This window comes from Bos taurus, chromosome 2, assembly GCF_002263795.3.
Source record: "Bos taurus isolate L1 Dominette 01449 registration number 42190680 breed Hereford chromosome 2, ARS-UCD2.0, whole genome shotgun sequence".
In the NCBI taxonomy this organism is placed as follows: Eukaryota; Metazoa; Chordata; class Mammalia; order Artiodactyla; family Bovidae; genus Bos; species Bos taurus.
In genome coordinates, this window is record NC_037329.1 from 65,854,465 (window position 1) to 65,926,553 (window position 72,089).

Consider the following 72,089-nt stretch of genomic DNA (forward strand, 5'->3'; position numbering starts at 1 on the left):
GTACTCTGCATACAAGTTAAATAAGCAGGGTGACAACATACAGCCTTGACGTACTCCTTTTCCTATTTGGAACCAGTCTGTTGTTTCATGTCCAGTTCTAACTGTTGCTTTCTGACCTGCATACAAATTTCTCAAGAGACAGATCACGTGGTCTGGTATTCCCATCTCTTTCAGAATTTTCCACAGTTTCTTGTGATCCACACAATCAAAGGCTTTGGCATAGTCAATAAAGCAGAAATAGATGTTTTTCTGGAACTCTCTTGCTTTTTCGATGATTCAGCGGATGTTGGCAATTTGACCTCTGGTTCTTCTGCCTTTTCTAAAACCAGCTTGAACATCAGGAAGTTCACGGTTCACATATTGCTGAAGCCTGGCTTGGAGAATTTTGAGCATTACTTTACTAGCATGTGAGATGAGTGCAATTGTGCGGTAGTTTGAGCATTCTTTGGCATTGCCTCTCTTTGGGATTGGAATGAAAACTGCCCTTTTCCAGTCCTGTGGCCACTGCTGAGTTTGCCAAATTTGCTGGCATATTGAGTGCAGCACTTTCACAGCATCATCTTCCAGGATTTGAAATAGCTCAACTGGAATTCCATCACCTCCACTAGCTTTGTTCATAGTGATGCTTCCTAAGGCCCACTTGACTTCACATTCCAGGATGTCTGGCTCTGGCTCACCAGGATGTCTGGCTCACCATCGTGATTATCTGGGTCATGGAGATCTTTTTTGTACAGTTCTTCTGTGTATTCTTGCCATCGCTTCTTAATATTTTCTGCTTCTGTTAGGTCCATACCATTTCTGTCCTTTATCGAGCCCATCTTTGCATGAAATGTTCCTTTGGTATCTCTAATTTTGTTGAAGAGATCTCTAGTCTTTTCCATTCTGTTGTTTTCCTCTATTTCTTTGCATTGATCACTGAAGAAGGCTTTCTTATCTCTTCTTGCTATTCTTTGGAACTCTGCATTCAGATGCTTATATCTTTCCTTTTCTCCTTTGCTTTTTGCTTCTCTTCTTTTCACAGCTATTTGTAAGGCCTCCCCAGACAGCCATTTTGCTTTTTTGCATTTCTTTTCCATGGGGATGGTCTTGATCCCTGTTTCCTGTACAATGTCATGAACCTCATTTCATAGTTCATCAGGCACTCTATCTATCAGATCTAGGCCCTTAAATCTATTTCTCACTTTCACTGTATAATCATAAGGGATTTAGGTCATACCTGAATGGTCTAGTGGTTTTCCCTACTTTCTTCAATTTAAGTCTGAATTTGGCAATAAGGAGTTCATGATCTGAGCCACAGTCAGCTCCTGGTCTTGTTTTTGCTGCCTGTATAGAGCTTCTCCATCTTTGGCTACAAAGAATATAATCAATCTGATTTGGGTGTTGACCATCTGGTGATGTCCATGTATAGAGTCTTCTCTTGTGTTCAGAAGGCCTAAAGAAAAAACTCTGTCTTTTCTGTCTCTGCACTGTGCCATTTCCCAGAGAGCATCCCTTTTAGTCATTTCCTCTTTTAGGTCTGACATTACCTCTATCTATTAGTTAAGATGTGTTTATCCACAACCTGATCAAAGTGGCCTCAGCATTTTAGATATTTATTATCTGACATGAAAAAAAAAAAAAAGACTTAGGTTGTTCTAGATCTCATTCAGCAGTTAAACAATTGAAAAATTATTGTCTCTCTGTTCCATGGAGTCATATTTAATTCATTATCATTTCATCATTTTCTTATTATCTCATGGTCACAAGATGGCTGCTCCTACTCCATTATCCTGAATATGTTCTAGGCAGGAAGAAGGACAAAGAAGTCTTGTCTTGCATCTGAGACTTCTATTATTATTATTATTGTGTGTGTGTTTGCCTGCAAATGCAAGGGGATAGACAATGTGCATTGCTGACTAATACAGTGGCCGGTTGGTAGAGTTGGCTAGTTTCTCGTCCTGGGAACTCTTTCTCATTCCCTTTTCCACTGTCCTTGCAATGGGTTCAAGGACAAATTCAAGAGACACTTAGTGTGTAGAGTTTCCATGGGGCAGATGGTTTATCTCTCTCCCTCTGGCTCTGCTGTGAGGCTTGTGGGACACTAGTTCCCTAACCAGGAACAGAACCTGGGCCCTTGGCAGTGAAAACACGGCATCCTAACCTCTGGACTGCTGGAGAATTCCCCCACATGGGCTCCTTCCCTTGGATACAGCCTTTTCCTGCTTATTCAGGGCTTCCTGGTTACATTATGCCCGTTCAAAGTCTTATGTTTAGAAATGTGTTAGCTTGCTTGCTGATGGTCTTCCTCCCATCCCCTCTGTGTTTGGTTTTCTGTCTCTTTCATTTTACTGAAGTCCAAAAAGTAAGGCAATATGAAAGCTTTTGTGCTAGTTTTATTCAGAACCCCATGTTATTATATTTTTGAATTGTGTCTGTCTACCTGACCTTCCTTTCTTCACAATGACTTATGGCTTTAGGCTTAGAAAAATGTTTTTTTCTCCATAGTCTTGGTTGCCTTAATTTTGTTTTCATCCTAGATAACTTGTTTTTTGCTGTTGTTTTTTTTTTTTTCAATCTCACCAAATGCAATATGCTTATGTCACTCCCTTACTAGAAATTTCCTCAGTGATCCTTGTGGCCAAACCATACATCTGATCCATGCCTACACTTCCAATCTCCTCTCTGGTATTTATTTTTTTTATTTATTTTTTAACTTTACAATATTGTATTGGTTTTGCCATATATCAACATGAATCCGCCACAGGTATATACATGTTCCCCATCCTGAACCCTTCTCCCTCTTCCCTCCCCGTACCATCCCTCTGTGTCATCCAGTGCACCAGCCCCAAGCATCCAGTATCGTCCATCAAACCTGGACTGGCAACTTGTTTCATATATGATATTATACCCACTCCACTCTCAAGACGACCTTACTTAACTGGTCTTCCCCCGAGTATGCCTCTGAGCACATTGAAGGCAGAGGCTAAACCTTTTCTTTCTATTACTCTTCATGGCCCAAGTCTTGCCACAGAGTGTGCGCTTCATAAATATTCTTAGAGTAGATTAATGGCTAAGTTCAAATTTCTTTCCCAACAGGTTCCATCCCTGTTCAAACTCCAGATGCTCCACTCAGCTAAGAGGATGTGCCTCAGTGTTTTCCTAGCTCTGCCTCTGAGTGATCTGAAACCACCACTGTAGACTGTGCCATTTGCCTTCATCACCTCCTGTTGACATCTCTCCACGACTGTTGTCATCTCACTGGACTTAACCTTTATAGGAAAAACACAAGGTGACCTCCATCCATCTTGAACTCCTTTATTTAATGTATCCCCACTGGTCACATTTGCTTATTAAAGTGTAGAAAGAATGATGAAGTTTTCATGGTTCTCCAAGTCATAGAAATGCTGAGCTGCACAGAACTTTAGAAATTAACCAGAATGAGCATTTCATCCAGGGGATCAGGAGACTCTGTGTGACCCAAAAGAGGGGAAGTGCTTCTCAGGGACACACCGTGGGGTCAGTGGTAGAATTAAAATTAGCACCTAGCTTTCCAGATTCACAGTTCAGTGAGTGCTTTTTCTAGTTTGTGTAAGTGCATTCTCATACAGACATACATGCACATGGATAAACTGTGTTCTGGTTAATGAAATAGAAAATTGAACAAAAGTTTAACTACTTAATGCTAACATATTTGATTTTGTTTTTTTAGGATACAAATTTTATTCAAGTTCCCATAGACGATAAACTAGGAGGCACTGGAGCATATCCAGGGACATAAAACAAGGTGGAAAAATTTCATGGTCTAAAGGTATTGAAATTACATAGATTACTCTTATCACTGTGGAATTTAACATATTTGAATTTATGAAGCTTTTTGAAGTTTTTTGTCTTGAGGTGCTCCAACGGGGATTTTTAGCAGATGCAATATCAGCAGCACTTATGGGGGGACTTTTCATTATGGGATGTGTCCTAGCACTGCAGCCATTGGTATTCTTGGTCCCCTCCTGCTAAAATGTCAGTGGTGGTGGTGTAGTCCCCAAGTCACGTGTGACTCTGTGACCCCATGGATTGTAGCCCGCCAGGCTCCTCTGTCCATGGGATTCTTCAGGCAAGAGTACTGGAGTGGGTTGTCATTTCTTTCTCCAAAACATCAGTAATGCTCCCTAGAGCAACAGTTGTGACAACTCCCCAGATTTCTGCCTATGTTTCCAAATGCTATGGAGGCAGTCTTGCCCAGGAATCACTTTTTGATCCTCAGAGAAGAGGATGTAGAGTAGGGCTGGTTATGCTGATTTTTTGATGAGGAAAAAAAAAAGATATTTTCTGATGAGAAAACTTCTTCTGGGAGGGGTCAGTTAACTGGCAGAGAAAGGGCTATGAGTGATCATGAGATGATACCTTCGTTCTTGTAAGCCCTGGCTTTCTGCTGTTCCTATCAGATGGTTGATTTATTTTCAGTCCAGCCCAGACTCTGACCTACTCAGAGGTGTCCCTGCTTGACCAGCAGTTGTTGATGTGATGGGGAGGAGACGGGAGATAACAAAGAGCTGAGGCCCAGGAGGGAGGAGGGAGAGGCAAAGTGCCTGAGGCCCTCAGATCTCACCATCAAGAAAAACACTACCTGTGGGAACCTTTATTTTTAACTTCCCCAAATGGGGAGCAACCAAGATATCCTTCAATAGGTGAATGGATAAACATGCATGAATGTATGGTTCATCCATACAACAGAATGCTATTTAGTAATAAAAAAGATTGAGCTCTCATGCTATGCAAATACATGGACACATCTTAAATCTTAAATCACTAAATGGAAAAGCCAATCTGAAAGGATACCTACTATATGATTTCACTTATATGACATTCTTGAAAAAGACAGAGCTATAGAAATAACGAACAGATCAGTGGTTGCCGGAGATCTGGAGCAGTGGGTGGGGTTGGGGGGGATAGGATTGAATAAGTGAAGCACAGGGCATTTTTTTAGGATGGTGAGACTATTCTGTATGATATTATAATTGTGGAAACCTGACTATACACTTATCACAACCCATAGAACTTTAAGGCACAAAGAGTAAACCTTAATATATGCAAATGAAAAAATAATTTAGGGTGTCGGGAAATCTGTGGATAGAGTGCAAATGTGATAAAAAAAAAAGCCTAGCTGCATTACAAATGTATGGAACAATTATTACTGAAAGACATAGAGGGAGAGGTGCTGACCTAAGTAACTTTAGAAATGAGTGGAACCTGTAAGACTGGAGGCAATAGGAATTGCACATAAGCACTGTGCTGTGCTGTAGTTGTTTTTAAATTTTTTCCCACAGAAATACAAGTTAACAATTCTGAAACCACTATACATAGCTGCTGGAACTGAGGAATTAAGGAAATGAATGGAGGATGACAGAAGCCAGGTTTCTCATCGGTAAAGTGGGGAGGTTACAGACAAATAGGGAAAGAAGGCTGGAATGATCCATGTGGTAATAGATTAATGGGAGACATTAGTACAAATTCTTATGTAGCTTAATATACATACAGAGGGTTACAGACACAAATAGTTACAGACATGTGTATAGAAACAGACTAGTAAACACATATGTATTTTTTTCACTGTGATGACCTAAAAACAACACAACCCCAGGAGCAATGAGCACACCCAACATCCAGACCTTGATTTCTAATGTTATTGTCCAATAAAAGGCTCTAGGATCCTTGGAGAAATATGTTTCAGAAACTGGCAACCGGAAGGTACCTGGGTAGTGACCACCCCCTTCTCCTTTTCCTTCTCCTTCTTAACATCTTTCTGGAGGTATAATTGGCATACAATAAGCTGTACAAATATGAAATGTGCAATTTGGTAAATATTTATTTTATATATATATATATACATATACATACACACACATATATATATATATATATATATCTGTGAAACCATCAGCCTGATCACATAATGAACATATCTACCACTTCCAAAAATTTACTCATGCCTTTTTATAACATCTTCTCACCCCTTATCTGTACCTCCCTACAGGCAAACACTTATTTACTTTCAATCGCTATAGATTAGTTTGTATTTTCTAGAGCCGTATTCAAATGGAATTATGCAGTGTGTATTCTTCCTCCCCACCCCCGGCTTCTTTTATTCAGCAGGATTGTTTTGAGAAAATCAGCCATGTTTTGCATGTATCAACAGTTCGTTCATTTCATTGCTGAGTACTATTCCATTGTATGGGTCATGCCACAATTTATTTATCTATTCACTTGCTGATGTATATCTGGGCTATTTCCAGATGGGGCTCTTTCATATAAAGCTTCATAGAAATGAACATACAAATGAACATGTCTAGAAGTGGAATGGCTGAATGATATGGTGGTGGTGGTTTAGTTGCTAACTTGTGTCTGACTCATATGACCCCATGGACTTTAGCCTGCCAGGCTCCTCTGTCCATGGGATTCTCCAGGCAAGTATATTGGAGTGGGTTGCCATTTTCTTCTCCAAGGGATATTCCTGATCCAGGAATTGAACCCAAGTCTCCTATATTGCAGGCAGATTCTTTACCAACTGAGCTACAATATGGTAGGTATGTGTTTTAATTTTTAAGAAATTGCCAAACTGTTTTCCAAAGTGATTGTAACATTTTCATCCCTGCTAGCAGTGTATGAGACTTTCTGCTCCTCCACATCCTTTCTAAAGCTTAAAATCATTATTCACTTTGAATTTTAGTCATTATAATAGATGTACAGTGGTATCTCATTGTGTTATAATGTTAAACCTCTTTTCATGTGTTTATTTGCCATCTGTGTATATTTTTTAGTGAAATGTCTGTTAAGGAAACATTTTGCCTAATTTTAAAAATTGGGTTGTTTGCTTTCTTATTAATAAATTTCTTATAGTAAAAATCGCACATTCTAAATGTAAGTTCTTTATCATGGATAATAGTTTTTTGCTTTTTAAAGTATTTTCTCCCAGTATGTGGCTTTTTTTTCCCATTACCTTAACAGAATCTTTTGAAGACAGAAGTTTGAACTTCTAATGAAGTCAAATTTGCCAATTTGTTCTTTTATGAATCATGCTTTTGGCTATATATTTAAGAAATTTTTTTGCTGTACAGCAGAAACTAATACAGCATTGTAAAGCAACTGCTGCTGCTAAGTCGCTTCAGTCGTGTCCGACTCTGTGCGACCCCATAGACGGCCGCCCACCAGGCTCCCCCGTCCCTGGGATTCTCCAGGCAGGAACACTGGAGTGGGTTGCCATTTCCTTCTCCAATGCATGAAAGTGAGAAGTGAAAGTGAAGTCGCTCAGTCGTGTCGGACTCTTAGCGACCCCATGGACTGCGGCCTACGAGGCTCCTCTGTCCATGGGATTTTCCAGGCAAGAGTACTGGAGTGGGGTGCCATTGCCTTCTCCATGTAAAGCAACTAGATTCCGATAAAAAGTAATTTAAAAAAGATATATTTGTCTAATGCACAGTCACAGTGTTTTCTCCTAGAGATATTATGGTCTTAAGTTTTACACTTAGGTACACAACTCATTTTAGATTAACTTTTATATATGATATCATGTATGAATCAGTTAATTTTTTTGCATATAAATATCCATTTGTGCAAGCATCATTTGATGAATAGACTATCTTTTCTCCACTGAATTGCTTTTGTCAAAAATCAGTTGTCCATATTTGTGCAAATCTAATTCTAAACTATTCTAAACTATTCTGTTCCATTGAACAATGCAATACTGCACTGTTTTCATTTCTAAAGCTTTGTAGTAAGTCTTGAAATCAGATAGCCTTAACCCTTCCCCTGTGTCCTTTTCCATGCCTGCTGTTAGCATGGAACTCACTGTATTGCCATTGCTAATAAACACAACTGTTCCTTGACAGGAAGCATGGCTGACTGATTTTTTAAAATGTAAACTAGATCATGTTTAAGTCTCTTTGCTTCTACTCCACATACACCAAGCACATTTCCATTTAGGAGACTTTGTAGTCCCCTCCCCACTCCCCACTCTGCCTATAAATTCTTTCCCCCGAGAATCACATGACTTGTTCCTCTTTTTCATTGAGGCCTCTCCAGGTCTCTGGCCCATGCAGCCAAGTGCCTTTTCTGTTTTCTATATCCATCCACCCTGATTTGGTTTTCTTCAGAGCTCTCTTCTCTGACATGGTACATTTTATTATATATTTATTTGTTTCTTTGAAGTTTATTTCCCTTACTAGAGAGTGAAACCTCTGTGAGAGGACTTTTGTCTGCTTTTTTCCTGTTGTTTTCTTTTTTTCTGTGTATCCAGCATAGTGACAGTGACTGGCACATTGTGGATACTTAAAAAAGAAGTCTTTGTAACTCATTTATTCCCATTGTAGCTGGTGGATAGGAACATACGTCAAGCAGAGTTAACATAGTAAATCACACTGATATTCTCAGAAAGATCTTCCTGCAAGATTGGCCCCGGGCTGGCATCTGGGAACTTGGCTTTCAAATGGGCTCCCACCACTCCTAGAATTGGTCAGAGTTATTCACTCTGCCTAAACTGTTTGTACAAACAGTATGGTTTATGCTGAACACATGCTTTCCTTTGTGGAAGGAAAATAAAAATTCAGTCGGTATTGCTAAGAGAACTTTCTAAAATGAAGCCAGGAGGCCATTGAAGAAATGTGACTTAAACATATATCAGCCTGGCTGGAATCTGATCTTTTGGCCACTTATTGTCCTAACAAAGACATCCAGAACATCTGCCAGAAACTCAAGATACTTATCGAACCCTTACCCTAAAATAGCTCATGACAGCCTATCTAGTTATTGGACTTACCTTAAAATAGCTCATGATTCCTAAGGTCAAGTATTTCCTGACTCCTGTCGCAGTCGATCACAGGTCTCACCAGGCAGCTGTAGCACAACCTGGTGACCTGTGTCTTTATAAGCCCCCGACTCCTTCCCTTTCCTGAAATGCTGTTTTGGTTTTATCAGAATCTTGTATCTCCCAAATTGCAATTCTTAAGACCCCAAATAAACTTTTTGCTTATTTACAGCCTTCTGCTTTTTTTTTTTTTTGATTGACACCTGGGATTTTGTGATTTTGATACAGGCTAGGCAGAGAGTGCCCATGTGACCAGCCCCCAGTCAAAGCCCTGGACTCTCAGGCTCAAATGATTTTCCTGGTAGATGGCATTTCACAGATGTTGTTGTCGTTTGATGCTGAAAGAATTAAGCACATTGTGTGTGACTCTGCACAGGAAGATTCTTGGGAGCTCGTGTCTGGTCTCCTCTGTTCACTTCATGCCCCTTTTCTCTTTGCTGATTTATTTCATATCTTTTTGTTGTAGTAAATCAGAGTCATGAAAATGACTGTATGCTGAGTATTGTGAGAAGTTCTGCATTGAAGCATTGAAGCTGGGGGTGGCCTTAGGGATGCCCAACATAGAAAGGATTATTTTTTAAAAATGAAAATTAAACAAATGGTCAATATTAAGGAGCCTTTCCAGTAAAAGAAGAGCATCCAGTCAGAGACTGGGGCTCAGGAGCACTCTGCAGTCACTGGAGGTCTCTGGAATGCAGGTTAGACTCCAGTCTGAGATGGTTTAGGGGCCTGGAGGAGGCTGGATGATTTTAGCAGTAGTATATATAGTGAGCTTAATTGCTGCCTCCACATTCTACATTGTTAAGAGGATTAAGAGTCTGTTCATATAAAATGAGAGCTTTACTTGTGACCTGTCACTTCAGGAGCTGTATGTGCTAGCTCTGTGCTTAGCACTTACAAGGGAACTTCAAAGTTGGCTTTGCCAAGTGGCTGAGCACTGCGTTGTGGATGTGGGGTCTCCATGCCTCCCTCACTGAAAGGCCATGTTTGCACTGGAGTCTGGAGTGACTGAGTATCATGTTGGGACTAAGGGTACCAGCTGTGAGACCTGGCTAGAGGAGAAGAAGTAGATGTCAGGACAGCCACTCTGGGTGGAGGAACATTCCAGATGAACAGAAGTCTGGGTCTTTCAGGGGCCTCAACCATTTCAGGAATCAGTATAGGGATTCACATCTTCTCCATTGGTTCTCAGTATCTGTTGCCCCTTCCTCACACTGGGCTCCATGAGTGGGCTGTGTCTTCTTCTCTCTTGTTGTTGTTGTTTGGTCACTAAGTTGTGTCTGACTCTTTTGTGACTCCATGGACTGCAGCCCGCCAGCCTCCTCTGTCCATGGATTTTCCCAGGCAAGAATACTGGAGTGGGTTTCCATTCCCAACCCAGGGATTGAACCCAAGTTTTTGCACTGGGAGGAAGATTCTTTACCATTGAGCCAGCTGGGAAGTTCCTGTTGAAACTCAGGTGTCATATATAAAATCCTCATATAGACTTATCTAACTTTCAGCATCGCAGGAGGAGGAGGGCGACAGGATCCTGTGTGGTGATGGAGCTGAGTCAGGGAGGGTCAGCTTCACAATTAGATGGCTTGGGGGCCAGGGGCTCTTGGCCTCTCCAAAGTTGTTCTGTGTGGTACTCAGTATTTGCTAGTTCTCTGCTCTCTCTCTTTTCTGCCCTGAAGACTGAGGAATCCTTATGTTGAGATGGAAGAACCATCAGATCCAAGGATTCTGGATCACAGCATTGCTACATGGAAGCCAGACACCCTGGAGATGTTCTTGGTCATGAAATAGTCTTTTGCAAGAGACAAAAATAAACAAAATTTTGATGTGAAATTTTGGAATTTGTTACCCAGCAGAGTCTACCCTAGACTGCCTAAAATACCTGTTGACTCAAGCTTTTCTGCTCCTCATCCTCTCACCCCCTTCACATCACTCCCGCCCCCAAGCCATGCTAACTATCCTATTATGATTTGATTGCCAAATTTTAGCAGTGTTAACCAAGCCTTCCATTAAGCCCCTTCATCATAAAAACCTAAGGAAGAGATTTCATTATAAGAAAAGGTGAAGAGGCCACCCTTTTGTTTAATTAGCGTTAAAAACTTTCTAAAATTACAAGTTATATTCTTCTGGTCCTAGGAATGACTGAGCACTTAATTAATCCACAAAGCAGTTGTATTCCTGTGAGTCAGGCAAAGTCCCCAGGAATGTCACCGTGCTACAGAAGGCAGCTTTCTCTCTCTGTCATTTGTCCACATTATTGAGTCATCCATCATCTGTTCACATTATCTGTCCATCATCCATCCAAAGTGGGGAAGAGCTCGATCACAAACTTGGTTCCTCTATTTTAGTGTCTTCTTTTTTAGCCCAATTTCCAGGGAGCTCCTTTTCAAATGCTAACAAGAAGAGATTAGCTTTAATAGCCTCTCTCATTAACTGTCTGACCAGAGTAAGAATATGTCTTGAGAGACAGATTTCCCTTCCACGTGCCTCTGATAACATCAAGGCACTATGCAGGATCTCTAGGTCTGCGAACGACCCCAGAATACAAATTGCTCTTTCAGAGGTATTTGACTCTACTCCTAGAGTAACTATAATCTCAGCATGTCAGTTTTGACATTTCAGTTAGTAGGCATTGTGCATTTTTTATAAGACAGAGAATTAATGGTATGGAAGGGGAGACACAGAAATATCACCCAATGTCATTTACATCTGTTCTGTCAAGAGGATGAGCAACAATCCATCATGGAAGGTTTAAGTGCCCTCCTGCCAGGGGTGAAAACAGAGACAACAGGAACAGTATTAAACTAGATGACCCCTTAAGGCCCTGTTCACTTTTAGGAGCTATAAATGGTTGTATTTCAGAGCTGGAAGTACCATTTTAGATAATTACTTCATATATGAGGAAACCAAGACCCACTGGGGGTGATGACAACTGTGATGGTGAGGTGGGTCTGGAATCTCCCTTTTCCTTCAACATTTAGTGACTTGATCACGTACCGTGTGCTAGGCTGGGACTTTTGTTGTTGTTTAGTCCCTAGGTTGTGTCTGATTCTTTTGCAACCCCATGAACTGTAGCCCACCAATCTCCTTTGTCCATCAAATTCTCTAGGCAAGAATACAGGAGTGGGTAGCCATTTCCCACTCCAAAGGATCTTCCTGACAGAAGGATCAAACCCAAGTCTCCCGAATTGCAGGCAGAATCTTTACCACTGAGCCACCAGGGAAACCTAGGCTGAGGCTGCTGCTAAGTCACTTCAGTCGTGTCCGACTCAGTGCGACCCCATAGACGGCAGCCCACCGGGCTCCCCCGTCCCTGGGATTCTGCAAGCAAGAACACTGGAGTGGGTTGCCATTTCCTTCTCTAATGCATGAAAGTGAAAAGTGAAAGTGAAGTCGCTCAGTCGTATCTGACTCGTAGCGACCCCATGGACTGCAGCCCACCAGGCTCCTCCGTCCATGGGAGTTTCCAGGCAGGAGTACTGGAGTGGGGTGCCATCCGTGGTAAAAAACATAATGTTTTTGACCATGTAAGGGCTCATGGCCTAGGTTTTCGTTTGTGTCTCTCCTTACATCACAGCAAATTGTTTCAATTTGGAAGTGCTTTCATTTCTGGACCATTTTTAACTCTGAGATGCAAGAGTGGCCTAATGTTTTTTACACTCAATATTCTTCCCTTAATAAGAATCACTCCTTGGATTTCAGTATTTCCTCTCTACCCAGTGTTATTAATCAAAACAGAAGTTCTTGGGAAGGATAATATATATATAAAATCCTTAACCCTTTATTGATAATTATTTTTATATCACTTTTATGAATGAGAAAATGAAGCTCAGAGAGCTTAAATTACATGTCCATTTTCCAGTAAATAATATGAATTGAAATCCAATGCACATCTGACTGATTCTAAAGCCCCCACTGTCTTCTTTATAAACTGCTTTAATATTCTAACTCTGCGCATTCTTGGGGAATACATTCTAGAAAATCATACTAAATAGAGAATATGCTTGTTCCCTTAATTTTTTCCCACAGCCTTTTCTTTCTTTCTTTTTTTTTTTTTAGTTAACTTTGGGGAATAGGTGCAATAAAATGGTAGGGATATTAACTTCTCTCAAGGTAGAAAAGAATGGTTTCAAGGTGAAAGGTCAGGGAGTGTTGGGAGCCTAGGATTCTAAATCTGTGAGTAAGAAGAATAACCAAAGAGGTCAGACTATTTGTTTGAGAACTACCCACAGTGAGTGAATTCTGAATGGCACAATGAGGCTTGTTGCTATGACACCAAATAATTCCATATTCAGTGCAGTGGAATCCCCATTTGTGTTCTTAAAAAATTAAAGCAGTTTTATGGATATTAAATGTTTAAGTGGCTCCAGCAGCTAGAAAGAAAAATCGTCTTATGAATAAAACAGGCCAATGCCTGATTGCTTGCATGAAAAGTATTTGAAAAATGTGTTTGCAGAGTTCGGGGCTTGACAGCTTTTGTTTTATGGTGTGCAGTGATAGGAGGCAGTGGATGAGTGAATATATAAACGATGGTAGGTAAACTACAGAATGTAAAAATTTTGAGAGAGAAAGGAAATTTCTTCAATACATTTTTTGCCTGAGCACTTATTATGAGCTCAACAACATACAGGTCTTCGTGGAGAATGCAGAAATAGCCTCTGGTATAGGTTTTGCTTCATCCTTTTTTCATGTATTAGCTTGGAAGGCATTAACATATTTGGCTATATATCAAATCACCCATGAGGTTCTAATGTGTTAGCACAGTAGATTTTTTTTAAAATGTGGTAAAATTCACGCCTGTTAAGTGTACAGTTCAATGAGTTTTGACAAATCTTTTTATTTGTATATTCACCATTACAATTAAGAGGTATAATGTTTCTATCACCCTAAAAAGTTCCCTTGTGACCCTTTGGGGTTAATCTTTCCCTCCCAGAGACTGACAACTGTTATTCTGATTTTTTATTCCTATTATTTTGTCTTTTCCAGATTATTAATATTATATTAATTGATATTATGCTAACAGTATGTAGATTTTTGTGTCTGCCTCTTTTGACTTAGTGTTATGCTTTTGGAGATTCATTCATTTTTGCATGCATCACTGGTATTAATACATTTCTGCTTTAGTGCTGAGTAGTGTTCCATTGTATGGAATTGCCACAACATATTTGTCCATTTACTAATTCAATAACATTTGGATTTTTAGCTACTATGAATAAAACTTCCATAGAGAGTCATGTACAGATTTGTATGTGGATGATAAAATAAACATTTCTCACTTATGTAAGTGTTCAGGATAGGTTTTCACAATGGACAAACAGCTTTTTTTCTCCTCCCACTTGGTAACTTGGGAATCTCGGCTTCTTTCGTTTTGTGGATCCCTAACCACCTAGGGCTTTGAACCTCTTTGTTTCCAGCCATTGGAAAGGAAGGGGACCTGCTTCTACTATCTCAATCCAGAAAGGACACACCATAGTCTTGTTTGTGTTCTACTGGTAAGAAGTGGACAAGTGGCCACCCCCAGGATGCAAGGGAGCTGGGAATTTAGTCCCACATTTAGTCCCTTTATATTATGGACAGGGTGCATGGATTTTTGGTGGACTCATATCTGTTGATTACAAAGTTTATTTGTGCAGCAAATATTTATTGAAAGTCTAACAAATACCAAGCACTGAGCTGGGTGCTGGAGATAAACAAGTGACAAAATAAATAAGCAAACCCATCCAAAGCTCAAAAGAGAAAGCCCAGTCCTTAGTATCTTGAGTGTGTAGTTTGGTACATTACAGGGAGTTATCATGTGTTTCATTTTCCTGGAAAAAGTTAATAGGAATGAAAGTGCCTAATCAGAAAGAATGGGATATGGAATAGATATGAGAATTATAAAATGGCAGTGGCAGATGAAGGGAACATCATGCCAAGTGGGTCAGGGAAATCTCCCCAGAAGAGATAAGATTCCACCTGAGTTCTTAAGGATGTTAGCAATGTGGGTACAGTAGCAATTTCAAAAGAGATAAATGATCCAAGAAAGGGAGTGGGAGGAGTGACATGCCTTGCATATGCTTTGCTGGAGGTGGATAAAGGCCATTACCCGAATTCTCTGCTTTGCTTAGATGTCCACATACTGACCTTTACACCCCAGTAACAAGGCTCATTTAAGTTGCTTTCTAAGGAATTTCTGTTCAATTTGGCTGTTTTAATAGCTGCTGCTCTGTTTTACTGATGGTAATTGAATGCTTTAAAGTGTAAAATTACATACCCCATGGTGGCAAAGTTTTTCATAAATTGAATAAGTAGCCCTATCGCCTAGTGGGTGTTTCCTAAATATTAATAGCATTTTTTTCTGAACAAATTAAACTAGCAAGAAGAAGGTTACTTTCTTTCCTTTTACAGAGCAGTTTGGAGAGAGATGCTGATTACAAATTAAACCATTGACTGTTTAAATCTGGAGATTTATTAGTATGGTTGATTTCATATGTCATTTGCTGTTTGGATGTAGTGAGGGAAACAAATCTCTGATAGGTACTTCAAAGAAGATTTAAGACAGAAAATTAGGTGCTTATAAAATTATTCAAATGGTGGTAGCAGCAGCAGTCTGGGGGTCCATCACAGTAGCTGTGATCTGGAAGTCAGGAAACTGCTGCCCCCAGGACACAGCAGGTGACAAAAAGGGAGCCCTAGAGTTAAGACAGTACCTGCAGCCTCTGAAGAATGCCTCCACCTGTATTGCCTTCTAAATCTCGCAGCAGTTTACCTTGCTCCTAGAATCTATATTTCATCCACATTCTTAGACCTATGGGAGTATCTAGGAAATGTAGATTTTAGTCCACTTGTGATTTAGAGTGAATGTAAAAGAGGTAACATTACTAAGCACCAATTGACAACACTTAATCTAATTATCACACTTATTTTTCTGGTTCCCTCACTTTTGTTTCCTTTTATGGCAGCTAAACAGAAAATTTTATACAGAAAAACCATAGAAAAAGAGATACTGAAAGCATTATTATTATTCTTAATTTTAAATATGAGAATTCATATTCCTATCTGATTGCTTTCTTATAAAAGCCAGTATTAAAAGTAATAACGATCCTTAGTTTTTCATGGGAATATTACATAGTATCAGATTCTGCTTCCTGGACCCACTGGTCTTCTCACACATTGCCTTGGCTGTGCTCCTCGGACAACTTTGTTGCATTTTCCATAAATAATTTTAAGTCAGCAATTGATGAGATACAGATATTGTACTGAAGATGTAGTTGTAAGATGGGGAAGAGGATTCATATTACATTCTATTTACTAAAACTACTTGTTCAATCCTCATGTCTTCCCATCTAAGTTCCTCTTCCCAACCTGCTTTCTCCTTCTCTGGGAAGCTAAGAATCCTCTCTGTTGTGTCAAGAAATGTAGCCACCACCTTCCACTTACCTGTCTACTGCTCAGCAAAACAAAACCTGGACAGTTAGCAGAACTGTCATTATCAATCGTTCCACATGGCCTTTTGCCAGGAAAGTGGGAAAATCACAGAGGCTTCTTTTTACCTTACAGCCTAAGCGGCTTTTCAAAGTCCTTGTCCAACAAAATAGTATATTCTTATAGCAAAATTCTATCTTAGAAAAACGCGTTTTCTTTTTCTTGTTGTAGTTATTATAAAACTTTTTAGCTCTAGAACAGGGGGTCCAATAGCCAAAATTTTAGAGAAATGATCAAGAGCTGTAATTAATAGTATACTAAAAATAATAATTTTATGGCACAAATCTTTTTAAAGTTTACATTAATTAAATAAGACACTATAAAACTAATTAAAATGTCATTTAACTTAGATACTGTGATATATTTAAAAATTTCAGATTTGAAGCCCTTTTATGTCCCTCATTTAATTTGAACACTGCAATAGTATTATAAATACACAAGTACTATTATTATTTTTTATTGAGAGATGTACAACACGATTCCATATTTGTATGTATTGCAATATGATCACCCTGAAAAGTTAAAGATGTTTTTTTCTGTGGTGAGAACTTGTAAGATTTACTCTCTTGGCAACTTTCAAATATACAGTATAGTAATATTAACTATAGTTGCCATGCTACACAGGTCTTATTTCTTACCAGAATTCTGTGCTTTGGAATAGTGAGTTCTGAGGCTATAAAAATTGTGGCCAACTTATTTCCTTTGTTCACTATGGGGTATTATGAGGCACATTGCATCTATATATTTCTTCTTTATATATCGTATCTGATAGTCCCATCCCCATCCAGTTCCATAAAAATTGTGATAATAAAAATACCCAACTTTGACTGCCTACTTTGTGCTTTTGCTTTATAGACACTGTTGGAATCCTCAAAACATTACAAGCTCATAATACATGACATGTATGTATGTGTGGAGGATTATTCAACTTGCCTAAGAGTAGAATTTGTAAATGCTGAAAATACCATTCAAACCCAGAGTTTTTGTTCTTTCTTCTCTATCTTATTTCCTGTATCCTGTAAAACAGAATCCAACCCACAGTGATTCAATTCAATTTAACAAATAATTACTGGATATTAATAACATCTATCTCTTTTCAAAATGAAAATGAAATTTGTTAAATTGTAAAGAATTTCAAGATAGCTACTATAGTCAGTTGCTCAGTTGTGTCTGACTCTCTGCGGCCCCATGGACTGTAGCCTGCCAGCCTCCACTATCCATGGAATTTCCCAGGCAAGAATACTGAAGTGGGTTGCCATTTCCTCCTCCAGGGGATCTTTCTGATCTAGGGATCAAACTGGCATCTCTTGTGTCTCCTGCATAGGCAGGTGGGTTCTTTACCACTAGCGCCACCTGGAAAGCCCCTAGATAGTTACAGCAGAGTATTAAATTGACCACAGGGTCCTCCTTAGGTGCCCAAGCTCGTCCTGGGTGTTGGCTTGTGTGACCACCATCATACCAGGCTCTGTAGATACAAATACGAGTAAGATACCAACTTCCCGTTTGGGGAGTTTTCAGTTGTTGGGGGCTTGGGGGGTGTTTCTTTTTCGGAATTACCCATCAAGTCTGCATTATATTCTCTTGACTGTTCTTGGGGGTGACAAATCTTTTTTTTCTGAGGGGTAAGATTTCCTGAAATAGCCAAACTCACACAGCTATGAGTTTTGCCCATAATTTTGAGAGAGCAGCCTTGGTTGTTAGTAATGGCAACTTTTGGTTCTAAACAAAATGTGACTCTAAGGAAGGAAGCTTGATTTTTTTGTGAGACCTTGATCTAAGACTGGGCATATGTCCAATAAAAAATACTCCGAAAATACTGGCCTTGAGAATCAGGGCACACTCTCAGAATAGGCAGACTGTATTGAAAGTAGTGCTGATTTGATTTCTGCTAATTAGCAATAGAAGTTAAAAATATTATCAGTTTCAGTACCTTAAAGTCACACTTTATATGCTTGGGAGACTGTTTCCCTGGTATTTGTCTTAAAAAAAAAAATTTCCCCCTTGTCTGTATGAGTTCTGATATACCAGGCTTTTCTAGAGGCTGGTAATGTTGCAAAGAGACTAGTTCAGGAACGAAGATGAATGCACAGATCTTGTGAAATGATGAAACGATAGACTAGGATAGCATCCGTGAAGTCATTGGACTTTGGAGACTGTCTTTAACAAGGTTGGGGATCAAATGCAACATATTTGGTAACGTGCCTTGCAAAGGGGAGCACTAGATAAATATAAGAAATGGTGTAGCTTCTTCTCGTTTTACAAGGAACAAAAGCACTTCTCTCCCAGCCTGATCATCTGTCTTCCGACTTTACTTTTTAAGGTCAAGTTTTTGTGGGCTGGGTCCTGCTGGACCACTGCTAGGTCTCTTAGTTATAACCCAGCTCCTGTCTTCTCACCACTCCAGGAGAGGGGCCAAGCCCTTTCTTTTCTGGGTGATGAATGGGACCTGCCTAATTCCTTGGCTTCCACACTTTCTTCCTCTGAGTTAGAGACTGGCTGACTTACATTATAGATTGGGTCAGCTATGAACAAGGAGTGTGCTGGGAAAATGAAATGAAGAATGGACTCAGTTATTCTAAGGTTTATTTTCCCAACCAGGCAAGGGAGAACAGTTTCTCTAAATAGGTGGGACCATCATCAGTAGCTTGGGTAGCTGTCAATTTTAGTCATCTGGTGATCCAGGGTCTGTCTTTATACAATTGGAACCTGAGTCTCAGGACAGCCAGGGAATTCCAAAATAATCAATGTCATTCCAGTTATGAGGTTTTCTCTTCTCTCTCGATCTCTTTCACTCTTTATACAGCACTTTGGTTGAAACAGGTTGTAAATCAAAAGACTGAGACCATCCTTCTGTTTACTTTGTGGATGTGTGTGGATGTGTGTGTGGCTCTGATGTTCATAGTCTGGAATAATGTGCAATTGCTCAATTAATTAGAAGAAAGAAAAATACCTCCCTCAGGTCTTTTTTATTTTTTTCGGCATCAATTTTAGTTTGATTTGTTATTGTTAAGGTATCAGGAAGTCCTGAGGTAAAATGCAGTGTCATCTAATTCAACCATTAACAATTTGAGAATTTTTATTATTTTTTTAAACTAAAATCTTGTCTGCAGTGAGTCTTGCCATCAATTGACAAGCTTCTTCCAAAACAATCTCATATTTGTAAAAATTATTCTTCTATAGCTTCAATCAGTGCTTTAAACTCTTTTTTTTCTTTAAAATCATTTAGTTCAGTATCTTTGGTTTTCAAATTTTTTTATCTTTGTCATGAAAGATTCAAATAACACCAACTTGAAAATCTTGGCTTTGAGGATTTGATTTTTAATAGAAAACCACTGGCTGAATAATCTCCTCCTTTTTCTAGATAAACTGATTTCTTAGGCAACCTTGAGAGTTTCATTTCTCTTTGATTTCCCTTACCAGTTTCAATCTTATCTCTGGATAATCAAATCCCCATAAATGTAAAAGCCTTCTTTTTTGAAGTTGCTGCCATTGAAACCTTGACAGCTTTCTTATCTATGCCCTCAGCAGCTTCCTCAGCCCCTGCTAAGGTCCCATTGAAATGCATCTTTCTTTCTCTCTCTCAATGTGTTTTGATCCAACACATTGTATAATATCTGGAGATATGATAGTTGTATATATTTAACTTGCACTTTTTGAGAGACTGAGTTAACAACCTCACTGATAAGACTTTTATATCAATCAACCAATCAATCAAAATATTTACTTAGCTGCTGGTAAGACTGGGTGCTAAGTCACACATTAGAAATCATGAGGCATGGTCCTTAGCTGTTTTTGAGAAAAAAATTGTGGTGTTGGAGAAGACTCTTGAAAGTTGCTTGAATTGCAAGGAGATCAATTCAGTCAGTCCTAAAGGAAATCAACCTTGAATATTCATTGGAGGGACTGATGCTAAAGCTGAAGGTTCACTACTTTGGCTACCTGATTTGTAGAGCCAACTCACTGGAAAAGACCCTGATGCTAGGAAAGATTGAGGGCAGGAGGAGAAGAGGGCAACAGAAGATGAGATGATTGGATGGCATCGCTGACTCAATGGACGAGTTTGAGCAAACTCGGGGAGATAGTGAAGGACAGGGAAGCCTGGTGTGCTGCAGTTCATGGGGTTGCAAAGAGTCAGACACAACTTAGTGGCATGGCTGAACAGCATGTACACCGCTAGAGGCTTGAATTACGTCCCCAGAGCTCCAGGGGGAGGAGACTGTTGGCTTCTTTGCATTACTCTGCTTTGCTTCTGCTGTAGCATCTTCATCCAGTGAAACATTTGTGGTTGTTGGTTCCTCTGTCTATACTGTCAACTCCCCTTTATCTTCGGATGTTCAGCAACTAGCACAGTGAAAGGCACCTTCAGTACTTCTGTCTGGATGATTGATGGAGGCAATGCATGTCTAAATGTTCTGTAAGTTCTGTTTCTACCCAGTTCTGAGCCCATACTCACTGTGTAGAGTCCTGTTAAAATATAGCCCAACATCATCCATGGCAGAGATTAAATTTGTAATTTTCTCTATCTCTTTTTTTTAAACACAGAGGTGGCAGAGATTTTCCTGGGTTGCCTTTAGATAAAATTATTTTATGACACCAGAGAAGGCAATGGCACCCCACTCCAGTACTCTTGCCTGGAAAGCCCCATGGGTGGAGGAGCCTGGTAGGCTGCAGACCATGGGGTCACGAAGAGTCGAACATGACTGAGTGACTTCACTTGCATTTTTCACTTGCGTGCATTGGAGAAGGAAATGGCAACTCACTCCAGTGTTCTTGCCTGGAGAGTCCCAGGGACGGGGGAGCCTGGTGGGCTGCCGTCTATGGGGTCGCACAGAGTCGGGCACGACTGAAGAGACTTAGCAGCAGCAGCAGCATTCTATGACACCCTTCCTTGCCTCCTTTCCATCCCAAGGTAAATAAACCTATGTTTGATACTTTTTTTTCCTTTGGAGAAATTAAATTTTACTATTCATAAAAGAGGATGGCCTACACTATTTTGGATTTCAGGGACCAAGGGAGTAGTATTCAGATCCTGAGAAGTATACCCAAGGGGATGGTGATTCTTTACCATAGCTGATTCCTGAAGCCATCTGGTTTCTAAGCCTGGTCTGTAGCCCAGGGTGATGACAAGGGACAGTACTGCAGTAACAGTATCACACCAGTGTCCAGGCTTCAAGTGAAGTGGGGCCTCTTCTCACAGTGTTCTGGGGGAATCAATGGCTCCCCTGGCCTGTGCTTTAAGCCTCAGGAATGTCTATGGTTTGAAGAAGATGCCTACTGTCTCTGGGCACTTCTTGCATGTCTGAAGTTTGGTGCAGACATCTGTAAATATACCCAGTTGCTAAGTTGTGGGTTCTGCTTTATCAATGGCCTCTTCAGTTACTTGGAGGTACTTCTCATCAATTTCATGTTCTATATATAACTTTGGGTCTGGGGTTTATATTTCTTATTCCATGTGTGAAGAACAATGGTGAGTTTTGAGCTAAAGAAATTAGGTAAATGAAAAAGCCACAGTGATTGTTGCTCAGTTGTATCCAACTCTTTGCGACCCCATGGACTGTAACCCTCCAGGCTCCTCTGTCCATAGAATTCTCCAGGCAAGAATCTTGGAGTGGGTTGCCAAATTCCAGTTAAAATGTGATCACTCTAGGACTTCCCTGGTGGTCCAGTGTTTAAGAATCTGCCTTCCAATCCAGGGGACACAGGTTCAGTCTCTGGTCAGGGAACTAAGATCCCACATGCCTTGGGGCAGCTAAGCCCTCAAGCCACAACTACTGAGCCCATGCACTACAACTAGAGAGAAACCCCTGTGCTAAAACTAGAGAAGCCTGCAAGCAGCAGTGAAGATTCTGCATGCCACGACTAAGACCTGACACAGCCAAATATTTTTAAAAAATGTGATCACCTCACTTCAATAGGATTAAAAGACTTTTTTTTCCTACAGGGGAATAAACACGTTTATGAACACAGAAAAGGCACCAGCCTTCGCATGCTTCTAACAAAGGGGCTCTTGCCATTAGTATCCATTCTGAAAATGTCTGCTGCCCTGCAATTACTCTCCAACATCTCAGTATTTTCCTCATTTCTTATTCTTTTTATGGTCACATCTACTCATAAGAGAAGGAGGGAAGTTTGTTTCTGTCTCTTGGTTGTTAAAATTTTAAACTGAGGAATCTTTTCTAGGAGTGCCTGTATTTTAACAAGCACAAACCTGTAAACCAAAGAATTAGAGCTCCATGCACGAATTTTAAGTGTTGGCCAGTGAAACCTAAGATATTTTGGAATCATTAGACATTTTTGGTTCTCTCGAAATATCCTGAAATGTGGTGAATCATCTACTCCATCAGAATTATTTGGATTATTGGTGATCAGTGATACTGTTTAAAGCTTTCTTTGATGTCAAAATGCATTTTATAGGGGTTGATGTTAAATATCCTCCATGATATCAACCTCCATAGTATAGAATGTCTTGAAATGGGTCTTTTGGGAAACGGCAGCCCTAAATCTTTCATCTTTGTCACGTGCTCAGTGGCTGGAACTGAAGTCTGGAGAGGTCCCCAACATTGCAACCTGATGTTTATGTTTGAATCCAACTTGACTTCATAAAGTCCATGTTGGTTATAGGAAGGGAATACTGGGAGCCCCTCCTTCTGGCTGCTATTTGGATCTCATAGGATAGAGACATTAAATGGCATGAAGGAAGCCAGGATGGAGTAGGAGGAGAAATCCTTAGCTCAATGCTTTAATCAACCCCTCTTTGTCCACTGGACCCACCATCAAAGGTCTGCTCCTTGTCACCTTGTGGGATGTCTCTAGGAGGTTCCAACTGTACCTGTTGAACCTACTCACTTTCTTTGTTTTGTCTTTGTTTATAGACTCTTGCTGGAGATTGGGTTCATCCTAGTTGGACCAGAAGTCTCCAAGTGGCCTTTGATGCATGGAAACTACAATTCCCCACAGCACACCAGCCCAAGCGCCTGGACCCTCAGCTTGGAGAGAAACTGGGAGCACTGCTTACCCAAATGAAGAAGTCAGATCCAAGGCAGGAAACAGTAAGGTAATTGTAGTACTTTGCTATTGCTGGGTAACATACCAGTTTAGCAGCTTAAATCTATCATCTTGCTTTCTGTGTGTCAGGAGTTAGAGCATGGGTTAGCTGGGTTGTCTTTTCAGGGTATCTCCAGACTTAAAGTGTCAGCTGGAGATGCAATCTCATTTAGGCTCAGGATACACTTCAGGGTCACTAGTTGTTGGCATAATCAAAGAATCAAGTCTGTTTTCTCCTTCAAGGCCAGCGGGCAAATCTCTCTGACTTCAAAGAGGGGCCCAGTCTCACTTCTAAAGAGTTCACCTAATAGGGTTATTCCCACCCAGGATAATCTCCCCACTTAAGTTGATTAACTTAAAAAAAAAAAAAAGCCTAATTATATCTGAAAAATTCCTTTTCCTTGTAATGTAGCAATCCCAGGAGGGATTCCATCATACCACATATCCTGCCCATACTCAAAGGCAGGGCCTTATGCAGGGCTCATATGCCAAGGAATTGTGGCTGTCTTAGGAGCCATCTGAACATTCTGCTTATCAAAATGATGACAAGAGTGTGATCCCAGGAGTCAGGCAGTCCTGGGTTCAACTTCTGTCCTTGGTCTTTCCTGTCTGTTAAGTAATACTTGTTTTCTGATACCTGACCTATCAAATGAAGATAGTCATATTACTGTGCAATCTTGTAGAGATTTGAGGCAGTTTGTGTAATCATCTAGCACAGGGAGTCCCCCATCAGTAAGGATATTATGATAAGAAGGGAAGATACTGCTCTTGGTCAAGGAGAAGGGGGAGTAGATAAGCAGTAATGCTGATAGTTACGAGCTTAGTTGTTGTGGAAAAGTTTTTGAAGGCCTTTGGAATATTGAACTACATCTGCAAATCCATGTAAAGAATGGGAATTTACCAAGTAATAACTGGGCAGTTTCACATTTATGTTTTCAATTTGTTCAGCCTAAACCACAAAATTCGAACAAAGAAGATGTGAAAGTCTGGCCCAGACATTGCAAACTTGCAGCATCTGATGATAAGAATAGATAGAAGGAAAATGTTTTTCCTATTTTTGTAATAGAGCTAAATTTTTCTATTTATGAAAGTGATATATGCAAATTATATAATTTGGGAATTATGTATAAATACAAAGAAGATAACCAATATAGGAATTAGTTTGTTTCCTTCCAGTCTTTTCTCCTTGCAAAGTTTATATTATTAGTATCTTTCTATGCATACAGTTGGGCTTCCCTATGGCTCAGTGATAAAGAAATCTGCCTGCCAATGCAGAAGACACAAGAGACATGGGTTTGATCCCTGGGTTGGGAAGATCCCTTGGAGAATAAAATGGCAACTCACTCTAGTATTCTTGCCTAGAGAATCTGATGGACAGTGGAGCCTAGCAGACTACAGTCCATAGGGTTGCAAAGAGTTGGATACAACATAGTCACTAAATAACAACTTGTGTACAATTACACATCCTTGTTATTTGTCTTAACATTAGATCATAAGCAAGTTTCTTTTTTTGACAACTGTCAAAACCATCATTTAAAATGGCTACACCCTTTAGGGGTTGCACTTTTGCATTAGTTTATGTGGCTATTTGATAATGTCTCTCTTTGCCAACTGGAATATAAATTCCATAAGAATATGAACCAAGTCTCTTGTGCATCACTGTTGTATCCCTAGCACCTAATGATACCTGGCACATGGCAGATAAACAATAAGTATTTGTTGAAAGGCTGAAAGAATGAATAAATGACTATATCTTGTGAATGTGTTATAATTTGCTTGCACTCTCTTGTTGTTAAACACTTGTTTCATCATTATAAATGAAGTTGCAGTGAGTACTGCACATAAAGCACTTCCCATGAATAAAATGGTTCCCCAAATGCAATGTACTTAATACTAGTACCCACCCATGAATGCTCTATCATTCCTGTAAGTGTCAAAAAATAGACAAACATCTATAATATTTTTGATGAGAGAATCTGGTCTCATTATGCTCTCTGGGTTTGCTGGGTATAACATAGAACATACTGGCTATGGATTAATAATTGTATCTATAGGTAAGACCCAAGGTGGGGATTTTGCAAAGGTGTTCTTTGTTTCCCTGGTGGCCCCCAAGAGCTTGGGTGGCATCTGGGTGTAGTAAGAGATGTACTTGCAGTTGACAGAATTCTAAAAATGGGTCCCAAGATTCTATGGTTAATCTACAGGACCTATGAATATAATGAGCTGTTACTACCAAAATTATGTTGTGTTATAGGGCACGGTTGACTTTAAGATAGATAGATTAAAAGAAAAAGCTAGGGAATGAGATGCCCATAAAGGCTCTGAAAAACTCCTGCATGTTTCTTGGAATTTAGAAAGTCATACATATGTGTAGGGCTATGTGCATGCTCAGGGCTGTGTGAGTGCTGAGAAAGACCTGAGATAAATGTCCGAAGCTCTCACCTCTGGCTCACCTTGAAGTTCTATATAAATCTGAAATAAAGCTTTACTAAGGTAAAGTTGTCAGCTGGCTGGCTGATTGTTAAGATGTGCCCCAACATGCACGCCAAGATTCTAAACAAAGGCTGAGACACCTACTGCTTTCAAGAGTTTAAAGAAATTTCTGTTTAATAATTAGCAACTACTAAGCTAACTGAGCAGACATTTCATTTACCAAATAAAACAGATAATACAAATTTTATAAAAATAGTTCAGAAAAGTCACTAAACAAACAACAATCAGCAATAATAACAAACTCTGGGAAGGAGGGAGAACAGTTTCCACATATGTTCCATTTTCAACAAAAATTATGAGACGTGGAAAGAAACAAGAGTGGATAGCCCAAACAGAGGAAATAAGCACATGATAGAAACGGTCCCTGAGGAAGCCCAGATGGTGGACTAAGTAGATAAAGATTTTAAATCAACTATTTAAAATATATTCAAAATAACTTAAGAATATCATGTTTATGAAATCAAAGAAAATATGAAAGCAATGTTTCACCAAATAAAGACTACCAATAAATATATAAAGGTTATTTAAAAAGAACCAAATAGAAACTGTGGAGCAAAAAAAAAATACAGTAAGTGAAATTTTAAAAAACTTACTAGAAGGGCTCAAAAGCAGGTTTGATAAGGTGGAATAAAGAATCATTGAACTTAAAGACAGGAGCTGTCTTTCTGTTCACTTGAGGAACAGAAAGAAAAAGGAAAGAAGAAAAATAATGAACAGAGCCTTAGAGACCTGTGGTGTATTCAAATGTATGAACACACACAATGGGAATCCCAGGAGGGAATACAGCAAGAGGAGTAGAAAGAATACATGAAGAAATAATGGCTGAAATATCCCAAATTTGTTAAAATAAAAACAAAAACACTTATCCACACATCTAAGAAGCTCAGTGAGCTCCAAGTAAGACAACCTCAAAGAGAGTAACACCTAGACAAAACATAATCAAATTGTTGAAATGCAAAGGCAGAGAGAGTCTTGAAAGCAGCAATAGAGAAGTAACTCATCACTTGCAAGATTAACGTGATTTCTCATCAGAAACCATGGACAGCAGAGGCAGTGGGGTGATGTATTCAATGTGTTCAGAGAATAAGAATGTCAACCAATAAATCCATTGAATCTATCCTTCAAAAATAAAGGAGAAATTAAATCATTGTGACATAAACAAATTTGAGAGAATGTTGTATACAAAAATTAATTCAAAAATGGATCAAAGACCTAAATATAACAGCTAAAATATAAAACAGAAGGAAACACAGGTCTAAAGCGTCATGACCTTGTCTTAGGCAATGGTTTCTTAGCAATCCCACCTAAAGTTTAGGGAACCAGAGAAAAACAGATCAATGAATAGCATCAAGAAAATAGAAAGATATCCCCCAGAATGAAAGAAAATATTTGCGTAAACACACACACAATGGATAATATACTCTTTTTGATATATGATGTAATAAAATATTTATATATAAAAAAAGGAAAAAAAAGGTAAATTACCTAGATGGGCTTTATTTAATCACATGAACCCCTTTAGAAGCAAATTTTTTTTTCTGGTTGGTGGCAGAAGGAAATGAGAAAATGCTATCCTTATCTTCCCTGATATGCAGAATCTTGTGTAAAGATTCAACTGTGAGGCTGAGTCTAGAATTACCTCACAATTGTCTTCTTCTGTTCCTTTGATTTCTTTTTTAAATTAATTTAATTGGAGTTTAGTTGGTTTATGATGTGTTCATTTCTACTGCACAGCAAAATGGATCAGTCATACATGTACACATATCCCCTCCCTTTGGGACTTCCTTTCCATTCAGTTTCCCCACAGTGCATTGAGTAGAGTTCCCAGTGTTGTACAGCATGTTCTCATTAGTTATCTATTTTATGTGCAGGTGTGTTAAGTTGCTTCAGTCGTGTCTCACTCTTTGTGACCCCATGGACTGTAGCCTACCAGGCTCCTCTGTCCATGGGATTCTCCAGGCAAGAATACTGGAGTGGGTTGCCATGCCCTCCTCCAGGGGATCTTCCCAATCCAGGGATCAAACCCACGTCTCCTGCATTTGCAGGTGGGTTCTTTACTGCTAGTGCCACCTGAGAAGCCCCTATCTATTTTGTACATAGTATCAATATTGCATATGTATCAGTCCTAATTCTTCTTGTTCCTTTCTTATTTTAGAAGGACTGATGGGTGGATGTAATTAACTGTAATAATTTTAGAACTGTTTTGGCAAATATATCCTCAAAATGTGATTCTGACTGACTGGCTGACAATCTGGAGTCTCCACAGAAAGCCACTTACCAGAGGACTTCACCATTGCTCAAAATCTAACTTTCAGCACCCAACAGACTTGGGAAGCAGCCTTTGTCTCCACACTGGGAGTGGGCGGGAAGAGCAATAACCAGCCTGGTGGAAAATGATGGATGAGCTGCTTATGCAAAGTGTTCATGGGTACAAGGGAAACTTAATTAAAAATGAGAGTTTTGAATTTCGGATGAAGAAAACATTCTAAACACATCATAGCAGTAAAACAATAATAGCAACCGACTAACCAACAACTTAAACAGGTATTTATTAAAAAGGGAGAGAAAAAAGTGAGTGCCCCTTAGACTTTTTTTGTAATGTAAAATGCCAGAGGAAAATAAAGCAATGATTACTGAAGTTCAGTGAAACAGGTTATGACCCCAAATTCTCTCCTTAGCCAGTTATCATTCATTTGAAAGCTACAAAAAAGAATACACAGGCATGTAAGACTTTAGACTATAGTACTTTTCACATTTTTAAAAAACTAAAAATTTCTTAACAGTAAGGGAAATAAATGAACTAGTCAAAATAAATGGAATAGAACAGGAAAAAAACATAAAGAAATAAGAAGAAAGATTTAAGACAATTTTATAAGTTAGAAAACAGAATACAGTTTATATTAAGTTCTAAAAAATTTTGTAAAAAAGCAACAATATAGACAAAAGATTATGTAATCCAAGTATATTAAAAATACACTAGATTTAGCAATGACTATATAAGCGAATTAAATCAATTGTACAAAAATAATTTTTAAAATACTAGCCCATTAATTTTCAGTTTCGTTGAAATATATAATTTTTTGACAAATATCTAAAATTTGACACATAGGATAGAAGTTATCAATATATCAATAACTCTAAAATAAATCTAAAGATTGAAAAAAATAACCCCAGGAAACAGGTCAGGCCTGGATGGTTTCACTAGTGTTTTATGGTCTTTCAAGAGATACACGATGCTGATATTGTTTAAACTTTGTAGAGCACTGGGGAAAAAAAAGACCCTTGCAATAACTTTATTTTTGTAGGGATAGTGTAAGCCTTGTGGCCAAAACTTGAAAGAGGTAGCATAGGGTAAAAAGAAATGAAAAACTGTGAGTAATTTCTCTTTTATCCATGAAGCAAACATGTTGAATAATATATTAGAAATACAAATCCAGCAGTATAGTCAATGAATAATTCACCATGATTAAGTAGAGTTTATTTTAGGAAAGTGAGTATGACACAATATTTGAAAGTCTATTAATATAATTCATGATACTAGTAGGTAAAGGGGGAAACACTATTATCATAATTTCCAAATATGAATTTTATAATATTTAATATTATGATTAAAAGAACAAAATCTCAGTCTTTAGGAATAGGTGTGTCCGTCCTTAACATGTGGGGGCTGGGAGCTTGGTCTCAAGTGAACTTGGTCTCAAGTGAACAGTGGTCTCAAAGGCACAGTGGGTTAGATGAGGTCGGATGAAATAAAACAACACTTCCTAATGTCGTCCTTAGACTTCAGCACAGTTTTGGAAATGCTACTTTATGCAAATAGAAGTGAAAATAACAGCAAATGAAAGAAAAATGAAAATTGAAAAGGATAAAGTTATAATTTATAGGAAATATAAAGAGATTAATGGCTTCTGAAAAACCCAATATAATCAACTAAAACCAGCTATTGGACATAATAAGAGTTCAAAAGATTTTAATTTGTGTTTTATTGCATAACAATTAACAACTAGAAAACAAATTAGAACGCAATTCTGATTTATAGGCACACGGGAAAAAAACACCACCAACAGAACAGCGAATTGCCTGGGTCAAGGCTTAACGTGTCCTAAAGGCAAAATGGAATTCCACAACGTGGGTGTATCTGGCCTTGGGAAAAGAAAGATCAGTTTCAACTCCTGTTCCTCCCCTTACTAGTGATGTGACCAGTTGACTAAGCTTAATTTCATCCTCTTTAAAGCTAAGAGAATAATATCTCATGGGGTTTTATGAGGGTCGAATGAGACAATGCATCTGAAAACGTTCAATAAAATGCTGGCTTATAGATTGTCATTGAGAAAATTTCAAAACTAGTGGCACATGATAATAATCCATCCTGGAAAAAGTTAATCATCTGGACAAATTTGTATGCTAAATAAGTATACATAAGTATGTTCTATGTAGTTTTGTTTTAATAGAGAAAATTTAGAAATGACTTAATGTCGCAAATAGAGGATTGATGAAATATGCTATTATATAGGTAAGTTATTTAATGTTTACATTCATTTTAAAATATGACATGGTAATACATTCACTGATAATGTGAAGATTGTCATAATATGTCTGGTGAAAGGATGAGCAAATATAAAATTTCTGATCCTGTTTTGGTGAAAATTCCATATATGATCATATGTATTTTATTGTAAAATGAAAACTACAGGGATATACACTAAAATAATAGTAATGCTTCTCTATGGATTTTCAGATTTCAGGCCATTGCTTTTTTTTTCTTTGTATTATTTAGGTTTTTCAATAATTCTATAAAGAACATTAATTCCTTGTATTAGTAAAAATAGTAAGAAACAGATTGCTTGAGGGCTTCTCTTGCACACCGAAATCACTTGTCAAATCCTACAAGCTGACTCTCTCTCCTGACAGAGTTTAGGTAAAGACTTACCTCTTAGTCTTTTTCCTGATTCACAGTCTTTGGAAAGTTAAAGCCCACCCTTATATGATTGATGCACTTCCGTACCTGTGTCAAAATCATCATTCAAGAATTGCTGTGACTTGGGAACCATTGTCTCTTTGATGTGATTTGTGCATCTCAGCTCTCATCGTTCATTCAACAAATATTGACTGTGCATCCGGATATTCTGCCAGATGCTTGGTATGAGCTGTTGGTCCAGGGTCCTAGAGAGATCCAAGAAATAACCCTGTTCTTTCTTGGCTAGGTTTCTGAACCAACTGAGAAATAAGACAAAAGAGAGAGCACATTGAGAAAAAAATGTTTGCTAAAATTGTTCAGAAGACAGCTCATCTGACAATCGTTGCAGTCTGAAGAGCAGATATGCTTTACTAGGTCACTGCCTTCCACTGCTTGGGTGCAGAGGGAAGGGTAGAGTCCACATCTCACATGGGCAGCAGTGTGGATGGATTTAAACCCCCCAGTTGAGCTCTGCAGATAAAAGACTCTCTCAGGTGACTTTTTCTGAATAAGGGCGAGGAAGGGAGTGGAGAGAAACCAGGTGTGTGATGCTACTTTGATTTTTTCCTATGGAAGGAAAAGGCCAGGGATAGGGACACCCTTCCCAGAGAGGCAGTGGTTGTCTAAAAAAGTAAGCTTCTAGCTTCAAAGTCATTCCGCCGATTCCTAACCACTGTTTTTTGGATATTTTCCTGGAATCCCTGGTGGGCAGTATAGATTTTTTCCCCTGGAAGACTGAGTGGAGGCAGAGAGTACTATCAATTAAATGAACTTTGAGGCCACACTATGCTTACGGCTAAGCATTGATTCCCAGGTCTATTTCTCTTTCCAAATTATGTCTAGCCATATTTTTCAATGTAGCCCACCAGAGATACAATAAAATTAAATGACAACATTAAGATACTCCTAATAATAAAATGTCAAGAACATAGAAATGCCCCAAATTGAATATAAACACCCTCCCATTATCCAATTCCTGGGGAGAAATTAGTCCAAAAATTAAATTGCTTTGCAAGTTCAAGTGCAAAGAAATTAAAGGCAGAAATCAAATTTGCTTGCCCTTGTAAATGAAAAGTCTAATGAAAACAAAGTTCTTTCCTATTTTTTATTTTGTTCATTGTTAGCCAAAGGTGGTCTTTTGGGTGGAATTGGGGTGCTTTTAGCAGCTTTCACTGGAATGATTATGATTGCTTCAGGAACTCCGAAGATGAGTTAGTCCAATGCTAAATTTCTGACGAGCCTCACTTTTAAAAGACTTCAAATTGCTTCTATGTGTGCTCAGTCACTAAGTTGTGTCTGACTCTTTGCAACCACATGAACTGCAGCCTGCCAGGCTCCTTTGTCCATGGGATTTTCCAGGCAAGAATACTGAGCAGGTTTCCACCGCATACTCCAGAGGATCTTCCCAACCCAGAGACTGAACCTGCATCTCTTGTGTCTCTTGCATTGTAGATGGATTCTTTACCATTGTGCTACCTGGGAAGCCCAAATTGCTTCAGTTCAGTTCAGTCACTCAGTCATGTCCAACTCTTTGAAACCCCATGAACTGCAGCACCCCAGGCCTCCCTGTCCATCACCAACTCCCGGAGTCCGCACAAACCCATGTCCATTGAGTCAGTGATGCCGTCCAACCATCTCATCCTCTGTCATCCCCTTCTCCTCCTGCCCCCAATCCCTCCCAGCATCAGAGTCTTTTCCAATGAGTCAGCTCTCTGCATCAGGTGGCCCAGGTATTGGAGTTTCAGCTTCAACATCAGTCCTTCCAAAGAACACCCAGGACTGATCTCCTTTAGGATGGACTGGTTGGATCTTCTTGCAGTCCAAGGGACTCTCAAGAGTCTTCTCCAACACCACAATTCAAAAGCATCAATTCTTCAGCGCTCAGCTTTCTTCACAGTCCAACTCTCATATCCATACATGACCACTGGAAAAACTATAGCCTTGACTAGACGAACCTTTGTTGGCAAAGTAACGTCTCTGCTTTTGAATATGCTGTCTATGTTGGTCATAACGTTCCTTCCAATGAGAAAGTGTCTTTTAATTTCATGGCTGCAGTCACCATCTGCAGTAATTTTGGAGCCCAGAAAAATAAAGTCAGCCACTGTTTCCCCATCTATTTGCCATGAAATGATGGGACCAGATGCCATGATCTTCGTTTTCTGAATGTTGAGCTTTAAGCCAACTTTTTCACTCTGTCCTTTCACTTTCATCAAGAGGCTCTTTAGTTCCTCTTCACTTTCTGCCATAAGGGTGGTGTCATCTGCATATCTGAGGTTACTGATAATTGCTTGGACACTGATAATTACTAGTGCTTTTGTCACCTATACCACATTTACAAAACAAGCCAATCCCCAGCTCTAATAGTAGAGTTTCCAGGCAAAGCTTTGTGCATAGAACACAGTACTTAATGCTTCCGAAGTGCACAGCAGAAGCTCAGTGCTTACTGAGAAGATCAACTATAAATCCTAATTTCCCTGGAACTGTCCCAGTATATGTCCTATCCCAAAGTTAGGATCAAATAGCACATTCATTCTCCAAATCATTTGGTTTAAAAAATAAATTATAGGGACTTCCTTGGTGGTCCATTGGTTAAGAATCCACCTAAGATGACAAATATTTCTATATTTTCTCCTCTTTTTCTCTTCTTTGTTGCTTTTGAATGTTCAGTTATTCCAGAACCATTTAACTTACAGGTGAAAGACTCAAGAAAAATGTTATAAATTGAGTAACTTCCCAATAAAACTGAAATCTAGATTACCTTCATCAATAGAATGGTCAGATAATTTATTTTTTAATATTCACTTATTTATTTGGCTGTGTCGGGTCTTAGTTGCAGCAAGTAAGATCTTTCATTGACCTATATGTCTAACCTTATGCCAACACCACATCCTTGTGACTACTGTCACTTTACAGTAAATACTGAAATCAAATAGTATGAGTTTTCTAAATGTGTTCATCTCTTTCAAAGTAGTTTCAGCTCTTTCAGGTCCTTTGTTTTCCTCTGTAATTTTAGAACCTCCTATCTTTGCTTTGTTAATTTCCTTGCTCCCTTTAGTGGACTCCCTGCTCAATGTCACAGAAGCTGGAGTTTGAATTCATCTCCTCCAGCAATGCCAGACAAGGCCTGGTCTTGTGATTTATTGCCTGGAGGAGAGTAACTGTGAACACGTGCTCCCTATAGGTAGGCAGCCTCCCAAGAAAGAGAGAGAGAGAGAAGTGCTGGTGTGTAAGTCAAATGGACGCCTAAAATCAAGCCCCAGAATAAGCTGAACCAGGCATGCTTCCTGTTACAACCAGAGCAGAGAGGATTGAATCTTGTTCCAAAAAGAACAGGAGAGAGAAAGGGCCTCAACTATGCATACTCTTTTACCATTTCTTCCCAAGTGAGTAATCAGTCTCCCAAAGGAATGAGAAGGGATGAAGAGAAAATAGGAAGGTAACTGCCATCAATGGAATTGTATTCTCCCCATCAGTGTTGACTTAACCTGTCAGCATTGAGTTGACAGTCTTAGTTTCCATTTCCGTGTTATGAGGGAACCTACTTCTTACCTTTATGTACCTCATGAAACAAAGACGTGTGTGTGTGTGTGTGTGTGTGTGTGTGTGTGTGTTTAGTGAGGGTGTGGTGGGGAAGGAGTTTTTCCTTAAAAAAAAAAAAATGAGGTTGGTCATGGTTTGTATAAGGCACCTGCAGAGAATTCAGCTGATATCTTCATAAGTCATTGCCATACAGAAGATCTTCATAATTTTTAAGAAGTTGTTTTTTTTCAATAAGGCTTAGTATAAAATACCGAGATTTATTTTGGGGGGAAAAACTTCCTCTTACAAAAGTGATCATGGTAGATTCTTAATCATATCTCAAGTTAGTTTTATTTCTCAAAACATAGTTCTTCCACAAAAATGCCCTCCCTAGTTATTTTTGGTCTCTGGTTTGTTTCTCTTCCATCCCATTGATGCTTTACCATGGAGCTGCAGCTGAACTCCTCTGTGAAGATGCTGACACATGGGCCCAGGGTGCCATCTGTGAGTGCCTGACCGCTGGTCCTCACTTCACTGGATTCTGCACAGGATAAAGCCAATGCTTGCCCTGGACTCTGTCTTCTTGGCCCCAAGAAAGCCTTTTTCTTGTAGGTTTTCCAGAGCTTTTATGAAAGTGGTTCTTTGAATTTCAGAAGTCACCTCTCTTTCATTAAACTATCCACAAACTCTCACCTCTTCCTTAGAGGATAGTTTTCTTGTGCTGCTCTCAACTTCTCCTGTGCTCCCCTCAACAAAATCCCTATTGTGTATGTACTGTTCTTGTCCTGTAGACCCTGGAGAGCTGACAGCCCATGAGTTTCTAAAATAGACTTACTCTTCAGCTTGGATGAGATACTTTGCTATAGTTAATTTCTCTTCTCATCCTATTCTCAAAATAGGGAACAACCAATGAACTTAAAGTATGTTAATTTGTTTACAACTCACTCTTCTGGAGTAACTCACTCTCACTTAGAATGGGTCCTCAACAAGGCATTTTGCATTTTAAGCCTCATCATGAACTGAAATGAAAGACCATTTCTTCTTATATTTTTAAGTGGTGCCTGGGTACAGCTGCCTGGCAAAAAGCCCTGAAAAGACTCGTTCCAGTTTGATGTAGGTTTTGACTTCAATTTCTTTCTGAAACATGAGAGGTTTGGTAGAACTCAGATATAGGAAAGGAAAAAGATGACAGCATTTTGGGAGGTGTTTATTATAGACTGAGAAATGATAACCACATTTGATGCTTATTAGGTGCTAGGCACTGATCTAAAATTTATGCATTTATTTTGTTTTCTGTCAGTCCTCCCTGGCTAAAGTGTAAGCTCCATGAGGGCAGAGTTTGCTGTCTTTTACATTTCTTGGTCTATCCCTAGTTTCTAGATCTTGGAGTCACTGAAAAGATAGTTACTGCCTTAGTAAGTCTCTTGTCCCATGCAGTGAGTACTTTGATGATTTGGATGTTACACATGAGTAAACAGGGACTTAATTGGTCATGTAATTTGTCCAAGGCCATGGATTAATGAGTAATACAGCCAAGAATCCAAGGTCTGACTCCTAAGTCCGTGGTTGAAACACTTGTCTACACTATATCTCATCTCTCTCAATCCTGTCAATAACAACTCTGTGAGATAGATACTACCCTTACTTTATGGATGAGGAAATTGAAGCCCAGAGAGTTCAAATAGTCTGACTCAGGTCACACAGCTAGTACCTTGGGAAGGTACGTCTTGAACTCACATAATTTTGACCTTAAAGTCCATGCTTTAGAAGTCCAAGACTTCTCCTTGTACTGTGGTATATTGGTGAGAGGCTTTAAAAATTAGTATAATTATGCATTTCATGCTCAAGTTATGATGATATTGAGAATAATGAAAACTCATTAGTGGCAGAAAACAGAAGCTAAACATAGCTCAAATCAAGACACAGGATCCTTACTTATGATTCAGGATCCAGATTTCCTGGGGTTCACCTCTTTCCACGTGGTGTCTCAAGTCATAAGGAGGCTGTAAACCTTGCTTGTGTGCTCACCAGCCCTCAGGGCTGAAATATACCTTTTTCTTTCCAGTTAGTGCCACTAAAGACAGATTTGTTTGCTGTCCATTTACCATGATGATGGGTCACTGATTCGAGTCTAGCTAAGAAGGCTGTATGTTAACCAGCCAGAGTTGTGAAGGGTACTATAAAAATGATGAGGGAAGCTATGAAGGCACTCTGTGCCCTGAAGGTACTAAGGATGAATGCTCTGTATTCTGCTTTTGTGCTCTTGTAGGCATGGGGAGATAAATACCAAGTACTGCACAAATCCACCTGTCCAGATTCCAGCAGACGTAAGCTCTTTAGGGAATATGGTGCTTAAGAAGTTAATAATGTTTAGAAATCTCTGGGTCTGTCAGAATAATGAATGCAGCTAATAAACATTCTAATTAGTTAACCTAGAGAAAAATCTTTGCAATTCTAGAGCGGACATTTTCATATTATCCTGAATGTAAACATTACCTTATCACAGACTGCTGTTTAAATGTTACTCTATATCTTTTCTTGGGTTCAGACACTGTTATTGACTATGCAAAAAGCTGCAGAAAAGACTTAATAAAAAGTGACAGCAGGCAGCTTTCCCTGCCGGCAGAGATTAAGCGCTCAGCTCTTGGCATTTCAATTACCTAAAACTAATGGAATAAATATTTTACAATATTATTGCCTTTTGGGGGGTAAAGCACTCAAAGAGAAAACTATACATGAAATGGAATTTTTTTTCTTAATGAAATAATTGAAAATGGATTTAATATCAGAATCTGATCATTAAAAAAATAAAGATACCAGCATGAAGAGATCAGGACATAATTTCTTGTATGCATGGCCTTCGCCACTGTCATTTTGCCTCCAGCATAACTTTAAAATAATGCCCTCTAACTCTATCCATAAAACCCTTTTAGCTGAGCTCAGATGATTTTATGATGGCATAAATTTATTAGGGTAATTTTTTTTTTTTAACCATGAGGCTAGTCAAGAATTTCCAGCTTCAGAGAATATTACATTTTAGGTGTCATAGGGTTGAGGTACGATTAAGTTTACTCTTTGACTTGGCTCTCAGTGATCCTGTTTTGTGTTCTTCCTTGTCCCCTGGCTTATTGAAGCCACAAAACACAAAAAAGCAACAGCTGCCTGGGAAATGTGCTTTCTCAATGCAGTGATACTTCTTTATTACCTAGTGCAGAGCCTTCCATGCAAAGATAATAATGGATTTTCTCCACTGATACATAGGGCCGAAAGATAAATCACACACTGCTAATTTCAGTGTTTGATGTCTTTGGAGAGAGGGAAATGGTCTATTTTCCCTTTAGGTATGTCATCATTTTCAGTAAAGTCAATAAAAATAATGTCAAATCTGAATCTGCAAATGACTGGCATATTCTATATTGTCACATCATATCTGATAGGGCCCATTAGTTTATAGTTATTGTTTATAGAATTTATCATAGTGTATGTGTGTCTAGGAAAGTTTTATGATGGAACTAAAAATTCAAAAATACCTATCATCTTTTAACAGATCTCTTTCCCTATTCAATTGACTCGCCTTGTGCACATGGCATTTTCAATTCAGTTCAGTTCAGTAGCTCAGTCATGTCCGACTCTGCGACACCATGGAATGCAGCATGCCAGGCTTCCCTGTCCATCACCAATTCTCGGAGCTTACTCAAACTCATGTCCATTGAGTCAGTGATGCCATCCAACCATCTCATCCTCTAGCGTCTCCTTCTCCCGCCTTCAATCTTTCCCAGCATCAGGGTCTTTTCTAGTAAGTCAGTTCTTCACATCTGGTGGCCAAAGTATTGGAGTTTCAACTTCAGCATCAGTCCTTCCAATGAATATTCAGGACTGATTTCCTTTATGGACTGGTTGGATCTCCTTACAGTCCAAGGGACTCTCAAGAGTCTTCTCCAACACCACAGTTCAAAAATATCAATTCTGTGCTCAGCTTTCTTCACAGTCCAACTCTCACATCCATACATGACCACTGGAAAAACTATAACTTTGACTAGATGGACCTTTGTTGGAAAAGTAATGTCTCTGATGTTTAATATGCTGTCTAGGTTTGTCATAACTTTTCTTACAAGGAGCAAACAACATTTTCAAGGGACATCTGAATAGTCATGGGTTTTATATAGGTTTATATTTGTTATATCAGTGATTTATTGAAATTGCATCTATGTATGGTAAAATATCACTTCAAAGAAGATTCTTGATACTTCATCCATTTTTATTTTTAAATTGAGGATTTATGGATACTGGCCAATATGGATGGAATGAAAACTATCTTTGAAATTAATTATCTGAAAAGATTATTTGATCACTTAGGAAAAATATGTATACTTGAAGAAAGAACTTGTTGGACACTGAAAAAATGAGCAAGAAATTCTTGCCAGAAGATTGATTAAATTTTGCCTAATAATATAGTAAAATTATTATGTAATTTCCGTTCTATAGATTCAAGACAAATGATCCAATTATAGCCCATGTAGATTAGGGAACCTCATAAATTCAGTACCAAAATCCAGAACTCTATAACCTAGAATATAACCCCTTTAGCATCTCTGTTGAATTTGCTTTCTAAATCTGTTCATTTCTCTGCAACTTGCCATCTATCAATCTAACCCTACCTGCTATTTTCTAAGTCAGTTGTTGCTCTTCTAGAATAATTTCTCAACTCAATAGCCAAAGTGATCAATTAAAGGTATAAACCCAATCCATTAATTTCCCTTCTCAGACTCTCCAGTTGCCTCCAATTACTACAGAAATTCAATCCCATTCCTTATCATCCTACAAAGCCCTGCCTAATCTGGCTCCTGCGATCTCCAACACCTCAACCCCTAGCACTCTCCATCTCATTGTCTCCGACTATTTTGGACACCGTGTTCGCTTTATCTGAAATCCTCCTTCTGCAGACCTTAGAAGATCATCCATCGCTTCTCTGAGTCCTCAGTTCAAGTCACATCTGTCAGTGGTGTTTCCTAACCCACACTATACTTAGCACATTTCTTTAAAGAACTTTTCAATATCTAATATTTTACTTACTGATTTATTTATTATTATACTTCTCCTATGACAAGTCATCTTGTAAAAGTAAGTACCTTGCCAGTCTTATTCTCTATTCTACCTCTAGTTCCTAGAAGAGTTCCTGGTACTCTATTGGTTCTCAATGCATATTCATTGAATGGCCCTAAACTTTCTCCTGAAACTTGGAAGATTTTTATCTATCTGATTACTACAGTACCACCCATTCCTAATTCATATCACTTGAATGTGCTCTTCTTCCCTTTCATGCTGATCTGAACACTTAACTGGGAAGCATTTTTATCCAATATAGATGGCTAACTACAAATTTAAAAAGAGTGATATGTATGAGAACTCTGGTGATATTTAGGATGGATAACATTTTTATTATTTTTAGTGACATGATGAAATAAGAATCCTAAATGTTCTGGATATCCCCAGGTAGCAATTATCTTGTGAACAGGGTACCCCTGATATGTTTTGATTTCAAAGCTTCACACTGGATTCATGATCACTCACTGGATTCAGGATTTATTACCCTACATTATTTGACAGGTTGATAGGATCAAAATTGTGGCTGAAATTGTGGCCAAGATTCAGTCCCAGCACCATACAAGGGGTAACCCCACTCCAGCTGCAGCTTTATCCTAGGTATACCTCTCCTAATTTATTACTTTTTTCTTATTCTTATTAATAACCTAGGGACTTAGGCAGTGAGATGTCTACTTGTTCTTTCTGTAAGGTCAAAGTCAAGACCATCTTTCCAGGACCTCTTTCCTGCTCTTTGCTTAAGGCTCAAATTGCTTACATTTACTTCCAGAAATGTCCCTCCTATGTGTTTCCAAAATTGGGGAAGTTGGTAGCTTTTACAAGTGATGCTTCTTATTCAGTACTGAATGTGTGAGTTGGAATATTCTAAAAATTGATTGTCTGGGTTCTTAGAAGTTCCAGGAGCTCTGTAATATACAGCAAAAGCACAAATTCTCTGTGAAGATTTTGGAGGAGGAAATGACCTTATGTAGGAGGAAAATGTAGGGGGAAAATGACCTTACACAAGAAGTTCTAGAAAAGAATTCCTAGAACTATATTGATGAGGCATCTGAGAAGAAAGATGATGTTCTACAAATAAGATTTTATTTAACACCCATGGAAAATTTAAAGGTATTGTTAAAATTATGGAAAAAGTCTTGATGAGAATTTCCTGATAGGTCTCATCATATAGACAGTTTTGCACCAGCTAAATTTATTGACATCTTCACGTATTCTTTAAGACTTCTCTCCAGATTCACTGAATAAGAAGTTCGCTATTTCTGGATGGCTTTATTTACATGATCATCTGGACCTGTGATGTTTCATAGGTGTTCAATACCCAGTTCATGCCAATAGTCTTCTACTTTCCTGTGTTCATATCACACCTCTGAGTTTCATAGGACTTATTAAAATTTCTTGAATGTTTACAAAGGATTTGTTGTTATTAAGCATATTTAAACTATCAGTAATCAAATCATCTGCAGCCATGAAATTAAAAGACACTTGCTCCTTGGAAGAAAACCTATGACAAACCTAGACAGCGTATTACAAAGCAGAGACATCACTTTGCCACATAGTCAAAGCTATGGTTTTTCCAGTAGTCATGTACGGATGTCAGAGCTGGACCATAAAGAAGGCTGAGCATTGAAGAATTGATACTTTTGAACTGTGGTGCTAGTGAAGACTCTTGAGAGTCCCTTGGACTGCAAGGAAATCAAACCAGTTAACTCTAAGGGAAATCAACCCTGAATATTCATTAGAAGGACGGATGCTGAAGCTGAAATTCCAGTTCTTTGGCTATGTGATGCGAAGAGCCGACTCATTGGAAAAGACCCTGATGATGCAAAAGATTGAGGGTAGAAGGAGAATGGGGTGACAGAGAATGAGATGGTTGGATGGCAACCCTGACTCAATGGATGTGAGTTTGAGCAAATTCCACGAGATACTGAAGGACAGGGAAGCCTGGCATGTGGCAGTCCATGGAGTTGCAAAGCATTGGACATGACTTAGTGACTGAACAGCAACAAATCAAACCATGCAGTTTTGGAAGGGTGATGAACTAACAGATAAGTGAAATAAAACACAAATTCCATAAAATGTTCCAAAGATATTTGGAAATCTAGCATTTTAAGTGATAAGAAGAAAAAATAGATTATTCAAAAATTAATTATTCAGGAAATCTTGTCAGAAGAAGTAGCTAGACACTGATAAAAGCTAAGCTTTAAAATCATTCTAGATCAATCGATAGCATAAATGTAAAAATTGTACCAAATGCATACTAGATTAAAATATAGATGTTTTAGTTATTTTGAGGCTGAAGAAGAACTTTTTAAAGTATGACATCCCAGGTAGAAACTTGTCACAAAATGATGATAGCCTTGACTCCTTAAAATGATAAACATGTCTTGAAGCAAAGTTTAAAGAGTGAAAAAGTGGGGAAAGTTTGCTTTGTAGATCAGGATTAATATCTCTAAAATGTTTTTTAAAACTCCTATAAAATATTGAGAAAACATTTCTGTCCCCATAGAAAAAACATACAAAGGACACAAAGAGGTAATTCACAATAGGATAAATAAAAATGGCCAAGAAACATGGGAAATATGATGAACATTTCCAATACTCTATAAAAACAATAGCACCCCCCCACTTACTAAATTTGTGTATGAAAAAGATTGGTAACACAACACGTAAATAGAACATAGGAAAATGGACACTCTCATACACTGTTAATAGAGTACAAATTAGTACAATATTTCTCAAGGGCTATTTGGCCGAAGGCACCAAAAAGAGAAATTTTGATCCTTTTTGATCTAGCGACTCCACTTCTAGGAAATTGTTTTAAGGGAAAAAGAAGCCAAAAAGGGAAATGATAAACTAAATGTCAGAGAATAAGTGTCTAATAATGATTATTATTGAAGGATCATTAATGAGTGAACATTGCTTGTATTAAAAATACTGACAAAGTAAGAAGACTCACAGTTAGTGAACCTTAATAAGAAAACATTTAACATATGGTGCATATATTTATTTTTGAATAGTAAGAGCCATTGATAAGGGTGCCAGTCTATATTAATTAATATAGCATGATAGTCACAACATAAAATTGAATGAAAAAGTTGTCTCTCCCATGGCATGTACAATATGCTACCATTTATTTAAAAATATGCATGTAACATATATGCGATTGATATAACTCATTTTATGAGCTTGTGGTTCAAAAATAAGATGTTATAGCTCCTTTTAAATTCACATACTAGAAAGCTCAAGTCTGGGCTTCCCTGGTGGCTCAGTGGTAAAGAATCAGCCTGCCAATGCAGGATACACAGGTTCAATCCCTGATTCAGGAAGGTCCCACATGCTGAGGAGCAACTAAGCCTGTGCACTACAACTAGTGAGCCTGTGCTGTGGAGCCTGGGAACAGCAACTACCAGAGCCAGTGCGCCACACGAAGAGAAACCACTGCAATAAGAAACCCGTGCACTGCAGCTAGAGAAAAGCCTGCCCAGCAACGAAAACCCAGCAGAGCCAAAAAGAAAGAAAGAAAGAAAAGAAATAATAATAATAAAAAGCCTTTTGAATGTCCAAGTCCCCAGTTTGCTTCTGAACTGAAATATCCTTTTTTCTTCCTAGGGTTCCCTCTACCATAATGGTCTCAGCAAACTACCAAGGTTCTTTGTCACACTCACAGGATCAGTTCAGATTAATTTTGGCTTGCAGCAAGAGTCAGATCTCAGCTGTGTTTCCTTGAAGCTGAGCACACATCAGATAAATACCACTAAAAACTGGTTCCTTGTCAGGGTCATCTGTTGCCAAACCAAAGACTTGAGGTTGCAACGTTTCCCGCCCCCCCGCCCCTCAAGTGGCCAACATTATCAGATCCATAGCTGGAGCACATCGTAATTCCCATCAAATCTGACACGACCAAGTCTGAACCTCTATTTCTGGTCACTGCTCCTGGCCCTACAGCAGAATCCTTCCAGAAAGCCAAAATGTTCTGCTGATGGATGAGGGAAGCATGTTTCCCCTGTCTCAGCTCTGAACACCACCTCAACCTGGACCTTCTCAGCCACTCAGGAGCAAGCCAGGTTTGGTAGATTTCAATGTCCCTAGGCCCTGGACATTTCTACTAAGGGCTTGTTTTTTGTATCCCTATAAGGATTTCTTTATAGTGGTCTTATTGGTCTTACTGGATCAAACCAATAGGTTTCATATTTTTCTTTTTTTTTCTTATCTTAAAAAAATAATTTAATCGGAGGCTAATTACTTTAAAATATTGTGGTGGTTTTTGCCATACATTGACAAGAATCAGTCACGGGTATGCATGTGTCCCCCATCCCGAACCTCCCTCCCACCTCCCTCCCCATCCCATCCCTCTGGGTTGTCCCAGTGCTCTGGTTTTGAGTGCCCTGTTTCATGCATCAAACTTAGACTGGTCATCTATTTCACATATGGTAATATACATGTTTCAATGCTATTCTCTCAAATCATCCCACCCTTGCCTTCTCCCACAGAGTTCAAAAGTCTGTTCTTTTTATCTGTGTCTCTTTTGCTGTCCTTAGGGTCGTCATTACTGTCTTTCTAAATTTCATACATATGCATTAGCATACTGTATTGTTGTTTTTCTTTCTGACTTACTTCACTCTGTATACTAGGCTCCAGTGTCATCCATCTCATTAGAACTGATTCAAATGCATGCTTTTTAATAGCTGAGTAATATTCCATTATGTATATGTACCACTACTTTCTTATCTATTTGTTTGCCGATGGACATCTAGGTTGCTTCCATGTCCTAACTATTGTAAACAGTGCTGTTATGAACATTGGGGTATGCATGTCTCTTTCAATTCTGGTTTCCTCAGTGTATATGCCTCGCAGTGGGATTGCTGGATTTATGACAGTTCTATTTCCAGTTTTTAAAGGAATCTCCACAATGTTCTCCATAGTGGCTGTACAGTTTGCATTCCCACCAAAAATGTAAGAAGTTTTCCTTTTCTCCACACCCTCTCCAGCATTTATTGTTTGTAGATTTTTTGATAGCAGCCATTCTGACAAGCATGAGATGGTACTTCATTGTGGTTTTGATTTGCATTTCTCTGATAATGAGTGATGTTGAGCATCTTTTCATGTGTTTGTTAGCCATCTGTATGTCTTCTTTGGAGAAATGTCTGTTTAGTTCTTTGGCCCATTTTTTGATTGGGTCATTTATTTTTCTGGTTTTGAGCTACATGTTCAGATTAGTTCAGTCACTCATTCATGTCCGGCTCTTTGCGACCCCATGGACTGCAGTACAACAGGCCTTCCTGTCCATCACCAACTCCTGGAGTATACTCAAACTCATGTCCATCCAGTAGGTGATACCATCCGACCATCTCATCCTTTGTTGTCCCCTTTTCCTCCTGGTCTCAATCGTTCCCAGCATCAGGGTCTTTTCAAATGAGTCAGCTCTTCTCAGCAGGTGGCCAAAGTATTGGAGTTTCAGCTTCAACATCAGTCCTTCTAATGAATATTCAGGACTGATTTCCATTAGGATGGACTGGTTGGATCTCCTTGCAGTCCAAGGGACTCTCAAGAGTCTTCTCCAACACCACAGTTCAAAAGCATCAACTCTTTGGCACTCAGGCCTCTTTATAGTCCAACTCTCACATCCATACATGACTACTGGGAAAACCATAGCCTTGACTAAACAGATCTTTGTTGGCAAAGTAATGTCTCTGCTTTGTAATACACTGTCTGGGTTGGTCATAACTTTCCTTCCAAGCAGTAAGTGTCTTTTGATTTCTACAGTCACCATCTGCAGTGATTTTGGAGCCCCCCCAAAATAAAGTCTGCCACTGTTTCCCCATCTATTTGCCATGAAGTGATGGGACCAGATGCCATGATCTTAGTTTTCTGAATGTTGAGCTTTAAGCCAACATTGTCATTGTCCTCTTTCACTTTCATCAAGAGGCTCTTTAGTTCTTCTTCGCTTTCTGTCATAAGGGTCATGTCATCTGCATATCTGAGTTTATTGATATTTCTCCCAGCAATCTTGATTCTAGCTTGTGCTTCGTCCATCCCAGTGCTTTTCATGATGTACTATGCATACAAGTTAAATAAGCAGGGTGACAATATACAGCCTTGACGTACTCCTTTTCCTATTTGGAACCAGTCTGTTGTTCCATGTCCAGTTCTAACTGTTGCTTCCTGACCTGCATACAGATTTCTCAAGAGGCAGGTCAGGTGGTCTGGTATTCCCATCTCTTTCAGAATTTTCCACAGTTTATTGTGATACACATAGTCAAAGGCTTTGGCATAGTCAATAAAGCAGAAGTAGACGTTTTCTTGGAACTCTCTTGCTTTTTCGATGATCCAGCGGATGTTGGCAATTTGATCTCTAGTTCCTCTGCCTTTTTAAAAACCAGCTTAAACATCTGGAAGTTCATGGTTCATATACTGTTGAAGCCTGACTTGGAGAATTTTGAACATTACTTTACTAGCATGTGAGATGAATGCAATTGTGCGGTAGTTTGAGCATTCTTTGGCACTGCCTTTCTTTGGGATTGGAATGAAAACTGACCTTTTCCAGTGGCCTGTGGCCACTGTTGAGTTTTCCAAACTTCCTGGCATATTGAGTGCAGCACTTTCACAACATCATCCTTTAGGATTTGAAATAGTTCAATTGGAATTCCATCACCTCCACTAGTTTTGTTCATAGTGATGCTTTCTAAGGCCCACTTGACTTCACATTCCAGAATGTCGGGCTCTAGGTGAGTGATCACACATGAGCTGCTTGTATATTTTTGAGATTAATTTTTTGTCAGTTGCTTGGTTTGCTATTATTTTCTTCCATTCTGAAGGTGTCTTTTCACTTTGCTTATAGTTTCCTTCATTGTACAAATGCTTTAAGTTTAACTTAGTCCCATTTGTTCATTTTTGCTTTTATTTCCATTACTTTGGGAGGTGAGTCATAGAGGATCTTGCTGTGATTTATGTCAGAGAGTGTTTTGCCTGTTTTCCTCTAGGAATTTTATTGTTTCTGGTCTTTTATTTCTTTTTCTTCTCTGATTGCTGTGGCTAAAACTTACAAAAGTATATTAAATAGTAGTGGTGAGAGTGGGCACCCTTGTCGTGTTCCTGACTTTAGGGGAAATGCTTTCAATTTTTTATCATTCAAGATAATGTTTGCTGTGGGTTTATCATATATGGCTTTTATTATGTTGCGGTATGTTCTTTCTCTGCCTGCTTTCTGGAGAGTTTTTATCTTAAATGGGTGTTGAATTTTGTTGAAGGCTTTCTCTGCATCTATTGATATCATTTTTATCTTTCAATTTGTTAATGTGGTATATCACATTGATTGATTTTTGAATACTGAAGAATCCTTGCATCCCAGGCATAAAGCCCACTTGATTGTTATGTATGATCTTTTTAATATGTTGTTGGATTCTGTTTGCTAGAATTTTGTCGAGGATTTTTGCATCTATGTTCATCAGTGATATTGGCCTGTAGTTTTGTGTGTGTGTGTGTGTGACATCTTTTTCTGGTTTGGTATTAAGGTGATGGTGGCCTCATAGAATAAGTTTGGGAGTTAACCTTCCTCTGTAATTTTATGGAAGAGTTTAAGTAGGATAGGTGTTAGCTCTTCTCTAAATTTTTGATAGAATTCACTTTGAAGCTATCTGGTCCTGGGCTTTTGTTTGTTGGAGGATTTTTGATTATAGTTTCTATTTCCATGCTTGTGATGGGTCTGTTAAGATTTTCTATTTCTTCCTGGTTCAGTTTTGGATTGTTACACTTTTCTAAGAATTCGTCCATTTCTTCCAAGTTGTCCATTTTATTGGCATGTATTTGCTGATAGTAGTCTCTTATGATCCTTTATATTTCTGTATTGTCTGTTGTGATTTCTCCATTTTCATGTCTAATTTTGTTGATTTGATTCTTCTCCTTTTTTTTTTTTTTTTCTTGATGAGTCTAGCCAATGATTTATTTCATTTATCTTCTCAAAGAACCAGCTTTTAGTTTTGTTGATTTTTGCTATAGTCTCCTTTGTTTTTCATTTATTTCTGCTCTAATTTTTATGATTTCTTTTCTTCTACTAACCCTGGGGTTCTTCATTTCTTCTTTTTCTAGTTGCTTTAGGTGTAAAGTTAGGTTATTTATTTTATTTTTCTCTCATTTCTTGAGGTAAGCTTGTATTGCTACGAACCTTCCCCTTTGCTTTTACTGAATCAAATAGGTTTTGGGTTGTTGTATTTTCATTTTCATTTGTTTCTATGCATATTTTGATTTCTTTTTTAATTTCTTCCATGATTTGTTAGTTATTCAGAAGTGTGTTGTTTAGCTTCCATATGTGTGTATTTTTAATAGTTTTTTTTTTCCTGTAGTTGACATCTAATTTTACTGCATTTTGATCAGAAAAGATGCTTGAAATTATTTCAATTTTTTGAATTTACCAAAGCTAGATTTATGGCCCAGGATGTGATTTATCCTGGAGAATGTTCCATGTGCACTTGAGGAAAAGGTGAAATTCATTGTTTTGGGGTGAAATGTCCTATAGATATCAATTAGGTCTAAGTCGTCCATTATATCATTTAAAGTTTGTGTTTCCTAATTTTCTGTTTGGTTGATCTATCCTTAGGTGTAAGTGGGGTATTAAAGTCTCCCACTCTTATTGTGTTACTGTTCATTTCCCCTTTCACACTTGTTAGCATTTGCCTTACGTATTGAGGTGCTCCTGTGTTGGGTACATATATAATTATAATTGTTATATCTTCTTCTTGGATTGATCCTTTGATCATTATGTAGTGTCCTTCTTTGTCTCTTTTCATGGCCTTTATTTCAAAGTCTGTTTTATCTGATATGAGTGTTGCTATTCCTGCTTTCTTTTGGTCTCCATTTGCACGAAATGTCTTTTTCCAGCCCTTCACTTTCAGTCTGTATGTGTCCCTAGGTTTGAGGTTGGTCTCTTGTAGACAGCATATATAGAGGTCTTGTTTTTGTATCCATTCAGCCAGTCTTTGTCTTTTGGTTGGGGCATTTATTTACATTTAAGATAATTATTGATTAGTATGATCCTGTTGCCATTTATTTTGTTGCTTTGGATTCGAGTTTATAAACCTTTCTGTGTTTCCTGTCTAGAGAACATCCTTTAGCATTTGTTGAAGAGCTGGTTTTGTGGTGCTGAATTCTCTCAGCTTTTGCTTGTCTGTAAAGCTTTTGATTTCTTCTTCATATTTGAATGAGATCCTTGCTGGGTATAGTAATCTGGGTTGTAGGTTTTTCTCTTTCATCACTTTAAGTATGTCCTGCCATTCCCTTCTGGCCTGAAGAGTTTCTATTGAAAGATCAGCTGTTATCCTTATGGGGAATTCCCTTGTGTGTTATTTGTTGATTTTCTCTTGCTGCTTTTAATATTTGCTCTTTATGTTTAATCTTCATTAGTTTGATTAATATGTGTGTCTTGGGGTGTTTCACCTTGGGTTTACCTGTTTGGGACTCTCTGGGTTTCTTGAACTTGGGTGGCTATTTCCTTTCCCATTTTAGGGAAGTTTTTGACTATTATCTCCTCAAGCATTTTCTCATGCACTTCTTTTTGTCTTCTTCTGGGACTCATATGATTCAAATGTTGGGGCATTTAACATTGTCCCAGAGGTCTCTGAGGTTGTCTTCATTTCCTTTAACTCTTTTTTTCTGTTTTCCTCACTGCTTCATTTATTCCTACCAGTCTATCTTCCAACTCACTTATCCTATCTTCTGCCTCAGTTATTCTACTCTTGGTTCCCTCCAGAGTGCTTTTTATCTCAGTTATTGTATTATTCACTATTGATTGACTCTTCTTTATTTCTTCTAGGTACTTGTTAAACATTTCTTGAATCTTCTCAATCCTTGCCTCTAGTCTATTTATCTGTAACTCCATTCTGTTTTCAAGATTTTTGATCATCTTTACTATCATTATTCTGAATTCTTTTTCAGGTAGACTCCGTATCTCCTCCTTTTTTGTTTGGTTTGGTGGGCGTTTATCATGTTCCTTTATCTGCTGAATATTTCTCTGCCTTTTCATTTTGTTTAGATTGTTGTGTTTGGGGTGCCCTTTCTGTAGGCTGGAAGTTCATGGTTCCTCTTATTGTGGAGCCTGCTCCCTGTGGGTGGGGTTGGACGAGTGGCTTGTCAAGGTTTCCTGGTTAGGGGAGCTTGCATCTGTGTTCTGGTGGGTGGAGCTGGATCTCTTCTCTCTGGAGTGCAATGAAGTGTCCAGTAGTGAGTTTTGGGGTGTCTGTGAGTTTGGCATGGCTTTGAGCAGCCTGTCTTTTAATGCTCAGAGCTATGTTTCCTGCTTTGCTGGAGAATTAGTGTGGTATGTCTTCCTCTGAGCCTTTTTGGTTCTTGGGTGGAGCTTGGTTTCAGTGTAAGTATGGAGGCTTTTGGGTGAGCTTTTGTATATTAATGTTCCCTGGAATCAGGAGTTCTCTGATGTTCTCAAGTTTTGAAGTTAAGCCTCCTGCCTCTGGCTTTCAGTCTTATTCTTACAGTAGCCTCAAGACTTCTCCATCCATACAGCACAGATGATAAAACATCTAGGTTAATGGTGAAACAATTCTCCACAAAGAGGGACACCCAGAGAGGTTCACAGAATTACATGGAGAAGAGAAGAGAGAGGAGTGAGATAGAGGTGACGAGGAGGAAAAGAGGGGGAGTGAAAAGGGGAGAGAGCAATCTAGCCAGTAATCAATTCTCTAAGTGCTCTCCACAGTCTGGAACACCCAGAGAGGTTCACAAAGTTGCATAGAGAAGAGAAGGGGGAGGGAAGTTATAGGGGTGACCAGGAGGAGAAGAGGGAGAGTCAAAAGGGTAGAGAGCAATCAAGCCAGTAATCACACCCCTAAGTGAAAATGGATACTGAAGATTAGATTCTTAAAAATACAAAATTAATAACAAATACCAAAAAGCAAAGGTTAAAAATCTAGAGAAGAGGTTAGACTCTCAAAAAAACAATATTAAAAATACAAAACAAAATCAATCACAAAATTTATTTTATATATGAAATTTGCTTTAAAAATAGGGTCTTTTGGCAAAGTAATCAGATCAGATCAGATCAGTCACTCAGTCGAGTCCGACTCTTTGCCACCCCATGAATCGCAGCACGCCAGGCCTCCCTGTCCATCACCAACTCCCGGAGTTCACTCAGACTCACGTCCATCAAGTCAGTGATACCATCCAGCCATCTCATCCTCTGCCATCTCCTTCTCCTCTTGCCCCCAATCCCTCCCAGCAGCAGAGTCTTTTCCAATGAATCAACTCTTCGCATGAGGTGGCCAAAGTACTGGAGTTTCAGCTTTAGCATCATTCCTTCCACAGAAATCCCAGGGCTGATCTCCTTCAGAATGTACTGGTCGGATCTCCTTGCAGTCCAAGGGACTCTCAAGAGTCTTCTCCAACACCACAGTTCAAAAGCATCAATTCTTCAGCGCTCAGCCTTCTTCACAGTCCAACTCTCACATCCATACATGACCACAGGAAAACCATAGCCTTGACTAGACGAACCTTTGTTGGCAAAGTAATGTCTCTGCTTTTGAATATGCTATCTAGGTTGGTCATAACTTTCCTTCCAAGGAGTAAGCGTCTTTTAATTTCATGCTGCAGTCACCATCTGTAGTGATTTTGGAGCCCAGAAAAATAAAGTCTGACACTGTTTCCACTGTTTCCCCATCTATTTCCCATGAAGTGTTGGGACCGGATGCCATGATCTTCGTTTTCTGAATGTTGAGCTTTAAGCCAAATTTTTCACTCTCCTCTTTCACTTTCATCAAGAGGCTTTTTAGTTCCTCTTCTCTTTCTGCCATAAGGGTGGTGTCATCTGCATATCTGAGGTTATTGATATTTCTCCTGGCAGTCTTGACTCCAGCTTGTGCTTCCCCCAGTCCAGCGTTTCTCATGATGTACTCTGCATGTAAGTTAAATAAACAGGGTGACAATATACAGCCTTGACAAACTCCTTTTCCTATTTGGAACCAGTCTGTTGTTCCATGTCCAGTTCTAACTGTTGCTTCCTGACCTGCATACAGATTTCTCAAGAGGCAGATCAGGTGGTCTGGTATTCCCATCTCTTTCAGAATTTTCCACAGTTTATTGTGATCCACACAGTCAAAGGCTTTGGCATAGTCAATAAAGCAGAAATAGATGCTTTTCTGGAACTCTCTTGCTTTTTCCATGATCCAGCGGATGTTGGCAATTTGATCTCTGGTTCCTCTGCCTTTTCTAAAACCAGCTTGAACATCAGGAAGATGACGGTTCACATATTGCTGAAGCCTGGCTTGGAGAATTTTGAGCATTACTTTTCTAGCGTGTGAGATGAGTGCAATTGTGCGGTAGTTTGAGCATTCTTTGGCATTGCCTTTTTGAGATTGGAATGAAAACTGCCCTTTTCCAGTCCTGTGGCCACTGCTGAGTTTCCCAAATTTGCTGTCATATTGAGTGGAGCACTTTCACAGCATCATCTTTCAGGATTTGGAATAGCTCAACTAGAATTCCATCACCTCCACTAGCTTTGTTCATAGTGATGCTTTCTAAGGCCCACTTGACTTCACATTCCAGGATGTCTGGCTCTAGGTCAGTGATCACACCATCGTGATTATCTGGGTCATGAAGATCTTTTTTGTACAGTTCTTCTGTGTATTCTTGCCATCTCTTCTTACTATCTTCTGCTTCTGTTAGGTCCATACCATTTCTGTCCTTTATCAAGCCCATCTTTGCATGAAATGTTCCTTTGGTATCTCTGATTTTCTTGAAGAGATCCCTAGTCTTTCCCATTCTGTTGTTTTCCTCTATTTCTTTGCATTGATCACTGAAGAAGGCTTTCTTATCTCTCCTTGCTATTCTTTGGAACTCTGCATTCAGATGCTTACATGTTTCCTTTTCTCCTTTGCTTTTCACTTCTCTTCTTTTCACAGCTATTTGTAAGGCCTCCCCAGACAGCCATTTTGCTCTTTTGCATTTCTTTTCCATGGGAATGGTCTTGATCAAAGTGATAGTAGATTATAAAAATGAACATTGAAGGAGTAATAAAGGACTTAAATTTCAAAAAATTAAAAAGTCATAATAGTAAAAATGTATCTAGGAATTTCTCTGGAGCTGTTATGGGCAGTGTGGGGTCAGTTGTTTCAGATAGTTCCTTGTTCCAGCTTGTACTTGTTCTCATGGTCTATGCTGCTGCTGCTAAGTCGCTTCAGTCGTGTCTGACTCTATGCGACCCCATAGACGGCAGCCCACCAGGCTCCCCTGTCCCTGGGATTCTCCAGGCAAGAACACTGGAGTGGGTTGCCATTTCCTTCTCCAATGCATGAAAGTGAAGTCGCTCAGTCCTTTCCGACTCTTAGCGACCCCATGGACTGCAACCTACCAGGCTCCTCCGTCCCTGGGATTTTTCCAGGCAAGAGTACTGGAGTGGGATGCCATTGCCTTCTCTGCTCAGGGTCTGTCTATAGGCCCCCTCCAAAACTTAGTCAATATTAACTACGGGGTTTTAATCTGTTGCACCTGTCACTTCCAGAGCAGTTCCCATGTCTTCGTTTATTTTGGCTTCTGTTTGCAAGTCTCTTCAGTGTCTAATGTCTGCCCTGACACAAGCAGGTGAAGGTGGTCACTTATTTAGGCGCACTTGTTCAGTTGTGTTGTTGGGAGGGAGGGACACTGCAAACAAATATCACTGGCATGTGTGGGGAGTGCTCTCAGTGTATGGACGACACTGGGTTTGCCCCAGCTCAAGGCGGAATGTGCTTCCTGGGTCTATACTGCTCAGGCTCCAGGGTGCCCTGGAGGGGTACTGTCCAAAGCGGGCCAGTGTTTCGTACACTTCCCAGGTCTAAGCTGCTCTGGTTGTCGGGTACTCTGCAAGGGCACAGTCTTGGTTGGGTGTGCATTTTGTGCCCTTCTCAGGTCAGAGCAGCTCAGGTGCTTGGCGAGTGTACTGTCCCAGGTGGGCTGTGCATCTTAATCATTTCCCCGGTCCCAGCTGCTAGGTTTCCTAGGTGTGTCGCGAGAGCACTGTCTCAGGTGTGCCATGTGTCTCTGGGGAACCGATCTCAGGCTGCGACCCCCCTGGCAGATGTCAACCGTCCAGGTTCCCAGGAAGACGTGGTTAGCAACTGGGAGCCTGCTCACAGTTTAGTGGAGGATGCCAAGCTCTGGGCCCAAGATTGCAGCAGCCCCTTTTCTTCTGGCTCTAGCTGTCTCTCTGCCTCTGGCAGCGGGGAAGGGCCTGTATGTAGCTCTCCTTTGGTATTCACTCAATCTTTTGTTCTATGAGTAGGCTAGGCTGCACATTAGAGCCTTTCATGGGAAAGTTCTCTCTTTTTTATTTTTTCCTCTGGCAATCCCACAGTTTTGGTTACTATCTTATGTTAGCTCCCTCAGATTGTCCTCAGGGCATTCAGGCCTGGTTCTTACCCTAAGCATTGATTGTGCAGGCCGCGCCTCCCTGTCCAGCCCCTGTTCGCTGGTGGCTGATGAGCCTCTGGGCTACTTCTTCACTGACAGTTGCAGTTAGGCATCTATTTTGTGTTTGTTTTTGTTTGTTTGTTTGTTTCCTCCGGGTTATGTTGCCCTCTGAGATTCCAAAACTCCCCATGGACCTGTCTGTGAGAGGGTTTCCTACTGTTTGGAAACTTCTCCTCTTTCACAACTCTCTCCCCAGGACAGGTCTTCATCCCTAATTGTTTTGTCTCTTTTTTTGTCTTTTATATTTTGTCCTACATGCTTTCAAAGAGAAAGGGCTGGCTTCCTGGGTGCCTGGTGTCCTCCGCCAGTGTACAGAAGTTGTTTTGTGGAAGTTGCTCAGCATTCAAATGAACTTTTGATGAATATGTGGGGAGAAAGTGGTCTCCCTGTCCTATTCCTCTGCTATCTTGGGACTGCCCCCCAATTTCAATATTTTTCATTCTTAGTGAAAAAAGTTGAATTTTGAAACTTACTCTCCAAAAAGCTCCATTCATAGCATTTCTTCACGTATCTCAGCCATATTCAGACTCTTGGTACCATTAGTATGTTTGATAAATAAAATTTTTTAATGAAATATATTCTTGATACTTGTTCCCTTCAATGGGAGATGGGATTGTTGGAAACATAGAAAGGGAGGTATTTAAAGATGCATTTCCCCCCAAATTTCTACTATTTTATTTCTAGGTGATAAAATTTCAGGTGATTTGCTTATAATATTTTTTCTACATTTTAATTTTAAAAATAAGCATGTATAACATTTTAAAAATGAGGATAAAGAAGCTATTTAGTTTTAGAAAGTATGACATTTCTCAAATTCCTTTATGCAAATGTTTTGATGCAAGAACACAACCAAGTAATTCAGTGTTTCTAGGCCACAGGCAATCCACAAGTAAAATGGACGGGTATGATGACTTATCTATAGCCAAAAACTGTTTTCCTAGCAGAAATAATTCACAACAGTGTCAATATGCCAGGGACTTCAGAGGTAGAACGTATTTGGAAGCACTCACTTTCCAGAGGAGGTGGCAGAGTTCTAGAAGATGTAATTGACTTCCTAAAGGTGTGTGTGTATGTAGTGCTCAGTTGTATCTGACTCTTTGTGACCCCATGGACTGTAGCCCACTAGGCTCCTCTGTCCATGGGATTTTCCAGGCAAGAATACTGGAGTGGGTAGCCATCCCCTTTTCGAGGGAATCTTCCCAACTCAGGGGTTGAACCCACATCTCCTGTGTTGGCAGGTGGATTCTTTACCACTGAGCCACTTGGGAAGCCCCTTCCTAAATGTAATGAGGGCTTCCCCTATAGCTCAGCAGATAAAGAATCTGCCTGCAATGCAGGAGACATGAGTTAGATCGCTGGGTTGGAAAGATCACCTGGAGAAGCGAATGGCTACCAACTCCAGTATTCTTGCCTGAAAAATCCCATGGCAGAGGAGTCTGGCGGACTGCAATGCATGGGCTCACAAAGAGTCAGATACAACTGAGTGAGTAAGCATACAAAGGTAGTGTAAGTCATCGGGGGAGAGCTGGGACCACACCCCAGTCTTTTGACCCCTCCATTTGAGTGAGACTGCATTCCACCACTCTCTGTGTCTGTATTTTGTTTTTCACTTTAAAAATAAAAAGTTTTTAAGATAGTCTTTAAGGTCTATCTCTGCTTTAAAATTCAATGACCTTTGAAAAAATTAGTGACTCAGAAGACACATGAGACAGCTTGGAATATGTTGGCATCACTAACTGTATTGAGTTATATTATTACATTTATTATAGTTGGATCTACTTCAGAATGAGATCTTTTATTTACTAGTAGCAGAAATGTGTTTTCTTTATTTGTGGAGTTAAAATTTTTGGAAAAAAAATGAGGCCAGTGCCTCACTCTTCAAGAGATCTCTTATCTCCCTCGACTCTGTTAGATGAGGATGGTTGTAGGTTTTCTCATTGCTGTCACTTAGGATGCATTGTAAAGCATATTTTACCTAGATTGCTTCAACAAACTTTTCAACGCTCTGAGCAGTCATTAGCTCATTCCGCTCTTTTGCTTACCTGTCCTTTTCTACCCTCATTACTTAAGACCATGTGCAACTGAGATGGCTTGATATGTCTGGTGTTAGACAACTGAGATTTGTCTGGAATACTCTTTGTGTTTCACTCATATGCTCTCCAGGACCTTCTTTTCATGATTTGTTGGGGGCATTCTTTTGATCTGTAACTTTCATCAAAAGTCATTCAAGCTCTGTTTCATCTCCATAGTGGATCTCTCATGTATATCATTATATCATAATATTAAAACATATCATCTAAACTTTTCAAAAACAAAAATTTTAAGAATCATCCCCCACAGTATTAGGATTGGAACTCAGAAGGCAGGCCTCAAGAGGAAGTGCCTAACATGGCTTGGATGGGATTGGTGACCCTATTAGAATTCAGACATAGTCAAATCTGGATTCCAATCCTATATTCCATCCTCCTCCATCACTCTTTCCACCCTATCCCACTTCTTCCTTTAAATTATTTATTAACTTAACAATGTTTCAATTATATGAAAATTATTAGAATAAATGTGAATTCCTCTACAAAGGGTAATCCACATGCCGACTCCTCTCTTTAGTTGTAGCCATTAACATTTTTGATGAGTGTCTTAGTAGACATTTTTCTATTTATCTCATATGTATATACATATTAGATGTAGATTAAATATATAGATATGGGTATAGATATAGATATGGACTTAGATATATAGATATGGAAGGGCTTCCCAGGTGGCTCAGTGATAATCAGCCTGCCAATGCAGGAGACATGGGTTCAATCCTGGGGTCAGGAGGATCCCCTAGAGAAGGAAATGGCAACCCACTCCAGTATTCTTGCCTGGGAAATCTCATGGACAGAAGAGCCTGGCAGGCTACAGTCCATGGGGTCGCAAAAGACTCAGACATGACTTAGCAACTAAAAGAACAACAAACATGTAGATATGGATGTAAATTCACATAGTTTTGCATTTTACAGTAAGGTGGATTGTGATATATGTATAATTCTCTGACTTTTTAAAAATTTAATAAGCCCTGATGTGTTTTTGGGTAAGTAGCTGTAGATCTATTTATTCTTTTGAATTTATCCATTATATAAGTGTACCATAATATATTTAGGGCTTCTCTGGTGGCTCAGCAGTAAAGAATCTGCCTGCAATGCAGGAACCACAGGAGATGTGGGTTTGATCCCTGAGTCTGGAAGTTCCCCTGGGGGAGAGCATGCAACCCGCTTCAGTATTCTTGCCTGGAGAATTCCATGAACAGAGGAGATTGGAGGGCTATAGTCCATGGGTCACAAAGAGTTGTACACAACTGAAGTGACTTTACATAAACCATTATATATTTACTATTATCCTAATAATGGATATTATTACTAATATTATTAATTACTAAAATATATATTCAGCCTTTTTTTCAATTTTCTTTGTAAAAACAATGCTACAGTAGTATCCTTTAAGGCCACCTGCAAGTATTTCCGTACACTGTGTTGATTCAGATTCACAAACCTCATCAGATTTGCTTGGCCATGGTTTATTGTTAGATGCTGCTGTGCAACCTTCCAGTTAGCCTGGTGTTAAGGAACTAAAAAGCCTCTTGATGAAAGTGAAAGTGGAGAGTGAAAAAGTTGGCTTAAAGCTCAACATTCAGAAAACGAAGATTATGGCATCCGGTCCCATCACTTCATGGGAAATAGATGGGGAAACAGTGGAAACAGTGTCAGACTTTATTTTTTTTGGCTCCAAAATCAATGCAGATGGTGACTGCAGCCATGAAATTAAAAGACACTTACTCCTTGGAAGGAAAGTTATGATCACCTAGATAGCATATTCAAAAGCAGAGACATTACTTTGCCAACAAAGGTTCATCTAGTCAAGGCTATGGTTTTTCCTGTGGTCATGAATGGATGTGAGAGTTGGACTGTGAAGAAGGCTGAGCGCTGAAGAATTGATGCTTTTGAACTGTGGTGTTGGAGAAGACTCTTGAGAGTCCCTTGGACTGCAAGGAGATCCAAGCAGTCCATTCTGAAGGAGATCAGCTCTGGGATTTCTTTGGAAGGAATGATGCTAAAGCTGAAACTCCAATACTTTGGCCACCTCATGCAAAGAGTTGACTCATTGGAAAAGACTCTGATGCTTGGAGGGATTGGGGGCAAGAGGGGAAGGGGACGACAGAGGATGAGATGGCTTGATGGCATCACTGACTCAATAGATGTGGGTCTGGGTGATTTCTGGGAGTTGGTGATGGACAGGGACGCCTGGCATGCTGCAATTCATAGGGTCACAAAGAGTTGGACATGACTGAGTGACTGAACTGAACTGAACTGAACTATATTCTCATAGGCCCCAGAGGGAAGCCTTGATCAATGACAAACAGAAGATAATGGGAAGCTTGTGGATAAATTATTTTCCTTCCTTCTATCTGATGGGCTGTTCCCAGATGTAGTGTTTAAATGTGCCCTCTTAAGAGATGTGCTGTGACTGAGCGACCAGTGTGCTTTCTGCTAAGGCTGTACAGTGGCCAGATTCATAATTCACCATTTTATATTTGCTTTCCCTCCTTATTCGCCTCATTTTCTTTTTTCTCTAGTCTAACTTTCTTGGGATTGTATGCCTAATGAAACATTAAATGTCTATTTTGCCTTAGGGTTTGTATTATAGAAAATTTGGGCTTAAAAAATGTTGTTGTTTAATTGCTCAGTTGTGTCCAACTCTTTGCAACCCCATGGACTACAGCATGCCAGGCTTCCCTGTCCCTCACTATCTCCTCAAGTTTGTTCAAACTCATGTCCATTGAGTCAGTGATGCCATCTATCCATCTCATCCTCTGTCGTCCCCTTCTCCTCCTGCCCTCAATCTTTCCCAGCATCAGGGTCTTTTCCAATGAGTCAACTCTTTGCATCAGATGGCCAAAGTATTGGAGATTTAGCTTCAGCAACAGTCCTTGCAATGTATATTCAGGGTTGATTTCCTTTAGTATGGACTGGTTTGATCTCCTTTAGTCCAAGAGACTCTCAAGAGTCTTCTCCAGGACCATGGTTTGAAACCATCAATTCTTTGGTGCTCAGCCTTGCTTGTGGTCCAACTCTCACATCTGTACACCACTATTGGAAAAACCATAGCTTTGACCGTGTGGATCTTTGTCGGCAAAGTGATATCTCTGCTTTTTAATACGCTGTCTAGGTTTGTCATAACTTTTCTTCCAAGGAGCACGTGTCTCTTTATTTCATGGCTGCAGTCACCATCCAGTGATTTTGGAGCCCAGGAAAGTACAATTACACTAAAAAAAAAAAAAATTATACCACCCTACCTTTTAATCAGATATATAGTTGCAAATATATATCTATTTTTGTTTTCATTAATTGTTCATACTTACATCATAAGAAGGGCTATGTTGATATGTACATGTGTATATATATATATATATTATATTATAAAGCAAGATATTCCTTTTTGAGCATTCAATAGCAGTAAAAAACCTCTCTGAGTGTATGTTCAGGTGCAATGAAATCCTTTAAGTGATGAGTTCTAGTGCTTTAATTTTGTAGCTAAATAAAACAAAGCCTGAATTAGTTCTTTATTCTCTGAATTACACTATAAAACTGTTACTGCTCTCCACAGAAGCCATCTTTCAGAAAATATGAAGTTGCTGAACAGAGCATCATTAAGACACCCTAGATTACATTTTTTTTTAATGTTGGAAAGATAGTTGGTAGCATAAACTTTCATAACTTCATGATGCAGAGAGAACTTGATTAGCCTTTTGTCCAAGGTTTAGCCTACTGTGCAGAGGGGAGAAGGAATTCAAGGATATTTTATTTAATCTTATATTATATTTAATCTTATTTTGTGTTCCAGGGTGACGTGCGTGTAGGCAAGGGGAGAAATGGTTAGAGTCTGAAATAAATAAAAACTGTCAAAACCTGGGCAACTGAAGCCTATCTCTGACTTGTCATCTCTCCATGGTGTTCTCAGGACCAGTAATCATAATCCTAACCCACATTTGTAGTTTCTGATCTAGGAGGGGCTAACAGTCCCTCTGTGAATATATTTTCAAATGTGTACGTGTTATTCAAAATACTTCATTTACTGTGAGAATGTTGGGAACAGCAGATAACCCTTAAATTACAGATCTGAATCTATAGTGTGGTGTTCTCGGTCACACATATCCTTGTATACTCATCCTGTGTCTGCATGCAAATGGAGAGAGATTCATACAGGGGATTCTGACTGCACTGTTAATGAAGCCCAACTTTTTATTTTTTCATCTGTTACTCTGACTGTTTTTCTGAGTTGGCTTCACTTTCAGAACCCTGAAACTTAGTTGGGCACAGGGCAGAAGGAAGAGCATGGATTCTCTGGAGAGTCTCCAAGGGAGATTTCTTTAGATCAGGAGAGTAGGTGGATATATAGGAATTATGTTGGCTTTTCATATTTGCTTAATCTGAAAAATGGATGTGGCGCTTTAATGAACTCCTGAAAAGAGTACACTCGGCCAACCATGAATGCAGGGTCTCAACAAAGGTGTAGGAGGAAGCAGGGGGTTTAATGGAGTGGAAATATGTCAACAATGTTTCTAGTTGCCAGGAAACCAGATACACCTGTGTTGTCTTAGAATGAGGTCTGCGAGGATTTGTAAACTGGAAACCTCATTTGAATTCTAACTATATTAAAGGCATTGATGGACCCAGGCCAGTTTACCCTGTAGTTGGGAGAACTGGGGCTCTCTTGCGTAGTTACCTACTGAAAAACATGCTCTTGCATTGCTTTACTGATGAAAAAGAAATATTTAACTAACTGCTGTCATCTGGAAACCATGTCTTGAATTCACAGAGTTGCCACTTCTCAAATTGCAGCTTCCTGCTGGTGACTTACATGCCAGATCAGAGGGCAAAAAGAGAAAGCTAAAAATGCAAACTGCACCCTTTCCATGATTCAGTGTTTTCTCTGACCACTTCATATTTCTGAAATAAAGACTTTATAGTAAAATCTTAAGAAAATGTCTTCATTTTTCTCAAAATAATTCATATACAAGTTTACAGAAAGTAGAATGAAATATAATATTCCTTATAATGGTGAAGACAACATTCTTCAAAGTCTTAGTGTCCATGAATCATTCTGGAATGATTATATATGGTGGGTAACTTGAATATATGTATTTTCAGTACTCTATTTTAGGAAATGTGATAAGTTCAGTTCAGTTCAGTCACTCAGTCGTGTCCAACTCTTTGCGACCCCATGAATCGCAGCACGCCAGGCCTCCCTGTCCATCACCAACTCCCGGAGTTCACTCAGACTCACGTCCATTGAGTCAGTGATGCCATCCAGCCATCTCATCCTCTGTCATCCCCTTCCCCTCCTGCCCCCAATCCCTCCCAGCATCAGAGTCTTTTCCAATGAGTCAGCTCTTCGCATGAGGTGGCCAAAGTACTGGAATTTCAGCTTTAGCATCATTCCCTCCAAAGAAATCCCAGGGCTGATCTCCTTCAGAATGGACTGGTTGGATCTCCTTGCAGTCCAAGGGACTCTCAAGAGCCTTCTCCAACACCACAGTTCAAAAGCATCAGTTCTTCGGCGCTCAGCCTTCTTCACAGTCCAACTCTCACATCCATACATGACCACAGGAAAAACCATAGCCTTGACTAGAAATGTGATAAAGATGCTGCTAATTGTTTGACACTTATGTAGGGGTCTATGTCTGTATGTTTTTCCTTTGAAGCTCTGAACAATTAAATCTTGTAGAAATGGTTCTGTGCCACTTTTAATGCCTAGGTCTTAGGAGACTATCAACTTCTACATACTGTCTTCTAGAATACTTACACTTGGAATCCAGTATTGATGTGGTGAAAAAACTCAATTACCCCAATGTAGAAGTCCATGTATGAAAGAACTAAGACCCTCAACCTATGGTATTCCCTGACTTTCCAGACAACAGCCAGCACTTACTTGCAATTGTTTGAATGAGCCATCACTGAAGTGGATACCTAACATCCACATGAACTGCCCCAGCTAATTCCATGCAGAGGAAAAACACTGCCCAGCCAAGCCATGGCCAAAGTCGTGATCCACAAAATTGTGAGATATAATAAAACAGTGGCTGATTAAAGTCACTGGACTTGGAGGTAATTCATTATGCAGCAAAAGCTAGCCAGAACAGAAATTTTGGCATAGGGATGATTAAGAGACCTGGTTTCAAATTCTGGCTCTAACATTTAATAGCTATGTGATTTTGGAGATAGTTATTAAGCCCTTCAAGGGCTACCCAGGTGACTCAGGGGTAAAGAATCTGCCTGCCGATATAAAATCAACACACAGAAATCCCTTGCATTCCTATACACTAATAATGAGAAAACAGAAAGAGAAATTAAGGAAACAATTCCATTCACCATTGCAATGGAAAGAATAAAATACTTAGGAATATATCTACCTAAAGAAACTAAAGACCTATATATAGAAAACTATAAAACACTGGTGAAAGAAATCAAAGAGGACACTAATAGATGGAGAAATATACCATGTTCATGGATTGGAAGAATCAATATAGTGAAAATGAGTATACTACCCAAAGCAATTTATAGATTCAACGCAATCCCTATCAAGCTACCAACAGTATTCTTCACAGAGCTAGAACAAATAATTTCACAATTTGTATGGAAATACAAAAAACCTCGAATAGCCAAAGCGATCTTGAGAAAGAAGAATGGAACTGGAGGAATCAACCTACCTGACTTCAGGCTCTACTACAAAGCCACAGTTATCAAGACAGTATGGTACTGGCACAAAGACAGAAATATTGATCAATGGAATAAAATAGAAAGCCCAGAGATAAATCCACGCACATATGGACACCTTATCTTCGACAAAGGAGGCAAGAATATACAATGGATTAAGACAATCTCTTTAACAAGTGGTGCTGGGAAATCTGGTCAGCCACTTGTAAAAGAATGAAACTGGACCACTTTCTAACACCATACACAAAAATAAACTCAAAATGGATTAAAGATCTAAACGTAAGACCAGAAACTATAAAACTCCTAGAGGAGAACATAGGCAAAACACTCTCCGACATACATCACAGCAGGATCCTCTATGACCCACCTCCCAGAATATTGGAAATAAAAGCAAAAATAAACAAATGGGACCTAATTAACCTTAAAAGCTTCTGCACATCAAAGGAAACTATTAGCAAGGTGAAAAGACAGCCTTCAGAATGGGAGAAAATAATAGCAAATGAAGCAACCGACAAACAACTAATCTCAAAAATATACAAGCAACTCCTACAGCTCAACTCCAGAAAAATAAACGACCCAATCAAAAAATGGGCCAAAGAACTAAATAGACATTTCTCCAAAAAAGACATACAGATGGCTAACAAACACATGAAAAGATGCTCAACATCACTCATTATCAGAGAAATGCAAATCAAAACCACTATGAGGTACCATTTCACACCAGTCAGAATGGCTGCGATCCAAAAGTCTACAAATAATAAATGCTGGAGAGGGTGTGGAGAAAAGGGAACCCTCTTACACTGTTGGTGGGAATGCAAACTAGTTCAGCCACTATGGAGAACAGTGTGGAGATTCCTTAAAAAACTGGAAATAGAACTGCCTTATGACCCAGCAATCCCACTGCTGGGCATACACACTGAGGAAACCAGAAGGGAAAGAGACACGTGTACCCCAATGTTCATCGCAGCACTGTTTATAATAGCCAAGACATGGAAGCAACCTAGATGTCCATCAGCAGATGAATGGATAAGAAAGCAGTGGTACATATACACAATGGAGTATTACTCAGCCATTAAAAAGAATACATTTGAATCAGTTCTAATGAGGTGGATGAAACTGGAGCCTATTATACAGAGTGAAGTAAGCCAGAAGGAAAAACATAAATACAGTATTCTAACGCATATATATGGAATTTAGAAAGATGGTAACAATAACCCTGTGTACGAGACAGCAAAAGAGACACTGATGTATAGAACAGTCTTATGGACTCTGTGGGAGAGGGAGAGGGTGGGAAGATTTGGGAGAATGACATTGTAACATGTAAAATATCATGTAAGAAACGAGTTGCCAGTCCAGGTTCGATGCACGATACTGGATGCTTGGGGCTAGTGCACTGGGACGACCCAGAGGGAGGGTATGGGGAGGGAGGAGGGAGGAGGGGTCAGGATGGGGAACACATGTATACCTGTGGTGGATTCATTTTGATATTTGGCAAAACTAATACAATTATGTAAAGTTTAAAAATAAAATAAAATTAAAAAAAAAAAAAAAAGAATCTGCCTGCCAATGCAGGAGATGCGGATTCGATCCCTGGGTCAGGAAGATTCCCTGGAGAAGGAAATGGCACCCCACTCCAGTATTCTTGCCTGGAAAATCCCATGGACGGAGGAACTCGGTGGGCTACAGTCCATGAGGTCACAAAAGAGTTAGATACAACTTAGTAACTAAGCAACAACAACATTAAGCCCTTCTCAGCCTTAGTTTCCTTATCTGTAAAATGGCAATAATAATATATGTTTTAAAAACCAAGATAAGCATTAAGGCTATAATATGTAAATTGACTATTACATTTCCTGAAAAATGATAGTAACTCCAAATGGAAGCCATTGTTTGTTATTCATCAAACATTTAGCCCACTCCTCTGCACCTTCTTCTTCCTAAGCAGTTTTTCAGATTAGGGTATTGCCAAAGGAAACACCATTTTCGAAAATTGGTTTAGCAAGGTGATCAAAGCTTTAAAATGTTCATATATCTTTCATCAGGTAATTCTATTTTATGAGTCTATTCTAAGGAAATATTCCTAAATACTGACCATAATAAATCCCTTCATGAAATACGATGCTTTTGTAATACTCTGATCTCTGCACAGAGAAGTCTCTTGATTTCATCACTGTGTTATCTAGACATAAACCAAAGTTTTCAGCAATGGCTGAAACTCACTTCAAGTTGAAACCATCCCCAACATCATAACTTAGAAAATATTAACAACACTGGAATCAAGATTGCCAGGAGAAATGTCATTAACCTCAGATATGCAGATGACACCACACTTATGGCAGAAAGTGAAGAAGAACTAAAGAGTCTCTTGATGAAATTGAAAGAAGAGACTGAAAAAGTTGGCTTAAAATTCAATATTCAGAATGCTAAGATCATGGCATCCAGTCCCATCACTTCATGGCAAGTAGAAGGGGAAACAATGGAAACCATGTTAGACTTTATTTGGGGGGCTCCAAAATCACTGCAGATAGTCACTGCAGCCATGAAATTAAAAGGTGCTTGGAAGCAAAGCAAAAACGTCCTTGGAAGAAAAGTTATGACGAACCTAGAGAGTGTATGACGTTACTTTGCCAACAAAGGTCTGTCTAGTCAAAGCTATGGTTTTTCCAGTAGTCATGTATGGATGTGAGAGTTGGACTATAAAGAAAGCTGAGCACCAAAGAATTGATGCTTTTGAACTGTGGTGTTGGAGAAGACTCTTGAGAGTCCCTTGGACTGCAAGGAGATCCAACCAGTGCATTCTGAAGATCAGCCCTGGGATTTCTTTGGAAGGAATGATGCTGAAGCTGAAACTCCAATACTTTGGCCTCATGTGAAGAGTTGACTCATTTGAAAAGACCCTGATGCTGGAAGGGATTGGGGGCAGGAGAAGGGGACGACAGAGGATGAGATGGTTGGATGGCATCACGGACTCAATGGACATGAGTTTGAGTAGGCTCCAGGAGTTGGTGATGGACAGGGAGGCCTGGCATGCTGCAGCCCATGGGGTTGCAAAGAGTCAGACATGACTGAGCAACTGAACCAAACTGATTAGGTTAAGTACATACACTATCAGATCAGATCAGTCGCCCAGTGGTGTCCGACTCTTTGCGACCCCATGAATCGCAGCACGCCAGGCCTCCCTGTCCATCACCAACTCCCGGAGTTTACTCAGACTCACGTCCATCGAGTCAGTGATGCCATCCAGCCATCTCATCCTCTGTCGTCCCCTTCTCCTCTTGCCCCCAATCCCTCCCAGCATCAGAGTCTTTTCCAATGAATCAACTCTTCGCATGAGGTGGCCAAAGTACTGGAGTTTCAGCTTTAGCATCATTCCTTCCACAGAAACCCCAGGGCTGATCTCCTTCATAATGGACTGGTTGGATCTCCTTGCAGTCCAAGGGACTCTCAAGAGTCTTCTCCAACACCACAGTTCAAAAGCATCAATTCTTTGGCGCTCAGCCTTCTTCACAGTCCAACTCTCACATTCATACATGACCACAGGAAAAACCATAGCCTTGACTAGACGAACCTTTGTTGGCAAAGTAATGTCTCTGCTTTTGAATATGCTCTTTAGGTTGGTCATAACTTTCCTTCCAAGGAGTAAGTGTCTTTTAATTTCATGGCTGCAGTCACCATCTGTAGTGATTTTGGAGCCCAGAAAAATAAAGTCTGACACTGTTTCCACTGTTTCCCCATCTATTTTCCATGAAGTGGTGGGACCGGATGCCATGATCTTCGTTTTCTGAATGTTGAGCTTTAAGCCAACTTTTTCACTCTCCACTTTCACTTTCATCATGAGGCTTTTTAGTTCCTCTTCTCTTTCTGCCATAAGGGTGGTGTCATCTGCATATCTGAGGTTATTGATATTTCACCCGGCAATCTTGATTCCAGCTTGTGTTTCTTCCAGTTCAGCATTTCTCATGATGTACTCTGCATATGAGTTAAATAAACAGGGTGACAATATACAGCCTTGATGTACTCCTTTTCCTATTTGGAACCAGTCTGTTGTGCTAGTGGTAAAGAACCCATCTGTCAATGCAGAAGATATAAAAGATGCCTGTTTGATCCCTGAGTCAGGAAGATACCCTGGAGGAAGGCATGGTCACTCCAGTATTCTTGCCTGGAGAATGACATGGACAGTGGAGCCTGGCGGGCTATGGTCTGTAGGGTCACAAAGAGTTGAACAAGACTGAAATGACTTAGCATGTGTACACACATAATTCAGTAAGGAAGTGTAACTTTTAAGAAGTGTCTTTCATTCAACAAACATTTATTGAATACCAACAAAATGATAGATTCTGGGTAAGTTCCTAAGAGAACAGAGATGAAACCACAGCCTCTAATTTTTCCTAGAGAGACTCATGAGGGGTCATTTTGGCCCGAGTCAGTCCTGCTTCTCATGCATTCCATAAGTGTCTGTCTACCTCTATGCCTGGAATTGTCACAGTCTTTTTACTCAGAACCATCTTCCCCATGTTACCAGTCAAGGTGGAGGTGATAGTCACTCAGTCATGTCCGACTCTTTGTGACCACATGGACTTTAGTCTTCCAGGCTCCTCTGTCCATGGAATTCTCCAGGCAATAATACTGGAGTGGCTTGTCATTCCCCTCTCCATTTGCCAGTCAAAGCATGATTCAATTAGAGCTCTCCCTCCTCCAAGCAGTCTTCCCTGGATCTGAGCTACACATTTTCTTGCTCCAGTGTATCCCCATGGTGCTGGCTTCTTGCAGTGCTCACTCTCTACTCATCCCTAGTTATTCTGTGTATTTAGTTTTCTTTTTAAGTAACTGTATATTATTTTCAAAACTAGATAAACTTTTTATTAATCTCAAATATAATATTTCTTATGTGTACCTGATACCTGCATATCTTATTAAAATACATATTCTTATTCAGTAGGTTTGGGGTGAAATCCTGGATTCTTCATAGATTCTAAGAGGTAAAGAGAAAAAAATGATTTCAAGGGAAAATGTGTCAGGTGGGTTATGACATTTTGCTTTTGATACCTTACAATATAAAGTTGCCCAGAAGACAGTTCTTCATAGACATAGATGCCAAACTCCCAGGTGATGTCCTTGCTGCTTGGACCTAAGACCACACTTTGAGTCACAATAGCAAGGATGGTGAGAACAGGGACCAGCATATTACTCTGTTTTTCCAACACTTTGGGCAGTGCCTGGGATAAGGGGAAAGTGTTCAGTAAATGTTTCTGGTGGGGAAAAATAAAGGAAGAATATGAACTTTGGGACAATACTGACCTAGGTTACAGTATCAATTCCACTACTTAATGCTGTGAATGATCATGGACATTTAGTTATTTATAAAACAACTTTTTTGGATTTTTGTGATGTCAGAATTAAATTGTATATTTTAGAATACTTGGCATAGTAGTAATCTGTAGCAAGACACTGACAAATAATATTACCTGTCAATGATGATATAGGAAAATTTTACTTTTCCGGACTCAAGAAGATTTCTTCAGTGGTATGATTCTTGGTTTTGTACAGAAGCAAATAACTTAGAGGGAAATTAAATGAAAGTGAAAGTGCTGGTCGCTCAGTTGTTTCTGACTCTTTGCCACCCCATGGACTGTAGCAGCCAGGCTCCTCTGTCTGTGGAATTCCCCAGGCAAGAATACTGCAGTGGCTTGCCAATCCCTTCTTCAGGTAATTTTTCTGATTCAGGGATCAAATATGGATCTCCTGCATTGCAGGAGGATTCTTTACTGTCTGAGCTACCAGGGAAGCCCAGAGGGAAAGAAGGTACTGATAAAATTTTTACTTTATTTGTAAAGATAATTGCATTTCTAATTTATCAGTTCTAACATATATTCCAAGAGATACAAGAAAAAAATCAAGACAAATGAAAATATGCCAGATGGGTTACCACATGTTATTTCTAGTCGCTCACAATGTAGAGTTGCCTAGAAGAAAATCAAAGCTAATCAATAATACCAAAGGAGAAAACAATGTCACTGTCATCTTCTTACTACTCTGGTTCGTACCCAGCCTTTTGGGCAGAGATAGTGTCTAGGTCTTCTCCAGATGAAGCCCTGGCAAAGGCCCTCATCAGGATGACTCAGAGGGTGAATATTGAGAGGGTTGACATGAAGCATTTGGTGCTCAGCTAATTGAATTGGAAAAGGAATTGCATGTTGAAGAAATTCCTAAGCTGCACTTGAATCTGCTCCACTCATCCACTGGTGGAAACAGTGGTTACGGTATCCCCCAGATTCAGACAGTTTGTATTGCAAGTGAGGGAGTAACTCACTTCATGTCTTTCTTGCATGAATTGTATTTCAGAGCAGGAAAACAATTAGTGAAGGAAAGTTATTTTTTTCAATTCATAGCTTAAAAATGAGAAGAAATGATAGAAACAGAAAACCACATTTACAACCTTAATGGATCTAGATGATGGTCATCAATATTTGGTAAAACCATTAGATAAGAAACGTTAGATGTGAAACTTAATAATAGATGGATCAGGCTGACATGACCTGAATTCACTAATTAGTCTTTCCATCACTAAAGGAGGGAAAAATAGGACATACTTTTCTTCTGATGCAAGGCAATAGAAAGTGTACATAAATGTTACAATAAACTGTTGACAAAAGAAATAACCCATAACTGATCAGACCTCTTGATCTAACTCCCAGTTTACTGAAAAATAGAGGAGATGGAGGCCATGTTAAATGATATTAAGATACTTTAATCAGTAAAATCCAGTATTCTGTAAGACAAATGATTTATTTTTTTCAAATAGTAAATACCAAAAAAAAAAAAAAAAGAATTGTTATATATTAAAAGGGACTTCAGTTCAGTTCAGTTCAGTTGCTCAGTCGTGTCTGACTCTTTGCGACCCCATGAATTGCAGCACGCCATGCCTCCCTGTCCCTCACCAACTCCCGGAGTTCACCTAAACTCATGTGCATTGAGTTGGTGATGCCATCCAGCCATCTCATCCTCTGTCATCCCCTTTTCCTCCTTCCCCCAATCTCTCCCAGCATCAAGGTCTTTTAGAGTTTTGCCAAGAGAATGCACAAGTCATAGCAAACACCCTCTTCCAACAACACAAGAGAAGACTCTACACATGGACATCACCAGATGGTCAACAACAAAATCAGATTGATTATACTCTTTGCAGCCAAAGATGGAGAAGCTCTATACAGCCAGCAAAAGAAGACTGGGAGCTGACTGTGGCTCAGATCATGAACTCCTTATTGCCAAATTCAGACTGAAATTGAAGAAAGTAGGGAAAACCACTAGACCATTCAGGTATGACCTAAATCAAATCCCTTATGATTATACAGTGGAAGTGAGAAATAGATTTAAGGGACTAGATCTGGTAGAGTACCTGATGAACTATGGATGGAGGCTTGTGACATAGTACAGGAGACAGGAATCAAGACCATCCCCATGGAAAAGAAATGAAAAAAAAAAAGGGGGGGGGACTTATACTCACACAATCTAAATATAATATATGAGGACTTTCCTGGTGGTCCAGTGGTTAAAACTTTACCTTCCAATACAGGGAGTGCAAGCTCAGTCCCTGGTTGGGCAGCTAAGATCCCATATGCCTTGTGACTAAAAAACCAAAACATAAAACAGAAGTAATATTGTAACAAATTCAATAAAGACTTAAAAAGTGGTCCACATCAAAAAAAAATCTTAAAAATTAAATGCAATGTATGAAACTTGTTTGTTTGGATTGTTACTCAAATAAATTTTAAAAATATTTTTAAATATTCAGGAACATAGAACTTGAGGTAGGTATTAAAATATTACAAGGAATTATTGCTAATCTCATGATGGTGTTATTGGAGTCACATTTTTAAAAGTCCTTACCTGTTGAGATGTCTCCTGGAGTATTTCTTGATAAAAGAAGCCCATCTTTACTAGGAAGAGGAAACAGCGACACTCAAATTCAGAGAAGCGAAGTATTTCACTGGACAAATTAGCAAAAAATTGAAGTATTTGTATTGTCAAGTGTAACAAAAGTGAGAGTAAATGAAAATTCATATATTTTGTAGAGGTTTAAAGAGTAGGGCATTTTAAGCAGCATCTTGGCAATATTTGCCAAAGTTCAGGTTGCATGTCCTCAATTTTAAGAATTCAGGGAATTTCCAGAATTCTTCTTCCAGCTTTGTGAATCAGTGGATCTATATGGAAGCTCCACCTCCTGCTATAGATCTGACTGGACTTGGTTCCTAATTCATATTCAGGCTCAGGACTGTCCCATGTTTTTAACTTTTGTTATCAATAAATATATATTTTTAAGTATTTTAGAAATAGTACTGAAGGTTCCCATAAGCACTTCTCTCACAGTTAATCCTATTTTTAATAACATATTTGTATAATACATTTGTTATAATTAATGAAAAATTGATTCACTGCTACTAGCTGAAGTCTATAGATAATTTAGATTTCCTTGGTTTTTACCTAGTGTTCATTCTCTGTTCCAGGATACTGTCTGGGATACCAGAGATTTAGTTGTTGTGTCTCTTTAGGGTCTTCTGGGACTGTAGTTTTGAGGAGTACTGGGCAGGAATAATGAAGGATGCCCTTCTATTAAATTTTTTCTTGTGTGTTTCTAATGGTTAGCTTCAGGTTATGGCTTTTGGGGAAGAAATTCAGAGAAACAAATTTCGATTTCATTCTTGCTTAAATTGTTTCAGCTTTGGCTGTTGTGCCCTTTAATGTACTGCCGTCAGAGTGTGTGTATATTTTCTTTGAGCACTTTCTTACTTTCTGGGCTACAAGATGCTCCAGACTCATTTTGTATATTTCCTGCCCTCGTCCTAGGACCAGCCATCTCTCCAATAATCCCTGGTTCCTTATTGGAAAATGATTTTAGAAACGAATATTTGGGTGGTAAGTGTGCTCATTTCTACTGTAGTATTATTTCTTCTAGGCTTTCTCAGCTGACAGAGCAAAAATATATCTGTGTATATCCTTATACCTGTAAATATTTTTTTATGCAAAAAACTATACCTATGTTAAGTTAGACATGAGTTCTTACTGAGGTTTCCAATTCTAATCCATACCACACAGATCATTCTAGCTAGTTACCCTTACTAATCTGTAACCTTCCAGAAGTAAGAAACTTGGCTCTCATCATCCACCATCTATTTACTTAATTCTTCATTTTCAGTGGATCTGTATAGCAGTATTAGAATTATTAATCCCTATCTTATGCTGCTGCTGCTAAGTCACTTCAGTCGTGTCCGACTCTGTGCAACCCCATAGACGGCAGCCCACCAGGCTCCCCCATCCCTGGGATTCTCCAGGCAAGGACACTGGAGTGGGTTGCCATTTTCTTCTCCAATACATGAAAGTGAAAAGTGAAAAGTGAAAGTGAAGTCGCTCAGTTGTATCCAACTCTTAGTAACCCCATGGACTGCAGCCTACCAGGCTCCTCTGTCCAAGGGATTTTCCAGGC